The sequence below is a fragment of the Vicugna pacos genome, chromosome 7 (genome assembly GCF_048564905.1).
Source record: "Vicugna pacos chromosome 7, VicPac4, whole genome shotgun sequence".
In the NCBI taxonomy this organism is placed as follows: Eukaryota; Metazoa; Chordata; class Mammalia; order Artiodactyla; family Camelidae; genus Vicugna; species Vicugna pacos.
Window position 1 is genome coordinate 24,402,266 of NC_132993.1, and position 69,395 is coordinate 24,471,660.

Genomic DNA, 69,395 nt, shown 5'->3' on the forward strand with positions numbered 1-69,395 from the left:
GCTATACCCACTGCCAACGTATACTTGTTATTAAGCTTTCTTTTTCTCCTTTTGCTCTGTCTTTTGTCAATTTGATTATTAGATCAGCCATAGAACCTAATAGACAAGAAGAAAGAAAATTTTTCTTCCCTAACACAAAAATTGCGCTACACCTAAAGTAAAAGGAAGGAGTGAGGGGAACCTCATGGCCCTATATTTACATTTACCCTCAGGTTTCTCATCTTTTTCACTTTTGATATTTGGGGCCACATAAGTCTGTTGTGGGAGGTTCCCCTGTGCATTGTAGGAGGTTTACCATCACTAGTCGCTACCTATTGGAAGCCAGCAGGACCCTCCCCAGTTGAAAATCACTGATCTGCACTAAGTGATGTCTAAAACTGCTGAGGTTTTTAGAATGTAAAAGTGTGTTTCAATTGCTGATTTTGCACCATCTGTCCCTCATTTGGAAAGTCCGTTCTCTCTAAATAATGCACTGTCCTGAAGCCTGCAGCACAAGAGATGTCCATGTTCAAGCACTCTCTGTAAAACTTAGACTCACTAATCATTCATTCAGGCTAACAACTGTCACATTAATAATAATACAATGACATCTGTTTCCTAGGGCCGCTGTAATAAATTACCATAAACTTGGTGGCTTAAAACAGCAGAAATGTGTTCTTGTAAAGAAGTGACCAGAGCAGAAAGCTTTTATACCTTTAAGATAAAGAAATCATAAATTTGTGAAGAACTGACAAGACAAAGAGGTTTGGACCTCGTGCATGCTAAGCATATGCTCTTCCACTTGAGCTATACTCTCCCCCACTCTTAAGTAACTAATTCAAAATAATACGCCATTTTGGGGTGGCCTGTCCTGAGCCCCAACAACCTGCAGTCTCTACTTTCTCCCTGCTCATTCTCTCTTGGACCCACTCTAACTAGGTTTTGTCTCCATCACTCATGGAAATTGCTCTTGTCAAGGTCACCAATAACCTCCAAGTTGCCAAGTTGGTGGCCATCAGCCTCATCTCCCCTGACCTCCTGCAGCAGGGGTGGTGGCACCCGCCCTGTGCCCTCCCCATTCCTCCTCTGTGCAGGTTTGCAAAAGCACATACTTCACTCTAAGAGTGAATCCTACATCTTTCTCCAACATATCTTTAGCAAAGCTCCTGAGGTATTTTTCATTTATAGCACACATATAACTCCTTCATTTAAAAATTTCCAATGTCTCCCGATTTCCTTTGGTTCACCTAAAAATTCCTTGTTCAAGAGCTTTTCCACATGGAGGGACAGACCATGGAGCTAGTGTCTAAACTTTTGCTTCCTTAAAAGTCTAGTCTGAAGAGAAAAAGACCAGGTGTGGGCACAGGAATTCCTTCTTCAGCCTTTCCAAGGCCAGTGTTCCTAATTCCAGCTTCCTGTCTAAACTCCCAGTCTCTTCCTCAGAGACTGACACTGAGAATATTCACTGCTATGTAAGAAATTAATAAAAACCTCAATTTAGTACAGTCATGAGACCAGAAGGGGGAGCTCTCACACCCTGTGACATGGTGGAGCCCAACAGAAAGAAAGACTCCTCTCCTGGCAAGAGCTCAGCCAATGAGACCATCACAACTCAGGCAATGAGCGTTGGTGGTATAGCAGTGAGCATAGCTGCCTACCACAACTCAGCCAATGAAAAGCCACAGACTCATCATTTACTAGAGCCCTCCTAACTTCCTTTTCCCCCCTATTAGAGTTCTTTCCATTTATGCTGGGGACTTACACATGGCTCACCATGGCTGCAGACCTCAAACTGCAATTACAATTCTCTGCGGATTCCGATTAAACCCATTTTTGCTGGATAAATAACTGGCAGTCAATTTATTTTACATCAACACCTTCATTGGGAGACTGTCTCCTAAGCATGGGCGTGTGACTTTCCACCATGCCTTCAGCAGGGCGTCCAGGTCAGAACAGAGACAGACTAGGGCAGCTATTGAAAAACAAGCACTGTAATCAAATCCTGGGTTCAAATCCTCACTCTGACAATTACCAGCGAGGTGATTTTAAGCAGGTTAGTAAACCACTCTGTGCTTCCATGTTCTCCTTTGTAAGACAGGGACAATAACAGTACTTATCTCATGAGGTCAATGTAAGGATGAAGTGAGACAATAGATGTCAAACCCTGGAAACAGTGCTCAGGACATACACAGGTAATCAGGAGAAATGTCCTCTTGCAAGAAACTCATTATCGAAGACCCACTCAGAATATTACTTGTTAAGCCGAAAAGGAAGATGGAATCAGAGCATGGTAGAACCTTGGTGAAGCAATCCCTACATTGCTCTGCCAATGCTCATTTAAGAGTGATGGTTTCCAGTCCCTTCATGGCAAGTCCCCTTGCCTTATCCCCATTTAGAATTCAAAGCTATTGACCTTCCCTCCTTTACCAGGATCCTTTGAAGTGCAAGTTTTACTCTAATCTTTAGTGGAGCCTCAGGGCCTCAGTAATTCATCAGTTCTTTTTGTTGTTTCTGATCAAACAGAATTTTTGGAGAAGGCAAAATCCCTCCTGTCAAACAGTAAACAAAGAAACTCTCATAATAGCCCAGTGTTCTCACATGGCCTCCAGCCTTAGGTGTCCTGGAATGCTCCTGATCTGTAGAAAGGCACTACACTGTCTTGAATGTGGAAAGGGGGCAATATAGTGAAAGGACAGGTTTGGTTGCTAAATATATCTGTGCCTTATAAAGTCATGATTATACCGATTATGTATTTAAAAGTGCTTTAACAGTATAGGTTGGTAGAGAGGTCAGCAATTTTTTTTTTTTCTGCCCGAGGCTAGATAGTAAGCATTTTAGGTCTTTTGGATGCAGTAAGTTTATAGTCTTTGTCTCAACTACTCAGCTCTGCCAGCGTAGGGGAAAGCAGCCACAGGCAATAAAATTAAATCATCTGACTTAAGTAAACTATTATCAAAACTAATAGGAAGTGGAAATCTAACATATGAATAATGTCTTTACATGGTTTCAAGATATGTCTAGAAACTAGAAAATTATAATACATATAACTTTTCTTAGTGCACATATACATTATTTTTTTAAAAGAGTCGTGTTTTCTTCCATATGTGAATACTTACTTCATTTCAAAAATTTGACATAAGCAATTATCCTTGTTTTATAAAATAGATTGTTCCAGGCACTATCTGTTTAAATTGATTTATATGCAATCCTACCACACTTTAAATGCTCCAGAAACTCATTATTCAAAGACACCCTGGAGTGGAAAAAGAACTGACTTGAACGGGTTTTCTTCTGTTTAGTTTAACCCTATTGGGAATATGGTATACTAATTTTGCTTCCTTCCTGTCCTCAGAGCACTAGAAAAATCCTTTCATGACAGGATTTAAGCAGACAGTAGGAAAGGCAGCTCAAATTATGAGTGTGAATGAAAAATGGGCAATGCTCTCAACTGATGACAACTTTCACTTTATTTACACTTGAGAAACTTTTCCTTCGCTCCATACATATAGGTATGTTTTCTCCTTCATTACGTGGTCCTTGTTGTTGATATTCCAAATCAGTGCCTCTCCAGTCTTATTAAAAAAGGCAGGGCATCCTGGTTGCTTAACACCAAGCAGCCAACACCCCAACTGGGAGCAGTGTTCAGGGTTTGAAGGGCTGGTCTTCTGAGATCTTCCTTTTGTGTCTGTAGAGTCCCACCTTCCATGACGACTGGGAGAAAATGAGGGATTTCAGAAGGACTATAGAACTGTGTAACCCTCTTAAACATATTCTTCTTAGGAACTCTATTAAAAAGATAGTGTGTGTGTATGTAGTACAAAAAAGAACTCAGTGAACCAGTCACTTGCTTAACAAATGTTTCAAGTTTCCACATTCATTAGGTTGAAAAATTGCTTATTATAATTGGTTATTAAACATCTGTTGAAATAACATTAATGTACTGTGTTTAATTTGGTCATCAAAAATTTCAGCTACCATTTTTTATAATAAAAAGGGCACTGGGTTGAGAGAGAAAAAAATAACAACTGGGGCTTCCTTCCAGCTCAACTACACATTTGATGTGCCATCATGGACATGTCATTTGGCATCTTTGAATCTCAGTTTCTTCATCTACAAAACAAAGGAACTGTCCTAGATTATATCTTACTTATCCTTCTCACTGTTTATGCCTTCCAAATATTAGTTATTTAAACTCATCTTTAAATTCCTGGAGATGTGTTATTAACACTAGAAAGACTATGGATAACATTATTTTATAGAAAAAAGGTGGAATTGATTTGTGATTTGTAGGCAGTTTTGTGTCAGAGTTTTGCAAACAGAAACGGTGTTTGTGATAGGAAAATAACTGGATTGGTGCTGTGGGTGCCCAAGAGTAAAACTCCCAGATTCATGCTCCTCAGTTCCTAAAGCTATCAGTCCCTACAACTTCAGATGACATGAGCAGATTCAGAATCTATATGAAATTAAAAAACAAAAACAAAAAACTATGTCCCCAAGATACCTTATTTTACCTATTGTATGGCATTTGTTTACATTTGTGTTTTTAATTCTAAAGGTATAAAGTGTTCTATACGGAACTCTTCTTTTAAAATGTAATAGTACACACAAGGAAATTGCACCCATAGAATATACATCAAAGGTGAACTGTAAAAGTGAAAACAGACCTACTGTATGATCCAACATCCTACTCCTGGGCATATATCCAGATGAAACTCTTATTTGAAAAGATACATGCACATCAGTGTTCATAGCAGCACTATTTACAACAGCCAAGACATGGAAGCAACCTAAATGTTCATCAACAGATGACTACATAAAGATAATGGGATACTATTCAGCCATAAAAAAGAATGAAATAATGCCATTTGCAGCAACATGGATGGACCTGGAGATTGTCATACTAAGTGAAGTAAGTCAGACAGGAAAAGAAAAATGCCATATGATGTCACTTATATGTGGAACTTTAAAAAATGACACAAATGAACTTATTTACAAAACAAAAATGGAATCAGAGACACAGAAGACAAACATAGTTACCAACGGGGAGAGTGGGGGGTAAAGGGATAAATTGGGAGTTTGGGATTTGCAGATACTAATTACTATATATAAAACAGATAAACAACAAGGTCCTACTGTGTAGCAGAGAGGAAACTGTTTTTAATACCTTGTAATAGCCTATAATGAAAAAGAATATGAAAAGGAATACATATATATACAGCTGAATCCCCACTACTGGTTCTGTACAGCAGAAACCAATACAACACTGTTTACTGACTATAATTAAAAAAAAAAAATCCTTGGTCCACTGAAAAATCAGTGACACTGTTTCTTTCTTTTTTTTCAGTTTTATATTGATTTATAATCATTTTACAATTTTGTGTCAAATTCTAGTGTTCAGCACAATTTTTCAGTCATACATGGACATATACACACTCATTATCACATTTTTTCCTCTGTGATTCCCTGTACTATACAGTATAATCTTGCCTATCTATTCTACAATTTTGAAATCCCAGTCTATCCCTTCCCACCCTCCGCCCCTCTGGCAACCACAAGTCTGCATTCTATGTCTATGAGTCTATTTCTGTCCTGTATATACGGTTTGTTTTTGTTTGTTTGTTTGTGACACTGTTTCTTAATTCAGGTAATAATAGGATTTGATGGAAAGGACATCCCTCCCCATATGTGTGTATCTCGTACTAATATCGGACTAGTGTGTTACAGCATGGTTGTCCTATTAAGGTCAAAATGTGCTGTCATGCCAATCACAAGAATAGAAACTGGGATCTCATTGTAATGAAATAGTCATTTCAGTGACTATCAGTTATCCATCAGAAAGAAACATCCTGGGGATAGAATTATAACTTGGAAGAAAAATCTAAAATGGAAAAGAAATGGAGCATCTTCCTTGCTCCATGCTGGCTCTTTTGAAGTGTTTAGAGGGTCTTGGTTAATGAAGCAAATGGGTGGTTAGTAAGGAGAGACAACCCTATGGCTGGACATGCGGGTCACACCAGGGGACTCTGAAGAGAGCCAGGGTTCTGTTCTCTGAGAAGAGCCAATCCTAGATGCTGATTGTTTATAGTAGTCTTTGGGTGGAAGTTCCCTCCAGTTTCCTGGAGCCTTAAGTTAATAATGACTTGTGCCAGAATAAGGATACATGCTGTACAGCTTAGTGATGCCAGTGGACTCTTACAGGATAAGAGAAGAGCTGGGAAGCCCAGCAGCCCCTCCCATCTGGAGACGGTCCACTGCCAAGCCTGGAGAATTAGAAAGTGATTCTGTTAAGGGAGCTGGGGAGTTTCCCTGAAGCACACTAACGCTTTCAGCTTTTCAACAGTTATGTTACACTTTATAATTATGATAAACTTCAGATCAACTAAAATGCTCAGGGCTTTTTCAGACAGCTCAATGATACATATACCCTAGCTGTTCAAATTATATTTCTTAACCAAAATATGAGTGCTCTCAGTTTTTCAATTAATTTTTTCCCTGAATGTTCCAGCCTGTTCCTTACAGCCACTCTTAGTTTGATTGGTTAAAGTGTTATGACCTCTCCCAGCTCTGGTCACATGCAAATTGGACAAATACGTGTTATTATATGTCTTCGATCACATCATTTATAAAACAGATTAATAAAACAGGGTCAAGGACAGAAACTTTCTTCATTTATTTGGCCAGCCTTGAAATGAACTCACTTAATATTACAGTGCATATTTCGTCATCATGTCCTCAAGGATCTTATAGAAGGCTTGTCAAATGCCTTTAGGTACTTAAAATACACTATGTTTAACCTCATAAACTTACTTGAAAAAGAAAAAATAGGTCAATTTGGGTTTCAAACCTATTCTGTAAAATTTTATGATTCTAAGGAATTAGTAGCTCATTGCTCATAGCTAAAGCAGAAGACATATATAAACTAAATGAGGAATGATCCTGGTAATAATTATAAATCAGCTAATTAATTATTTTTTATCATTATTGTCAATTTCACGAAGCACTCTTTCTACGCCAGGCACTGCACTAAGTTCTTTTATGCTTTTTCTCTTTTAATCTTCATCACAATTTCCTGATTTTATCACTTAAGGAGGCTTAGAAATGAGTGAACACTTGTCCAAGGCCCACTTATTCAAGTGTGCATCTGGTCTTAAACCGACGTTTGCCTGATAGCACAATCCATGCTAGTTAGTGATGAGGGCAGAATAAGATTAACAATTTAGAATTAGACGTATGTTTGAATCTCTTCTTTACATTTTCTCCACTTTGATATCTTCCTTTGATGAACTGGAGAGCTGCCATATTATAGCCATATCTTAAAATGGACAGTATTAATCCGGGCTTGAGTGTAATAGGGCTGCTTTGTCTTAGACACAGCCTCTGGGTGACAGTGTGGAGTGGAGAGGGGGACCCTATGGGAGATTTTAAAGAATGAAAAAAATGTCACTTTTGGCATAGGACATCAATTTTCTCATCTAATATTCATTGTTTTATTTTGTCCTCATAATAATCAGGTGCATTAGAAAAGATGTATTTACTAGCATCCTCATGGTAGAGAAGGAATTGGTGCTATTAATACTAAGTAATTTGGTTAAAGTCAGAGAGCATGTTGGTTGTAACTCTGGGACTAGAAATATTTGATTTCTTTTTTCTTTTTAAAGTGAGCTGTGTGTTATTTTCCTCCTTAAAATCATATTTATTGAGCTATACTTTATATACAATAAAATTCCATTTTTAAATGTACAATTCAGTGAGTCTTGTTAAATGTATACAACTGTGTAGTCATCAGTACAATCAAGAAACAGAACTGCTCCTTCTTGTCCTCTGCAGTCAATCCCCTCTCCCGGCCCCCAACCCCTGACAACCACTTATCTGCTTTCTGTCACTATAGTTATACCTTTTCTAGAATTCCACAGAGAGTCATACATTCTGTAGCCTTTTGTGTCTGCCTTCCTTTGATCAGCATGATACTTTCAATATTTATCCATGTTATCACACGTATCAGTACTTAGTTCTTTTTTATCACTAAAGAGTAGTCCATTGTATACATGTACAATTTGTTCACCCATTCATCAGTCAAAGGGCATTTGGGTTTCCAGTTTCAGGCTATTATGCATAAAACTGCTATGAACATTCCCAAAAAGTCTTTGTGAGGACATACACTTTTTCAGCTTTTTCTTGAGTAAATACCTAGGAGTGGAATGGCTGAATTGTTTGGTAGATGTGTTTGAATTTACAAGAAAGTGCCAGTTTTCCAAAATGGTGGCACCATCTTAAACTCCCACCAGCAGCGTGTGAGTATTTCAATTGTCCTATACCCTCACCACCACTTGATATTTTAGCCATTTTAGTGAGCATGTAGTGGTATTTCACAGTGGCTTTAATTTCCATTTCCTAGTGACTAAACTACTGTTTTTTTCTCACAAGAAAGTATGGTGAGGAATAGAGATGGGAAGTTGCACCTATGTTCTCCAGCATTATGGACAAGTTACTTCAGCTCTCTACGCCTGGTTTCCTCATGTTCAAATGATGGCTGATAATAGTACCAACCTCACAGGGTGGTTGTTAAGGATTAAATGTGTTAAATACGTGAAATACAACAATATCTGGGGCTTGGTAAATGTTTGATGAATACTAGCTGGTTGTTTTGTTGTTGTTATTGTTATCATTCTTTTTGCTCAAAAAGGAGTTGAATACTTTTGCTATGAGGTCACCAAGATTATACAGAATCTTTCTGGAGCTGTGAGAGCTGTTATAGCTGTTTTCTAGCACTAGGGGAGAAACTGAAACAAAGAATGGTTTGGGAAAAACAAATAAATGAACAAATCAAACAAAACAAAAACAGACACATGGATACAGAGAACAGAGTAGTGGTTGCCAGAGAGGACTAGGTATGTGGGAGAAGGTAAAATGGGTAAGGGGCATCAACCATATGACTGATGGATGGACACTAAATTTTTGTCTGTGAACACGCCATAGTGTATAAAGAAGTCAAAATGTAATGTACATATGAAACATATAAAGTTATAAACCAATGTTACCTCAATAAAAAATAAAAATAAGAAAGAATGGTTTGGGGTAGGGAGGGTATAGCTCAGTGGTGGAGCGCATGCTTAGCATGCACAAGGTCCTGGGTTCAATCCCCAGTACCTCCACTAAAATAAATAAATACAACCTAATTACTGTCCCCTCTCCCCCTCCAGAAAGAATGGTTTGTGTTGGGTCAACTGACGTCCTTTAAAGTCCAACGACCCCCATTTCTGTCCTCTCAGATGTCTGCCTGTGATCCCTCAACAGATAAAGCACATTCTTTACTGGGTGTGTTTGCCCTAACAAACTAATAACCCTCGGTAATGCCTAGTCTCACAACAGCTCAGGTAGGCTTGTTTCAGCCCACCTTATCACAGTCATAAACCCCATCACCCTTCACGGACCCTAAAGCGCTTATCTCACCTACAGTCAATCAGAGACCTGTGCACAAGCCAATCAGGCACCTTGGACTCCACCTTATAAAACACCCCAACAACTGGCCCTCACTGCTCACACAGGCGTCCCTCTCCTGTGCAGCCCGCTGTTGCCTATAGCAGCATACCCTAATAAGCTCCTTTTCTATTCTCATACTTTATCCCTGGTAAATTCTTTTACCAACCCGCGTGTCACTAGCTCACCAACCAGCTGCCGTGTTGTGTCCACAACAGTTTGGAATCATGTCCACGTCTCCCATTTCCATATACCCCAGATACCAAATCCACTGGCAAGAAGCATGAGGGTGGTTATTAAGCTGATTTCCATACAGAGAATGGGGGAACTCATTTAGTGAACCACAGGCAATGGCAATACTGGAGTTGGAAGAAAGGTAAAAGAGACAGAGGAGCAAGAGAAAAGCACGTCCTGATAGGTTTCCCAGAGACAGGGAGGGGAAGGGAGACTTAGCATGTAGAAGCTGGTTAGCCTGTGCAGACCAGTATCTAACGTCAAGTCTGGGGCAGGCGAGAGAGGCTCTGTGGACAGCCTTGGAAGGATGGTTTGGATGAATCAGGGAAAGGGGAGAAGGATGGGGAAGAATAGAAGAAGCCAATCTACATTCAACTAAAGAGAAGATCAAGTGGGGACTGGAGAATTAAACCAGGTTTGGGAAAGGGGAAGTTGGTCATTTCTGTAGGCTGAAGATAGAATCTTTTCCCATATATTCCATTCTTCCAAATTGAGAACGAGAAGTCCCATTATAAATGTAAGAAAGCCAGTAAATACTTCTACAGACAACACAGCAGAGGAAATCTACACACAGAGGAAACCCACATCAGTGACAGAGTGGGGCTCCAAATCTTAGGCAATTTCCCACCACCACCCTTTCCTTTGTAGCCACCAAGTTTCACAGTCTGGGTGACCTTGAGCCCCATTCCTATCCACTCTGACCTCCTGACTTGGCCCCCAAAGCCAACCAGAACTTACATTAGTCATATTTTTCTAATTTTCTGTATATCATGATGTTTGACATCTGACTGAGGAGAGACTGTCCTTCCCAGGACTAGCCAATTCTTAGAGACAGCAAAGGGCTTGCTCTTTGATACACAAACCAACCAGTGCAGAGCCCTACCTCCTCTTGCCTGTACATCCAGGGGGCAACATTCTGCCTTCATCTTTCCAGGGCCAGGTACGGGCCACTAGAAAGCATCCCTATAGCCCCAAGTCTGCCGAAACTATTCAAACTAGCCAATCCTAAACTATTTACCCTGCCCTGCTTTGTGTTTCCCAGGAAAACCCCAATAAAGGCCATAGCCTACACACTCCCCAACCCACACCTATTCCTGCTTCTGCTTCTGCTTCCTGACTGACACCTGGTGTTCCTCATGTGTCTATGTGTGGCGAGCCATGCCTCTTGTTTCTAGAGAAACTGTTAACACTGAATTTTTTTTTTCCAATGGTATTGACCTCTTCATGTCGCCATTCATAAGTTAAGACCTAGACACAGAACAAACATTTCCCTACCACTCCTAGACCCATTTCGAACTTTTTCTGACTCCACTGCCCCGTCCCCACCACTTGACGTTCGGCCCCATTATCCTTCTACCTGCCCCCTCAACCTGACGCTTGGCCTTTGAGCTCTGCTTTCTTCCGCTTTCCCCAGACGGCCCCTTCCTCATCCGGCGCCTGCTCGGACGCCTTTTCAGTCTGAGGAAAAACACACGGCCTCCGTTGGGCATCCCTGTCTTCCGAACTGCAATATCACTGCTGTGAAAAACACCTCCGGCCCGGCCCCATCCACCTGTGCTCATCACCTCGACTTTGTTGAGCTAACAGGGTTTGTTCTGTCACCCCAAAAGGGGAAGGGAAAAGAGTCCGGTTCATGTCTTACCTGAAAGACGAGAATTCAGATGGGAGACGGAAGTGCTGTGTAGCTAAAGATTTCAAAGGTTTTTTTAAGCAAAGAGAAAGTCCAGCTCCAAGGACAGGAGGCAGGCTGATCTGAGGATGGCTAGCAATGGTCTTCGCCCCTGCTCTCATACCCTCGCCGACAGGCGCTCTCTAGATTGATTGGCGGCTCTTGCCGGAGGAGCGCTTAGTCATGCTCCTCCCCTTTTGCGCATGTTCTTACCCATGATGCACACAGAAAAACCCATGGGGCGGGGCCAAACCACAATGCTAATTATATTACAATGAGCTTTGGATCATTTCCGGTTAGGTCCTTCTCGCTGCCACACAGTTGCGGCCATCGGTTTCTAACTCATTTAGAGGAAGTGAAGCCCCTTTACGCTGAAGGCGGGCGTACCGCCATCTTCCGGTCCATCCACCTTCCCCTTCACCTCATCTGCCCTGTGCCCCCACTTACCTAACTACGTAACAGTTCCCCTTCCAGCCCCGTTCCTGTGTCTGCCGGCTCTGGCTCCCTCGGGCTCTCTCTTTCTCTGTGACCTTCAGTAAGTCAGGTGGATGTTTCACCTCCTGCCTGGAGGCAGAGGAGCCATGTCCCACCTCACAGGGGATTTGCGAGGGCTCATTAAAAGTTCCTGAGGTGTCTTGAGAACCAGCCTGTCTCGGGCAGAGCAAGCAGCTTTGACGGCGGGGCTGCGCGTGGTCCTTGTAAACACGGCAGCTCATTACAAGCTCTTATGACGAGGCTTCAGAAACAACTTTCTCAAGGTAAGAACGGACTGACTGGAATGAAACTGGGGTGGTCAGCCGTCACTTCAAATGCAACCAGCGTGCAAGTCGCCTTAGCGCTGCGCTGCTTCTTGTGACCAGGGTACTTCCAATACAGAGAGAGCATTTTCTTTATTCTCACTTCCTCCTTTAGAGACTTTCATGCAGGAGACCCAATGGTTTAACACCTGCCACGGTGCATATGAGTATATATATTTTTTATGATAAAGAAAGCAATTTATGAGAGAGGTTTCTCTAATATTATTAAAGTTCCTCTTACGTATTTGGCGGAAAGAAATCACTCACTAATTTATAGCTGTAAATGTGCCATTGAAGTGACAGCAAATCTAGCTCAAAATATATTGTATCGTAAAAATGTGGGTAAGAGATGCTAAGAAAAGCAGATGAGGGACTGGAATGTCCCTCAGTATGACATTCTAGGCAATTATCTTAAGCAGGAGGAGGAAAGATTATATCTGCTTTGGCAGGGAGCACGAGACTGTTTTTGAATATGAAGGATATGAAAGGACTCCAGGGAGTTTACAGGGTCGTGATGACAGCACCTTTAGCCCAAATCTTCTTGAGAGTGGCTGGGTGAGCAGGAAGGTTAAGTCCAGAGTTTAATCTTCCTCTATTCCTTTTTACTCTTTCCCACGTTACTTCACAGAATCAACCTGAATAAATTAGAATGGCCAAAATTAACAGCCATGGTCTGAATGTCTGTGTCCCTCTTAAATTCATATGTTGAAATCCTGATTCCCTCAGAGGATGGCATTGGGAGGTGGGGCCTCTGGGGGGTGTTTAGATCTTGAGAGTGGAGCCCTTGTGAATGGAATTAGTGTTCTTATCAAAGAGGCTCCAGAGGGCTCGGAGGCTCCCTCCACCAGGTGAGGAGAAGGGGCCATCCAGGATCCTGAAGAAGACTCTCACCAAGACACATCCGGGCTGGTGCCTTGATCTTGGACTTCTCATCCTCCGGGACTGTGAGCAATTTCTGTTCTTTATAAGCGACCCAGTCGGCGGTATTTTGTTATAGCAGCCCAAATACAGTAACATCTACTAAGATACTTTCCTCCTATAACCTTGAGCTAGAGAGATAAGATAATTTGACAGGGAAAGAGAAGAAGGAGGAAATTTGGAAATGTAAACAGTTTGAGCTAGATCCTGCTGGATTATTTTCCTCAGGCAGAACAGGCTCCTCTATTGATGGCAGACAAAGTGCCTCAGAAGGAATGAAAAGAAAGCCAGCATGTGTTTGTATAGACCAGGAGAAGCACCTTGTCTCCACTCCACAAGAACTTGAAAAAAAAATCTGTTTTTGTTTTTGGTGATTTTCTTTTTTCTTTTTGCATTCCTTTTTCTTTCTCTCTTTCTCTGCCCTCCCATGCTCAGTTTTCTAAACATGCGAGTGAGACCCAGGGCAGTCACAGATTTGGCTGACATGATTTCATGTCACTCAGAGATAACAGGGACACTGATTCCTAATATATTCTAGGAGAAAGGACTTTGCTCAGGCCTGATGATAGCTGACTAATGCACCGAATCTCATGTCCCAGACAGTGCAGCCTGGGGCCCTCGCTGAAGCACAGTGCCCTCAGATCCGGGCCAAGTGGGGGTAAGTGTCACTTGCACATAGACTGAGGTGCGTGCAGTCAGGAGGATGATTTGAGAAGCAGCCTCCCGGACAGATGTCAGTTTAATGTGAGAGGGCCACCAAAGGAGGGGGCCAGCCAGACAGGGTGAATCCAGGTGTGGAGCTCATTGAATGCAAGTGAAGAAGACCAGCCACCAGAGGAAATTTAGAACAGAGTAGAAGCAAGAGCCTGATTTAAGTGCTGGCTCCATGGCTGCTCTCCGAGAAACGCTGGCTGTGTCTCTTAATCTGCTTCATCTCCGTGTCCTCATCATGGACATAAACCACAGCCCCTCCCTTAGGTGTTCTGAGGGAAAACATGACAAGACATGCACAAGGCAGTGTATACTTAGCACAGAGCAGAGGCTCATTGCTAGAATTATTACTATTATCATTGTTATTGCTGTCTGCCCTAAACCAAGGGAGGGTGGCTGTATCTACTTTTATAGGGTGTTCAGGTACTGGGCATGGTAAATAGGGATTAAAGAAATCCTGTTTGGATAAACAAAATATCCCAGCCCAAGCTGAGCCCACAACTGCCTTCATCATACTGAAAATGAGAAAACTGAGGCAAAAAGAGATGAAGTGACTTGTCTAGGGTCACACAGAAAAGCAGAGTTAAGATTCAAGCCGAGGTCATTTGCACTGCCTTCACAGCTGCATACTTCCAACAGGAGTCTCACATTGCCTGGGTTAGGGCATCTCCCATTTCAGTTTGTGTCTGGAATGTCCTTCCTCCTCTTCTCAATTTAATAAGCTACTACTCAGTCTTCCAGTTACACCAAGGGTCCTTGGGAGGCCTTTTCTAAGGCCGCCAGGAAAGTGGATCTCTCCCACCATTGGGCTCGCATCCATCTTTGTCATCACGTTGGGTTTTGGCTTTGGTTGAAGCTACTGCCCACTCCTTTACATCTGGGGAGGGCATCAGAGGGAGGTCTGTGACAGGCATGTGGATATGTGTGTGCACGCATACACACAGGGACAGGTATGCACACACACGTACACGGATGTAATTTTTATACGATTTTGCCAGATTATCTTGGAACACACTATTTTTATGTCTAGTGTGGTTGCTTCTGCAGACACGTACTGTATATTCACCCGTGTTGTCATGTTGGAACAGCTTTCCACTGGTAGGAATTTTTAAATATGTGCCCCACCATTATGATGGTGAGCATCTGTCTTTGTTTACTCCAAGATTGGCTAAAGTTAGAAAATGTCAAAGATAAAGAAGAAATAGCGAATATCCTTTGGCTTTGCTCTCCATGGTGCGTGAGAGGACAGCAGAACCCCAGTGCTTTTTGCATAACAACATTCTTGCTGATGGAAGGAGCCTGAAGCCCAAAATGCTAAAGTACCACCTCATACTTTCTGTTCCAAAAATATATTAGTGTAGATCTTTTTCAACAAAAAAGGCTGAAGTTGAAAAGGCAAGACTTGACTAAAAGCTGGTCTGTCCTGATGCCACAGCTTCATCTTAAAATAGCTACAAGATAACTGGGAAAGGCTGTATGCTCCAGAATCACAAGTTCCTGTGTGACTGGGAGCAGAGGAGGTGGATTAAAGCAGTGCCTCTGAAAAATGAAATCATTCCATGATGGTTGACTTTTCAAAAATAATATTTTGAGTCACGTGTGATAGAGGAATTAGAAACTTCTCTATGTAGCCAGCTGATGTCTTCAAAAATGAATTCCTATTTAGCGAGTTCTTTTTGAAATCTCAAATCCATCAACCTCTTTGAAAGGCTGGAAAGTTTCTTCTGCAAATAAAACTCACTGGGCACTTTGTGAACAGACAGAACACCTGTGGTGCTTAGTAACACATCTTAGAGGAAGTATTTTTATGCAGTAAGCTCTACAACCCATTGCTTTGGATACTTCTGCTTAGCTACTAGCAAGTTAACTTTGTTAATGCCGGGGCCTTTTCAAAATGTTTTCTCATGAGATGAAAGCAGAATATGAACTTCTTCTCTTTTACGAATCTGTGATACAGAAATGTGCAGACAACTTGAAATTCCGCATGACTTTTTAAAATACTTCTGCTCAGACAACCAGAAAGTTGCAACATGGGTTCTTAATCCTCCCTTTGCTGACATCAGCAGCATCCCCTGGCTGAACATGAAAACTCAGTGATGTAAAGCCAACAGAAATGAAAGGACATAAATCCAATTCAGGTAGTCTTGGAATGTCTTGGTGTTCCCTGGTCACAGGCCCCTTGTGTCGTCTGGGAACATGAACTGATTGTGTTTGCTTCACTGTGCTGTTGTGAGCCCCACTCTCCAGTATGTGTTACTGTCAAAGCAGAAAGTCTGTCGGAAAGTGCGTGTGCTGCCACACCGAAGACCACGCAGTAATTTTAGCTTCTCATTCAAACCAAGGGAGAAGTGCTTTTTCATTGAAATTTATTTTTTTAAGCAAGAATAAAGTTTATTTTTTTACTTTTATTTGCACACTTTGGAGTTCTTTCTTTCCTTCTTCCTATTTTTTTTAAGACAATTGCCTGAAATTCATTTTGCATGCAAAAAAAATGATGGGAAAGGCATAATTCCTTATAAAAAGTATTTTGATCCAATGCAATGAAGTAAGTTACACACATAATTTTGCTTACACTCTTATGTAAATATCTCTGGGAAAAGAAGCTCTAGCTTTCACCAGATTCCCAAAGCCTCTATGATGCCAAAAGGCATATGAAAAATAGAATAAAATCATTAATATCTTGAGGTCAGGGCTATTTTCCCAACCTGGCTTTTCCCTGCAGAACCTGGGAAAGTGACTGTCTCTAAGACGCAGTGATGTTAGTCATCAGTAGTCAGTTTTCCCATTTCCTAAGTGATATTGACCACAAGAGACGGAGTTGGCTGAGTGAACAGGTTTACCTATTGGTTTTAACTTTAAAACTGAGTACAAATCTTTATTTCTTATCAAGAGAAGGAGAAAAGTTTCTCTATTAAGTATCTTATTAGAGAAAGCTGACTGGGAGGATGTAAAAAGAAAATGTATTTTCTTTGGTTGATACCACAAAGCGGTTGGGTAGAGTATGTTTCTTTATTTGTGCTGCACTTTTGTACTAGATTCATCAAAGTCAAAATCTTTAGCCGTTAAAGTGAACATCATTAGGGTACTGACATTGTTATGGGCTGAATTATGTCCTTTCAAAATCCATATGTTGAAGTCCCACACCCAGACTTAACAGTGTGATCTTGTCTGGAGACAGGATCTTTACAGAGGTACTTAAGTTAAAACGAGGCCATTAGAATGGGCCCTAATCCAATATGACTGGTGTCCTTATGAGAAGAGGAAATTTGGACACAGAGAGGGACAGAAGGTAGACACAGGCAGAAGAGAGCCATCTACGAGCCAAAGAGTGAGGTGTGGAACAGATCACTCCTTTCCTGCCCTCAGAAGAAATCAGCCCTGCTAACACCTTGATCTTGGACTTCTAGCCTTCAGAACTGTAAGAAAAGAAATTTCTGTTGGTTAAGCCACCCAGTCTGAGATACTTTGTTAAGGCAGCCTCAGCAAACTAATACAGATAAATAGAATAAATTCCAGGGGACCCCAGGCAAAGACAGAGAATCCAGGCTCGGGGACCCTGGAGGAACACTAGTCTGGGGCACAGACGTAGATGTAAGTATTAGTCCCTAAAGCCCCTGCCTAGAGGAGGGAGAAACCTCCTAGGACCTAACCTTAGATGAGCATCTCTGAGGTTCCGAGTTTAAAATACCTTCCATATATATTAAATCTGCTAGATAATGTGATGCCTCTGGTGTAGGAATCAAGATTTGTGTGTCTGTTTCTTTCTTTCTTTCTTTTTTATTCACGCAGAGAAGTGTAAAATGTAAAATCTCAATATTAAAGAAAGGGGAGGGCCAGTCAGGGCAGACTGAAAAGGATGTCCTTGCCTTCCCGGACTTGGCCACCTGCTTCTCCCCAGTCTCTTGCACTGGGCATTTTCAGTTGCTTTGCTCTACCCTCATCCCACCACGGAGGGACATCGGTGTTCCCTGGCCTTTGTCCCTTTACACACCCTCCCCCAAGAGAGGTTTCACCCACTCTGGTGGTTTCAAATACCTAACTGGGCTTCGACTTCTGTGTTCCTTCAGACTGGAGCTTGCATCCTGGCTCTGCCCTTTGTTTCCCAGCGGGGTGCTTTGGGAAAGTTGCTCAGCTCCCCAAAGGTCTGAGTTTCTTCAGATGATAACAGTTTTAGCATCACAGAGTGTTGTGGAGATTCAGTGAGAAATTGCCCATATGCTCTTAGCACAGGCTGGACCCATAGCAAGTATCCCAAAATGAGAGCTAAAATAAAAGCAACAGCACCATACAAAAAAGTACATGGCCTTTACTGTGTACTGAGTACTGCTCTAAAAGCTCCATATACATCAGCTCATTTAATTCTCACAACAGATGAAGAAACTGAGGCACAAGGATGTTAGGTAATTTGCCCAAGCTCTCAAGTAAATGGGTGGGCATAGAACTCAAGCTCAGTTAGTCTGGCTCAGAGACCATCTTCTCAAACTGGGTTTGACTATTATTGTTACTCATTGCTAATGATACTGTCCTACTCTCTCCCATGAGAATCAGCCTTAAAAAAAAAAAAAAGAAAAGAAAAGAAACCTCTCTGGATACCCCACAGGCACCTCAGACACAACATACTCAAAAGAGTCCCCAAAGCCAGCTCTCCACCTGAGCCCCTTCCACTGCCCCAGGGAGACACCTGGCTTCACATTAGGTTCTTCCTTCCCTTTGAACCTCCCACCTCCAAGCAATCAATGATTGATTTCTATTTCTATCCTCTTCTCTCCAACCCTAATTCTTCCCACATTCAAGACTTCATCATCTCTGCTCTAGGTAACAGTGACAACCTTCTGTTTTTCCTGCCTCCAGTTTCCAAGACCCAGTTTTTCCTCAATTCATCTCCTCTACAGATTTAGAATACCAGTCTGACCATTTCAATCCTGCCTGAAAAGGATGAGTTATGTGTTCACTAGCGTAGCCCAGAGGACCCTTCATATCTGACTGCTGTCTACCTTTCCAGCCTCAACTCCCACCTCTCGCCAAGTTCCACTTCCCCGGCATATCACCACTCACCAGACTCTCTCTCTCTCTCTCTCTCTCTCTCTCTTTCTTTCTCTCTCTCTCTCTCACACACACACACATCATGCTGTTTTACAACTAGTATAGTAGAGTCTACATTTAAAAGAATTATTTAGCTTATCTACTAAGAATACATACAACAATCACTCGCAGGGAAGATATGACAACTCACTTTCCCACCCACCATTTTCCTCACCGCTAAAATACCCACAAAATTAAATTTGTTACTTGCAGGGGGAAAAAAGGAAAAGTCACTTTTAAGTCAGTTTTGTGAGTAAGTCAAAAATTTTAAAGTCATCTTTCGAAAACCTCGAGCTTACAAAGTGATCACAAACCAGCCATGTTATTTGTATATTCTGTTTTTATCATCTTAATCCAGTTTTTATCTGAATGAAAAGCTGACTGATTTTCTTCTGGTGACATAGAGGGCTAGCATGTGACTAGTTATTTCTGTTTGCCGAAACCAAAAGGCTTCAAGGACACAGAGACATTATTGTTGAAGCAGCCCTGGGGAATGACACTGTTACCCTACTGCCCCCTGCTGCTGTGACTGTGAAGTTCTCCCTTGTGTTGTGACTGAGGCCCGGGACGTGTCAAGATGATGCAAGCTTCTAGGAGCCTACCTAAGCTTGCTTGCTTTCTTTGAATGTCAGTTTCTCCTTTGATCCATACACGCCACACTTTGAAAGTATATATAAAAAATTAAGTACCCCTTGATCACCTGTGCCCTACAGAAAAGTCAGAACAGTCTCTCTAGTTAGCAGACACCCCTGGTCAGATGCTGTTGTGGAGTGAAAAGAAGAAATTGGAAGTAGTTCTAAGTTCTATGTGCCGTGATGTTATTTCATCTTGTAACTTCATGGGAGGGCAGTATTGTGTAAGGTGGAATACACAGGCTGGGAGTCAAAGTCACCCAGGGCTTCATTCCAGCCCTAGCCATGGGACCTATTCTAAGGCTTGGTTTTTTCATCTGGAAGGAAAAAAAATTAAATAGAGGTATATAAAGCACATAATTAGGTGTTGAATAATAATAATAATTGGAAGCTCTTCTTATTCATGAAGGATTGTGAAGTAGTGACTGACAATTCCAGCCAGGCTAGTTCCTAGCATCCATGGGGATCAGACAGCACCAAAATTATTAGTCACTGAAGTCAGCTCTCAACATTCAAAGATTAAAGGTTTCTATAATATACAAAAAGTATATTTTTGGCTGCACAATTTTTGAAAACTTTGGTATCTACATCTTATAGTCACAAATTTTTCCCTACTTTTATAAAATGATAAACAGAAATTTCTTCTATCGCTGATCTTTAATTAAAACCTATTAGAGAACAGTAAAATTATTCAGCATGACTTATTCCTTAAAAATTATATAATTGTATTTTAACCCAAGCCCATACTTGTCCCTACAGCTGTAATTTAGGGTTAGCAAGTTGGTGTGGGGGAAGTAATATATTTTAATAAAAACTACACTTGCTACATGCTAAAGTTTGTTGTTAAACATGTGCTGTAATGAAATGATTGGAAACCAAATAAGTAAGTGAATGTGTATTAACAAAATGCGTTTAAATTTTTTATGGAGTCTTAACTACAAATGTGACATAAGACTGAGACCCCTGATGGTATTAATTCTTTTCTGATAATATTCATTCATTCGTGTGATAGCACATTGTACCAGAGTTAGGTAATTTGTGGTTTTCAGTTAAATTAACCATACTTACCCTTTTAAGTAAAGATCAATTATAAATACATTTTACTTGTCCTGTTCATCAAACTAAACATATTAAAGCCCGTTTCAGATTTCAAACTGAAAGTCTTAGTCATTTGTCAGACAGAACGCTCTGGAGAGTATATAAAGGTTTCAGATAAATCATAATCACTATCGGTCAAGTACCCACCATTTTTGTGACAAGCACTATGCTAGCTGACCTCTGTTTATTTTCTCTAATATTCTCAACAGCTGGCCTTCCACACTGAGGGAAGAAACTCAGAGAATGAAAATAACTAGCCCACGGTCAACAACTTGCAGGTAGCCAAGCTGAGATGGATTTGTTCTTTACCTGTACCCTACTACCAAGGGTTAAGTGTCCCATGAAAAACTACTAGAAGTTTATTTAAAAGAGATCTCTTGTAAAGTAATTATTTACCAAAAGTTTAGGAGGCTCTGTGGCGGCATGGAAGCAATGAGACTCGGTGGTTAGGTGAATTTGTAGCTCCTGGTGTACTTTAAAAATATAATAATGATAATCAAAACTGAATGTCACGTAAGAAATAATAGGCAGAAGAATTAGAATGTTCTTTTTAAACCTGGCCTTTCATTTCCTGTTTCATTGTATAATTTGTTGACATCTAAAAAGGTATTATCTTAATTTTCAGAAATAGCAACAATCTCCTAAAAATAGAATTTGAACATATAGGAGAAACAATACAAGGTTTACTTAAAAAAAAAAAGTCTTGACAAAAAAAAAAAAAAGAATGCCCTTAATAAACTATGAAAAATATCACCTTTATTGTGTAAGAACCAAGTTCTTAAAATGAAATGCCATTTTCACCTAGGGATGAACACTAATTACAGAATTTGATAATGCTCAGTGTTGGTAAGGAAAATTGGCCCTCTCATTCGCTATTGGTGATATCCTTAATAGGAACAAACTTTTAAAAGAATATTTTTCAGTATCTCTGAAAATTGAACTGTATATACCCTTTGCATTAGCAATTCCATTTCATCCTGGCAAAAGCAGGCCAAGATATGTATATACACAGGTGCTAATTACAACATTTTTGATAGAGGGGGGAAAAAATCTCCAGAAAATGAAATGTCAGTTAATTAAGAACTTCCAGAAAAAATGTCATATAGTGGTATAGTGGAGTGCAATGTGGTCACTACAAAATGCCCTGATGTGGACAAATACCCAAAATATGTTGTCGTGTAGGAAGAGCACGTTATAGACAGCCCTATTTGTGTTAAATATTTTATTAATTAATTTTTTTAAAGAATTGATTGTTTAATGTGACTAATTTTTTTTTTTTTTTAACTATGGTACTGTTGCCGAAAGATCGGCCCCCATCTCTGATAAGCCAAATAACTCAGAGACCAGGTCTTGGAGTTTAGAAGAAAAGAGGCAATTTTATTGCTGTGCCAGGCAAAGGGGACTCACAAAACTGTGAACCCTCCTTGGACATAGGTTGGGGTGGTTATATAGCCAGAGTTCAAACAATAAAGCATTGATAAGAAGCAACAGAATCATTTTCTCACCAGAAGACTTAGAATGGTGACATGATGCCTCCAGACAACCAATTCTATAGATCCCAGAGGTCAGATCTCTTTATCTCGTGAGCACTCAAGCTGTGGTCTTCTTGGTAATTCAGGCTATTTTGTAAGGTTACAGTCCTGTGAACTTCTCCTTGGAGAAGGACTCAGAGACCAAGCTTGATTATTACTTTCAATTACTGGAATAAAGTAGAATCAGTAAGATCAATAGCTTTAGTTTTAACAATACGCCAGGAACTGTGAGTAGCAAACGGTCAGTCAGGTCAGTTGACCCTTTTAAGGGCAAGCATAAGAATAAGCAATCTGTTAGCCTAAGTGCAGCCATTTTATTAATCCTCCTTCAGTACTAGGGACTGAACCTAGGACCTCATGCATGCTAGGCATGTCCTCTACCACTGAGCTACACCCTCCCTACTAAGAGCTTAGTGACTTTTTACCCATAACCTGCAAGTACCTAGCCGTCTGTGGATTTGGCACATTCCAACAGTGCCAGCACTTTGTGGCTTCATCATTTTTTCTTCTTAGAGGAAGTCTGAGGCAAAGGGAGAAGGAGGAGGCAGTGACATCTGTCAGGTCAGCCCAGTAGGGCATTCAAGTACAAACGCTCTTGGCTTTTTAAGAGGGAATTGAAGGCTAATTGTGTCTGTATTGAATGTTCTTTTCAATCCTGTGCAAATTAGCGTCCTCAGTGGAGTTAGAGAAAACAAAGAATTCTAGTTCTTTTTTTGCTTATCTTTTCTCTCCCAGCATTCTCCCCCACCTCCTTCCTTCCCCCGCTCTCTGATTGCCAGCAGAGGAGAAACGAGAAATATCCAGGTTCTCAGTTTTATTGATGGATTTTGTTGATGGGTTTTCACATACAAATTCTTAGCCACTCCTTATCAATTGTGTCATCAAAATGTCAGTACCTTGAGCAGAATGATTGTGTTGAAACCATCCTGGCAGCTTTGCATGTGAAACAGATAATGTGAGTCTTAGTATTCTGAACTGGGGCCCCTGGTAGGCAAGCTACAGAGTCCTGCAATTTCAATCCTAGACCCAGGGTCGAGACTGCACTGTTTGTCAAGTTCAAAGGAAACTACCATTCACTAGATACTGTAATTCAAAAAGGTTTTTCCAAAAATGACTTTTCAATGAGAAATGCTCCTTTCAGAGTTAGTCTAAAAGCACACTTTTTTTTTAATTGAAGTGTAGTGGATTTACAATGTTGTATTAATTTCTGGTGAACAGCATAGTGATTCAGTTATACATACATACATACGTATATATATATTCTTTTTCATATTCTTTTTCATTATAGGCTATAGCTATTGAATATAGCTCCCTGTGCTATACAGTAGGACCTTGTTGTTTATCTATTCTATATATAGTAATTAGTATCTGCAAATCCTGAACTCCCAACTGATCCCTCCACCTCTCCCCTTCCCACTCAGGCCTCGGTAATCACAAATTTGTTCTCTATGTCTGTAAGTCTCTTTTTGTTTTGTACATAAGTTCATTTGTCTCTCTTTTTTTTTTTTTAGATTCCACATATAAGTGATATCATGTGGTATTTTTCTTTCTCTGGCTTACTTCACTTAGTATGACCATCTCTAGGTCCATCTATGTTGCTGCAAATGGCATTTTTATTCTTTTTTATGGCTGAGTAGTGTTCCAGTGCATATATATCTATCTGTCTCACAGCCTCTTTATCTAATCATCTGTCAATGGACATTTAGGTTACTTCCATGTCTTGGCTATTGTACATAGTAAAAGCACACTTTAAAATGGACATATTGTTCGTTTTAGCTAATATGTAGACTTATAAACTTATTATAGAAGGACAAAATATTAGCAAAGAGAAAAGCATTTCTCCTTTCCTGTTTGTTCTGTGAGTCTTAATTTATAAAGGTTACTGAGCAGCTACACAGAGGACCACATGAGGAACACCAGGTTTGGGCAAGACCCAGAAGCAGGAGAAGGGAAGAACCCATGCCAGCCAGCATCTTCCTTGTAAAGTCCACTTTTCTTTGTATGCTTTACAAAAGCCTTCATCCTTTGGCCATCATTCACTGTATGCCACTCTAATAACCACACTCAGTGTTTTGTTCTACTGAAGGCCCTTGTGTCTTGTGTTTCCACATGACCTAACTGCTATTCAGCCTTCAAGGCAACGGACACATCATCTCTTTCATGACATCTTTGAAGCCCTTCTCTGACATGCTCAGGTTCTCGTTTATACAGCGGAGCATGCTGAACTTACATCACAGCCCTTCTCACACCCTAGTCAATGTCTGTCTTTCTCCAAATATACAACAAACTCACTGATGGTAAGAAGCACGCTATTTCACCTTGAACCTGTGACACTTAAAATTGAGCCTTGCAGAGAATAAACTCCCAATAAATGCTAAATGAAGGATGTGAATGGAGGCTTAGATGAATTAAGGCACTTTAGGTGCACAAGATTGTCAAATTTGGCAATCAAGAGCGAAAAGACAGTTAGAATACTTCATATACGAATTTTGAAGACATATTAAACCATGTGCAAAAGTTGACAGGATAATCACTTTTTAAAAGTTACCTTTTTACAAAACACAACTTGAACAAATTATCAAGGTGTAATAGCTAAAAACTATAATTCTGTGCTTGAGACAGACAAGTGCATTTAGGATATTACATTTTAAAAGATAAGATATTATGCTTTAATATTGTCCTGACATTTTTATTACAAATTACAAGCTACTTATAGACATTCATTTGGAGTAAATTGGCATTTTTCAAATCGTCACTTTTCTCAGAAGAACACTATGCCCCTAAGTATTAATAGGCCTTACAGTCACTCTTTGGTAGAACCAAGAATACAACAGGTAGCTCTTAGTTTTATATATACATTCACAGTATGTGAAATATTTGCTATACTCTCATGGCAACTTAAAAATACAAACCTGGATATCATCTTACAAAGCAAATTTGATGCTCTCTTAAATCCTATATTTTTTTTTTTATTTATTGGGGGTAATTAGGTTTATCCTTTTTTTTTTTTAATGGAGGTACTGGGGATTGAACCCAGGACCTTATGCATGCCAAGCACGTGCTCTACCACAGAGCTATACCCTCCCCCTGATGCTCTCTTAATAAGCGAGTCTACTTTAAGTTTCAAAAGAAAATGTGGTTTCAATGGATTTAGTAATAACACCACCCGGACTATGATTTTGAAAATTAAAGATGCTAGCCACAATTCTTTGTTTCTCAATCAATGATCATTTCAAGTTCAATTTGATCATGGAAAAAGCAATCTCTGCTCAAAAAATTAAAATACTGTCTTGGCCATGAGTTTTGTTTCACATTTCAAATACGAAACTTTAAATATGCAAGTATCATCTCTTGCTTAAAAAAGTAATGTAAGTGAGCTAAACTATTAAATGGAAAAATGAAAAACATATCAAAACATAAAGCATGGATACAGGAAATCTAATAAGCGCTGAACTTGTACTTGAAAAGGTTTTTTGGTTTTTTTGTGTTGAGTATATCACTGAGTGGAAGTGTTGTTCCAGTAACACTCTGACAGCCCTCTTGGGTGTTGTTGGACGTGGCTTCTGCTGAACACCTGGCTGTGAGGCACCCACTGAGATCTTTCCCATAAACACATGGAGACACTGTGGCAGGTGGTGTGAAGGATGAGATATTGCTGAATGTGGCAGAGAATCTTTATTTCCACATAGGAGAACAACCTGAGTTTAGAAGGGCATCTATACAAACATCTTTGGCAATACACACATGAATGGTATGAATGTTTGTTACATTAGCTGTCTCCTTACAACGGGTGCTGGGATAACAACTGCAATAAAATTTTTCAGAGAATTGTTGCAGGTCTTCAATTGTGGGCTTCCCATGTACCATGTATTTTCCATCTTTCCCAGTTTGAATAGCAAAATTCATTGGGTTCAGGTGAAGATAGTCACTTGAATTCCAGTGTTTCCTTGCACACACTCCTTGTTTCTGGCAAAGCACCTGGCTACACATTTTGGCTGCTAGGGTGACATTGACTATGTAAGGATTCAGTGTCTTCTTCATGTAATTGTTTAGGTCCATGCAAGATTGCTGTAAAATTACAAGAAGATCAGATTATTAAGATCCAAGTTAGTTCATATGTGAATTAATTCACTACATTAAGCAATTTCTAAGGAAGCACAAAAAGACAACAGACCCAGTAAGAAGTAGGAAATATTTTATCTTTTTTTACTTTAGCAAGCAAGATTCTTCCAAGTGTTTTTGGTAACAATTGTAAGTTTCACATGCCATTTCATGTCACTAAATAATTGACCAGTTGAGGTTTGATGTACTCTAGCTTTGGTCTTCCTCAATAATTCATAAACTAATGGGGGTGGAAGGGGCAGAAAGGTACAATGAGGGTGGAGGATTTAGAGCATGGGCTCTGGGATCCATTTACCCAGACTGGAGTCACAGTTCCATTGATGATCAACTGTGTGAACTTGGGAATCTCTTAAGTTTTCTAAGTCTTAGTTTCCTATCTGGGGGACCTTGGACAAATTAATAACTTGGCTATGCATCACTGTAAAATAAGGATAATTACAGCACCTACCTTACAGGGCTATCATGAAGATGAAAAGGTACAGTGTATATAAAAGTGCTAAGCACGAGGCCCAGCATATCATTGGTTGGCCCTCAATTTATAAATAATATGAAATGTAAGTAAATGTATTAAGTATCACATTTGTCAGACAAGTTTAAAGCGCATTGGAAAGAGTGGTTTCTAAATTGCTAGCTCAAAACAACTGAATAGGTTCAGTCGAGTATACTTTCTGTTAAATGTTACGTATAACTCAAGTTTGGGTGAATTAATGACAGCTCTTTTACAGATATTTGGCAGAGTATGAGTTATGAGCAACTAAAATGATTCATCTTGAAACTGATATTTCTAAAACTGGGACACCATCCTTTTAAAAACATAGAAGGCGGTTGCTTCTTTCATGATCAACAGTTCCATTGAGTGAGCTGTCTGTGCTACTCCTTCAGTAAGACCAAAGAAGTGGTAGTGGTGGGTCAGCAGGAAAGCTGAGGAATCTTGGCAGCTTCCACTCAAATCTATTTCTGTTGCCTCCCTTGAGATGATGCCATCAATGGTAGTCAGAATAAGTGCCTTCCAAGAAGGATGTTCATACCCCAGTCCCATGGAATCTGTGATTTTGTTACTTTACATGGCAAAAGGGACTTTCCAGATATGATTAAGGGTATAGACCTGAGGTGGAGAGATTATCCTGAACTATCTGGATGGGCTCAATCTAATCACAAGAGTTCTTAATAATGTAGAAACACTTTAAGCTTGGATTTTAAAAAATGAGGTGGAAGAAGGAGAGCAAATTCAAAGGGAAGGGAGACTCAGCCAGCATTGCTGGCTTTGAAGACAGAGGAGAGGGCCAAAAGAGAAAGAGCGTGGTGACTTCCAGAAGCTGGAAATGACCCCTAGCCACCACCAGCCAGAAAATAGAGATCTTGTTGCTACAATCACAAGGAAATGAATTCTGCCAACAACTCAAATGAGCAAATGAGGGGCCTTCCATAGAAAGGAGTGCAACTCTGCTGACATCTTGATTTCAGTGCGTTGAAGTCCCTGTTGGACTTCTGAATTACAGAACTGTAAGATAACACTTTTCTGCTGTTTAAACCACTAAGTTTGTTGTAATTTTTATGACAGCAATAGAAAACCTCTTCTTAACCCTCCCATAGCTCTGTAGGGTGTTTAAAATACAATCCAGCTTCTCTCAACTTGTACGCACCTGATGTGGTGTAATCTCTCCTTCCTCTTGTACAACCCTCTTGTCACCCACTCAGCCTTATGTACTAGTTGTCCCACAAACATGGCAGATTCATTTCAAACTGCACTTACTGTTCCCTCTGCCCAGAATGCTCTTCTCTCTAATTTTTAATGTGGTTGATTCCATCTTGTCATTCAGATCACAGCTTTAATTAGACAATACCCTTCTCAGAACCCTTTCCTATCCACTTTGTCATATCTACTATTTTAATTCCCTGCATAGTGCTTATCAAATATTTTTCTTGTCTTGTGTTGTTTCTTCCCCTCCAACTTTACATAAGCTCCAAGAAGGCAGGGACTTTGTCAGTATTCAACACTGCATCATCAGTGCCATGGATATATGAGAATTTATACCAAGTTGAGATGACATTGCAGTTGTCTACAGATACAAAAACTAGACAGGGAAAGGAGTAAAAGGATGAGAATGTTTTGAGAATCCTTAGACTACATAAGATGCTGTCTTTGAAAAGATTTAAAACTGGTTCGCCAAGAGATAAAGCCTGGTTTATAGCATTTGTTAATATCCATGGTGTAAATACTCCTACCATGGCCAGTTTTAAGCTACCAACCTGACATCACCGAGTGCAGAATTAGGAATCAAGTACTCCATTGTTACACAGCACGGTAGTATGGTGTGAAGTAGCACACTGTTACATAACACCATTTCTACTTACACAGATACAATAGATGTAAATAACCTCAAAAGTATGGATGATAGCACATTTGAGTATTATTTTTGTTTTTAACATACTTTATTTTCTTCTAAGCTTTTATAATTTAATATTTAATAATGGCTGTGAACAAACTGTTCACAAAATTTCTGAATAGTTAACAATCAGATCTCATGGGCTGGGACCAGTAGAAGCTGGCTCTGTCACACAACTGGATCTAATAAGATGGAATGGAAGGAAATGATTTGCCTGTATCTGATAACAACTGTTTCACGTTGATTCCAGTCGTTGTAAGTAAACCTGCAATTACTAGTTTCTCAAGTTGTCAATGAATCAGGAGAAACAGGACAAGCAATCTGTGACTCTGTTGATTTCAAATGACGTAGAAAAAAGAGGACATAATGACAGAATCAATAGTCAAAATGATCATCAATTGGCAAAGGTAAAAGACATATACAGAATAGAGTCCACAAGGGACCATTTCAAGGCAGTGTTATTAAGTAGAAAATCATCATATTAAAGTTGAAGGACTGTCCCTGTATGAATAATACTGAAGGTGATTTGAGAGTCATGGCAGAAGAATGTGAATCTAAGATTAAAGTACAATTTTTAAAAAGTGTGATGATTGACTAGTATGCCATGTCATGCCCCTACTAACTGGGGAATGCCTGATTCATTCCTCATCAGAGTCAGGTGGAGCTCTCAATTATTAAAAAAAAAAAAAGAGGAAGTAGTATGGGGAAATTATAAATGGCTCCATCATAGAAGTAACATTATCCTTGAGAAAAGAATTTATAGATTTGAGAAAACAACTAATAAAAACTTGAAATATTCTTAGAATTTTTAAATAATTTTCTGACATATAAGAGTTTTGCAAAGGGGACATATACCTTTCCCTGAACTTATATTTTATATTATTTCTCTTTACTGGTGATCAAACCAGAGACAACAGAATCTACCAAAGAGGTAGAAGGGCTCAGATTACCTTGAAAGAATTTCTGAAAGGAGACTGCTGTTAAGTATCTTTATAAATAAAGGAAAAATCTGGCTAGTCTGTCTGAAGGACAAGATATCAAAAGATCTCTTCTGGTCTTAAGAGTATAAAGCTGTTCTCTGTAGGTCCCAGGAGAAGAGTTCTGGGCCATAAGCATCATTAGACATTCTCCATGGCACCTACATTACAAGTATCTCCACATCCATCAGAGAAGGAAAAGTTCAGCTCCAGCTCAGCAGCGTCCATGTGATAACTTTACTCATGTTTTGAATCAAGAAGACTGAAGAGGTGAGGATAAAGGCCTGATATGGAGAATGAAACAAGAATAAAAAATAAAGGAAGAGAGGAAAGGATTAGGTCATGATAGTAAAAGGCTTTTTGAACTAAAGAAAATGCGTCAGGAGAAAATGAATACAGTTAACACTATACAGAACAAAATAAACACATTTTCCTAATAAAACAAATTTTACTTAAAATTTTACTTAAAATGGATGCTACTAAATATAATCCATGGGAAATAAAGAAGGGTTCCTTTTCCTCTCCCTTAGGGAAGCTTTGAACAACTTAGCAATATCTTCAAAAGGTAACTCCCAACTGCCCACACACCCCCCCCCAGTAGCTGGCCCCCCGCAATAAACTGTCATTAAATAAATAAGTAATTACCAAACAGTAAATGGGCAAATGAAAGAATGAATGAATGCATATCAGCTAGTTGAGCTCTTCTGAGAAGAAAGACAACACAATATAGTAGGAAAAACACCAAATATCAGAAAACCAAGATTGTGGCCCTGTTTTTGCTACTTACTAACCACATAGCCTAGAGAATTTTGATTAATCTCACCAAATTTGTTTTTCTCACTGGAAAAGAGCCTTACAACCCAACCACACAAATGAAAGCTGGTTTGGTTTATCTGTTATTCATTGAGCACATACTATTATGTACCAAACATAGTCATTTTATTACTCAATTCCACAAAAATCCTCAAAAACATTAAAAGTAGAAATGTTTTCACCTACTTCCTGTAATTTCAACTTACCATACTTAGGCTTAAATTGGCGCTTCCCCACATTATAATTCCAGAGACGCCTAGAGCAACACTTTCACCAACTGTATGCACAAGGTCATCCTGGCAAATGTGATGGAAAGAGTTAACAGAGGAATAAAATAGAAGTGTTACTCTTAGAACAGTTACACCAAAGCCAAGAATGCTGACCCAGCAATAATCATTTAAATATTTCCCCGCTACTTATGTCTATCTTTGATGCCACCTCTGTCCTACAATAACAAAAATACAGATTTTCTACTATTTCAATTTTATTGACAAGACCCTATAAAAGAAAAAGAATGAAAGGAACTGAGTTAATACATTGTCTATACTACCCAATTCTCCATGGTTGTGAAGATAACTATATGACTACATTAAAATAAAATATATCCTTGTTTTGCATTCATATAGTGATGCAGAAATACCTGTGTGCACATTCCAAATTAAAAGCTAAATTTCACTCCCTTCAAAAGTGCTATTCAATTGCACTGAACACCATTTGTGGACCATATTCTATAGACTTCATACCTTGATTAACTTACCTGAGAGAGGTATTTCAGAGACACATCAGTAAAAACTGGACGGGCATATACAAACACTGGAAGTGGACTTCCAGCTTTGGCTGCTTTAGACATCCTAATGGCTTCCTGGATACGATTACGAGCAAAGAGTGCACCCCGTAGAGAAGACTTTAACTTGTTGGTCAAATAAATAGATGGGAAAAGGGCAGTGCTTTCTTTCCACAACCAGTCAAGCGCAGCATTTCTTCTTTTTTCTATTTCAGGGCAACTTCCATCGTAAGTAGGTTGGTTATAATTATGATTGTAACAATCAGGAAAAAGATAATAACCCCATAAGTAATTTGGCCGATGTAGTTTTCCCACCTTTAAAGTCTCTAGCATGAAACTCTTTCCTGCCTTTTCAAACTCTACTTTGGCTACTTTGGCAGCCTCTGAGTCAGAAAGTGTTGTATTTTGTTGCCGAACTAGCTCAATAGACTGATTCTTGTAAATATCTTTCGGTTTCCAGTTTCTCTCCCAGGTAGGCCTCCAGTTTTCCCAGTCAATGACAGCCAAGCCCACGTTATCGACTTGAATGTAATAGGAAATGTCCTTTATAGCTTTGTCCAAATGCCTTTCTAAGGATCCCTTCTGGGGGATTCCTCCATGCATATTTTCGCCTGTTACTTCATCTATGTGAGGATAGTAGCCAAGTCTATCAGCATAAAATAATGCAATAGGTTGTCCTCTGACACCTTTCCGGGGGCTTCCCACCAAAGAGAAGAGTCTCAGATCTGGAGGCACCTTAAATCTATCACAAAGTTCAGTTGGGGCATTCCAGGCCCAGAGGAAAGGGGTATTTGGAATAAGAGGGGGTGATCTGAAGTCCCGAGTCAAACAACATGGAATCAGAAGGAAGGTGAACACTGCCTGGGGTGCGCCATTGGACCCAACAAAACTCCTTAAGGAGATGGGCTGGAGCCTTAATTCCTCCATCATGAAGAGCAATGACTACGAAAAGCACTTGTTGCTCCTACACACTTTAGTTTATCCAATATTTGATGCAGGATATAAGCACAGAAGAGAGACAGTAGAATGAAGCCACTTTGATGAAAAGATATAATGATGATTTATATTTAATATTATTCTTCTTGCTTTTGTGTTTTAGGAATGTTTTGCAAATTGCTTCTTCTATAACTGAAAAAAAAAAAAACACACATAGGATATCTTGTTAAACTACCTTTCCATATCAGAGATCACAAGCTTTACCAAATTCCCAACTTTAAGTGCAAGGAATTTAATTCAACTTTTGAAGATGGAGGACTCCTGTGCTTGAGTCAGTAAAATTATTTTCTCTTATGTAGGATACAAATCCTATAATAGCTAATATTTGTCTCATCTTCCCAAATCACTATTGAACCTGCAGAGAAGTAAATGCAGCCATTTTTCCTTGTGCCCTCCTAGTTGTGCAGAATGCCGTACTGAGCAATGCCTTAGCAAAAAACGATTGAATGAAAAGAAATTCCAAGTTGAACCTCTCAAGCTTGTTTGTTATTTCTTGGAAGAGCACTCTGTAGTGGTCTACGCAAAAGTGAAAACAATCTCTCATCGAATTGTGAGATTTCATCATTTTGTTTTTCTTTTTTAAGGGAAGCTGGTAAAAGAGGAGGCAAAGTCACTTCTGTCAGAGGCAATAAGTCAAAAGTTCACTTGAAACTACTGAATCCAACAGACTCTCCTCTTGAGGGGTAAGTTGAAGTTTCTATTTAGAACAGGACTCTTAATGATATCTCAAAGTACTGTACACTCGTGTTTAAATTTAATAAAATATTTATATCTTCTACTAAAAGAATTGGTTCTGACCTAGCTTAATAAAAGCAAAAATGAATTTTGGTCCTTTATAGTTTTTAATAATTGAGATTGTGTTGTGCTGACTGTCCCAATGTGAAGAGTTATGGCGCACTCTGGTACAATAATGTCTGAATCAAGGATAGGAAATTAAGCTAGGCATTACTTAACATTTGGTATTTGCAAAAATTACCTACAAGAAGATGTATTTAAATGTTCTGTGATTCTAGGAGGAAACTAGAACATTTATTTTAATTAGATTCCATTTAATTAGATGCATTTCATAATCCAATAGTAGTGTTCTGCTGTGTGAGGGTACAATGTGGATTGTACCATTCTTCCCACGAATGTGTGTCTTTACCATAGCAAATCGTTCATTCATTCCTGTTGCTGAAAAAGCAGTTGCTCTAAAGAGAACACCATAGATGGAACAAAATAAAATCTTAAGAACCATTGCAGTCTCATGCTTTGAAGATAATAGGTTTTTTTCCCCTAATAGTTAGAACATGTAAAGGAGCTAAAGATTTTCACAGTTTAAGCCCTTATAAACTTTCTTACTTATGACCTAGAAGGTCTTCACCTAAAGTAATACAGGGGAGAAGACTAATTCAACTACTAACTATCAATAAAACTGTCTGAATGGCAGGGAGTGGGACAAGTAAATGGAATAAAGAAAGGATTAGATGTCCTTATACTTAAAGGATAAAGTAGATTAAGCTTATTAAAATAATTAACATTCAAACCTAATTTCGACATGATCACTTTATGTAAGAAAAACATGGGGCAGAATGAGACTATTGGAAAGCTCTCTACTCACAGAAACCTTCAGGAAAAAATGAACACTTCTATCATTGAAAATTGTAAATGTGAATTTTAAAATTTAAAAAGTGGGACTGGGATTTCAAAATGTAGAGTAGATAAACAAAATTGTACTGGAAATATATACAGGATCTTGTGGCTCTCAGCAAAAGAGAATGTGACAATGAATGTGTGTATGTTCATGTATAACTGAAAAATTGTGCTCTACACTGGAACTTGACACAACATTGTAAAATGACAATAACTCAATAAAAAAAGTTTTTATAGTAAAAAAAAAGTGATAAAGCTGTTGACATTTAAAGGAAGATAGTCACTGTAATTGGTTGAACAGTGTCCCCCTACAAATCCATTTCTACCCCAAACCTCAGAATGTGACCTTATTTGGAAATAGAGTCTTTGTAGGTACAAATAGTTAAGGATATTAAGATAATATCATAGATTTAGGGTGGCCCTAAATCCAATTACTGGTATCCATACAAGAAAAGGAGAGGATTCAGAGATACAGAGATATAGGGAAGAAGGCCATGTGACTATGGAGGCAGAGACTGAAGTGATGCAGTTACAGACCAAGGAAAGCCAAATACTGCCAGGAGCCAACAGAAGCTAGAAAAAACAAGGAGAGATTCTTTACTGGAGTCTTGAGAGGGAACATGGCCCTGCTGACACCTTGATTTAGAACTTCTAGTCTTCAGAACTGTGAGATAATACATCTCTGTTGTTTTAAGCCACCAAGTTAATGACAATTTATTTCAGCAGCCCTAGGAAACTCATTATAATCATCAAAGGTTAAAAAAAAAAAAGGATTGTAGCTTCTACAAGTCTCTTTTCTCAAACCAGTTTCAGCTTCAAGAGAAAGACTGGTATATTTATATGTATCATAATGTAACCGTTTTACCCAAACTGACCTAAAAATAAACCAGTGACACAGCCAGAGCCAGAACCTATGTCTTTGAGCCTCATTCTGTGGAATAAAACCTTCTTGAAGTCTTCATAGTTTAAGGAGAAAGGAAAACTCTTCCAACCTTTGGGCTACCTGGTGTTTAGCAACATAACCTCCTCAGGTATCACTGTTTCATACAAAGCAAGACAGATGGTGTCTGTGTGAGCTGAGGCAATGAGCAGAGTCAAAGCATGTAAGGACAGCAAGCCTCACTTGAACTTGAAATTGGCTGCACGTATGAGTCCCAGAGGCAAGATTTCTAGAGGAGTTTAATTTCTCTAGGCAAATAGACAAATAGTTGAGAGACTGGTAAGTGTTAACATATGTGAGAGAAAAAAAGGAAAAGAAAAATGGCAGAGAGAAACGTTGTCAGGTCTAAAGTACAAAGGCAAGATCCAGAGATCACAGATCATTGATTTGTGACTGTGGTCAAAGGATAAGATGAATTCCATTTAGACTGTTAGCAGAACCTTAGGGATTGTCAACATCCACTTCTGAGATCCAATTAGAGGAACTAGCACAGGCCCAGAGCTTTATGATTAGCAAAGAGTATATTTGGATTGGCTGTGATCTTAATTGCTCTAAGCACCTCTCAATCCACTTGGGGTCTTATTACCTAAAGATAATTAAACCAGCCAATCATTCATCCAACATTTATTGAACCCCTATAGGATAAGTACTGTGGCAAGCACCGGTATTTAGAGGAGGAGGCAGCACACTCTTCCTGATAGGTATTAGAAGTGCGGAAATTAACGGCCAGATGTGATAAGCACAGTGACAGGGTGTTAGGATATGCCTAACGCACCATGAGAGTCAAATACCAAGGCACCTGGGTAGATGAGATGTGGCTCCCAACAGAGAACAGTGCTCAAGCTGGACAAACCCAAGTAGGCGTAGGGACTGGGAATAGAGGCAAGGATTAGACACAGAGGACTAGTCTTTGCAGTGATGCATTCCATAATCCAATATGGGAGAACTTTGAGGACCTGAAAAGGAAAGAAAGTTAATGCTGGTAATGGGACAGATTCCATCCCAAGGAATTCTGATTGCAGCCCTTAGGCAAGTAACAAAATAAGTGAAAAAGGCAAGAAGTGTGAAACGATGGGCCAAGGCCAAAGCTCATATCCTGTCCTAAAAGAACGTCTGCTATTTGGCTCAAGTTATTTCGAGTGGTGCCAAATCTTCCAATTTTTAATACATCCATTTTTATAGTGTGAAAATATCAATTTTAAATATGGACAAATCTCTGTACATGTAAGTGTTGGCAGTGTTCAGACATTGTGAGTGAGGTGGAAAATGTCAGCTAACAAAGCTTTGGGTTGTCAATCAGGGGTCCTTGGCCCAATATAGTATTTTGTTAGGGTAGTGAGATGATCAGATTCATTTCAGAATGATTATTATAAGCACTTTATACAAGATACAATGAGAGAGGGACAAGACAGAAGGAGTATAAATAAGTTGGAGAGTAGCAGGGTGATAGGTTCAGGAGGAGAATGAGATTGACAGCCATTGGTCACCAGATGCATTTGGAAGAATAAGGAAGCAAGTAACTTATGACTCCTTGGCTTCTTGGCTTGAACAGTTAGATGGAACCAGACTAAATAAAAAAGACAGTCCCTCAACCTCTTTTCTTTACCCCCATGATCCTTCATCTGTAACAAAGCTGATTAAGCTAATGGAAGTGAAATTTCTTATAAAAGTAAAATATCTTAGATAACCTGAAAAACTATTTTTTAAATGTCATTTAATGTCCTACACAGATCTGCTTCAAAATAATTTGGGTTGGAGAAGGGTGACTAGGTGGCAAGGGGAGGATTTGAGTTTAGGTGGAAAAGATTGGCTGTGAGTTAATAATGGTAGAAACTGGGTGATCAGGACATGGAGGTCATTGTTTTTCTACTTATGTGTTTATTTGGATTGAAGGAGATCAGAACATGCCATCCCCAAAAATGCCATTTTGGCATATTGACTATTTTCAGCTAAAGGCATTTGAGAGACAGCAGGTGCAGGAAGGGCTTTCTAACCTCCCATTTTCTTCCTAAAAGCAGGACATAAAATTTTCTGTGAGAAAAACAGCCTCTTTGAACCAGAAAGAGAATAGTCTTATCACTGGAGACGAGGAAACGATGCCGAGATAATATAACCCTTGTCTTCTATGAGTTTCCCTTCATGCTTCCTTTCCTTAGCTTCTTCTCGGTCTCCATGACTCTACAGTCCCCAGGACAACTGAATAGGATAAAGGCATTGTCACAGTACTCAGCAAATAGCCCCTGGCCTCAGGATACTGAACGTAATTTTTAAAATATATTTTTATTGAAGTATAATCAGTTTCCAACGTTGCGTCAGTTTCTGGTATACAGTACAGCACAATACTTCAGCCATATAGGAACACACATATATTGGTTTTCATATGCTTTTTCACCATAAGTTACTACAAGATATTGAATATGGTCCCCTGTGCTATACAGTATAAACTTGTTTGTCTATTTTATATTTATTAGTTAGTGTCTGCAAATCTCGAACTTTCAATTTAATGTATCCCAGTTTTAATGTATCTAAATTATACCCACACCCTGGGAATCATGCTTTCATATGAAAAATAAAAAGCAAAATTCCAAGTGAGCAGCAGGCCCCTAATTTATTGCTCTGTAGCCTTTATATACTAATCACATGTGATAGGGTGTATATCCTTTCTGAAATACTTAGTTTATCATTTTAACTCAGAGGCTGACTTCTCCCTCCACTTGCAAATTACAGTAAATCTAAGCTGAGTTCTGAGCAAACTTTTCAAATAAGAGACCAGCATAATATCCCCAAAGCAGAAAAATCCATGTGTAACTTTCTTCTCTTATAGCAAAAATTTATGCATGTTTTCAGGAAAGAAAGGAGCTTTCAAGTGAGACATTTTTCCTAGAAAATTTCTTATTAAGCTATGATATTTTATAAGTAGTTTGGCCAGAAATGGACATGGTGATAAACCTGATTCAACAAGAGAAGTTAATACCATTTTGGGCGGCATTCCATCAACTCTTTTTTTCTTCCCCTTTCTCTTTAGTATTATTGTTATCATTATTATTCCTCATTATTGGTTCTTTCTCCTACTCTGTCTTAACTTTGTCAGTATCTCCCCCTGGTAAATTTTGCACAGGCTGGAGATTCTCAAGGCTAAAGAAATTGCTAATCCTTAATCTGTGTATCTCCTTCCAAGCACAATTAAATGCCAAATGACCTCCTCCCAAAGCCAAAGATGTAGTCTTAAAGACATGGCATGCTACAGAACTTCTCTTTTTTTTTTCCCCACAGAGAGACATATCTATCTCATTTTCCCTATCAGGCTATGCAGTAGAAATTTAAAAAGACAACTTACTTTTGAAACAAAATTTGAGTTTTCCTCTAAGAAGTCAGTAGGTTTGTCCCAGACCATCTAATAACTCTACAGTATTTAACCTGTTGGGTGAGAGAAGACAGCTCTTTGCCCGGTCAATTAAAGATAGACTTAATTTTTTTGAAGCGTGATTGTGTGACTAGGGGAAAGGGAACTTTTGTGTGTGTGCCTGTGGGGGTGTGTGTGTGTGTGTTTGAATATGTGTGTTTGAATCTCAGCAGATTGAAGTGCCTCCTAACAGAAAAGATTAACAAGCTTGGTAAATTAACATAAGAATCTTGTACATTGCTTATTAGCATTTGAAATGAGTTTAAGAACAATGATAAAACACATGCTCGTTGCAGTTGTTTTGATTGTTAAGCATTCTGTTAAATTAATGACAGATTTCTGTAGTGTAATGTATAGAAAGAACTTAAAGGCATCAATTTCAAGGAACTACGGCATTCACTGTAAAAGTAGTCTCTCCTTAAGAAATTAATGAAATGAATTAGAATTGATATTTAATATTTTCAAAAAGATATTTAAGGTGGGAAGAGAGAGAGGAGGGGAGGAAAAAAAGAGCCAAATAAATAACAAAGTTCCTCAAGAGAAGTTCCAAACATCTAATTTTATTTAATTGTGATAGTGGAACACAGATATAATTTATATATGCTCATTTTTGCAATAGAAGTTTGTCCTGTTGTGCCAAGACATAATTAAGAAGTAATACATCTAAGAAGCTAGAAAACCACAGGATGATTAAACATGAATTCTAAATATTGAAACCTTAAGTTATATTGATATATTGGAAAACATGTAGGATTAGGTTATTGTTCAATTTTCCAAGCCACTTAATTGAGACTCAATAGATACACACAAGAGTTAATAGTTAAGTAAAAGAATGAACTTGACATACTTTGAATTTCAGTAAACTCAAAATATGGCCAATGGTGACTTTTAAATAAAGATGTTCAAACAAGAACCAAAACATATTGTCCAGAAGCCACAAAACCATCAAAGAAAAACTAGAACAGGACAGTAGTTAAAGCAGTAAAAACAAATTTTATGAAGAAAAACTATTGCAGTAGGGAAGACTCCTCAGAACAGAAATGGACTCAATTCTGAATACAAGGAGGAAGAGTGGGGATTTATAGCCAAGGAGCAAAGGGACAGGGGTGGTCAGTGGGTAGAAAAATTACTAAGAAGAAACATCAGGGGTAAAGGGAGGGTCTGGCTAAACTCACCAGGCCAGATCCTTGCTGAATACAAGCCAGGTGATCAGACAGACATCACCTGGGGGAAGGTGGAGGATGAGGAACCTGGTTACATATGCCGGGGGATCAGGCATGTTGGATGGGGAACTCCTAGTAAAGTGACTTTACAGGATTCTTGGTAGAATTGGACTCGGTAGGAAAGGCTACAGAAGTCCAGGGTTTGGGACCTAGGCAACAGGAGAGCTCAGTGGACCTAATGAGTATGGTCCAGTAGAGAATCTGTCAGTCCCCAATCTTGTGCATGCTATTGAGTTAACCATTTAATGAAATAAATGACCTTGATCTTCTTTGAATTTCAGTAAACTGAAAATTGTGGCTTATGGTAACACTTTAAAATGAAGATGGTCAAACAAAAAACCAAAGTGTAGCATCCAGAAGCCAGAGTTCAAACACTACTCAGAAGACAAATATGTCTTCTACAACCAAGCATGAAGCACTGACACACCCAGATACGACTGAAACAGAGTAATCGAAAAACTGCGTAAAGTCTTGAAGAGTCAATTCTAGAGGCTAATTAAAAACACCGCTAGGGATGCTTCCTGCAGTGCCACCTGTCAGACCCCAGGCTGAACTTGGCGATGCCTCACTTGCCATCAACCCAGCATTCCACTGCCATAATTCTGGGACCAATCCTGGTTCTTCTGTGGTTACGGTGACTCAGCTGCCTGGCACAAAAAGGCAAAGGGGCTTAGTACTGTTGGAGCTTAGGGCAGGCAGGCTGTCCCAAAATATGCCAAAGTGGCATTGGATTATTTCAAATTAAAGTTCCTTGAAAAGTAGCCCATACAAAAAGGACACTTTGACTCTTCTTTGTCTCCCTGAATACAGGAAATAAATCTCCCCTGTGAAGGGTACACTTCCTGCACCAGGAGGCTAATAGAGACATCCTTATCACCAGAGATAAATTGCTCAGGGCTGAGAAGCCCACATAAACAAACTTTGTTCCTGCTTTAATAATTTACTACCCAAGCCTAACTTTACTAATTAAGCTCTCAAACCCAAGCCTCTTTGTTCTCTCAAATGCTCACAAATTTATTGTTTATGTAATGAGATATAAAAGCTGCCTGCTTTTGATCACTCCCTGAGCATCCTTTTATGATCTCTCATGCACATGATATTAAATTAGTTGTCCTCCTGTTAATCTGTCTTGTGCTGATTTTATTGTTGGTCCAGCCACAAGAACTCAAGAAGGGAGGGTAGAGAGGGATATTTCCCCCTCCCTGACAGTACTATTCAAGTCAAAGTTTAAGAAGAATAACGAACACCTGCATTATTACTGGTGCCTTGCACCATGAAATTCACAAAAGTAGAGTAGCCATAACATGGGCTATGAATTGGTCTTCTATTAGCAGTATTAACTTTTGTTTCTCTTTGCTCGACCAGTCAGATGAGTTTTGGGTTTTTTCTCTGAATTGTCAAAGTCCTAGTTACTAAATCTTCTACATATGGGATTATGTCAATGATCTAAATGGCCACTGTAGCCTAAAATAAACAAAACACCTATGTATTCATAAATTTCCTTTGTCCAAAGACAATAGGGACCCAATGTCATTAAACGCATCTGAGCACCTTCATTAAGACTGCACATCAATGCCACTGAAGACAAAGATGAGCTCAGCTTCAAAACACAGTACAGCAGGTATTTTCCTCTTATCTAAGAGATCTGAAGCCTATAGAGATAACCAGGCTTCTAAATGGAGCACTTCGGAGGCAGACTGAATTTTTAACTTAGGACAGAGGACTGATTCAAAAGTCTTGTCAGAGTTTTAAGTGATGTAATAGTTATCACCCTAAAATGCCATGTTCTGCAGTCTACCTTACGAATGCACATTTTGTGAACGCAAAACTGTGACTGAAGACTCCAGCAACCAAGTGTCTTCTTAGCGGGGATGTGTGGCAGTTCAGTCTAGGCCAGCTTTTCATCCAGGCTGTAAAGAAAAATAAAACTCAAATTTTTCATTATCCACAAAAGTTCCTTTGAGGGAGAAGGGCTTGGGGTTACAGATTCTTATGGACAAAATGAATTCCACCTGGGAACTGCATACATCTCAGTCCAGAGGGATCCTGCTTTGCACCTCTTGTGTTAATCTCTTTGCCTTAGATTTTTAAAATGTCTCTTCTGAGCCTAGAGGTATATCTCTCTCTGACTGTTTCCACTGCGGCCTTTCCAAATAGATCTGACTACTGAAGTGTTAATCTCTGATTGCCACCAAGGCTATTTCAAATGATTCAAAGGCTGTCATAAAAAGCGTACTTATTTCTTAGCCCCCGTCACAGTTTATGTTCAAATTTGAAATAAGTCTGTCTCCCTCACTAGACTGTAAACTCTCTCTTGAGTTCCAATTTCCCACTGCTGGGCCTGGTACAGAGTAGAGGGTCCACATGTACTTCATTGAGTAGGTGAATGGGTGAATCTATTAATTAATCCTCTTATCAAAATACTTTTTTCCTTTTCCCCAGCTTCACTCAGTTTTAATCTCCTACCCTTCTCCCAAGTTACAAGTTATCTGTTAGATAAAACCCATTTATCACATCTTAAGCATTAACACGATAAAGAGTTGAAGGGGTGACAATTATCCTTAAGTAAGAAGAGCTTTGTTTTATCTTACTTTGTTATATGAAAGTAAAAGGTATCTTAGAGGTTACAATTAGCAGGGAGTTTAATCTTACTCTCTCAGAACTGCCCCCACTGCCACCATTCTCTCTAGTTCATGATATGATACAGTCCAAGATGCAGATATGGTATATATGCCACAGAGCAGCAGTGGAAATGTTTACTGGTGTTTCCCTTTACAATGACTTTTTTCTTTCCTTTTTTTTTCTTTTGGTGTATATATTTTTATTGAAGTATAGTCAGTTTACAATGTTGTGTCAACTTCTGGTGCACAGCACAGTGCTTCAGTCATACATAAACATACATATATTTGTTTTCATACTCTCCTTCACCATAAGTTACTATAAGATATTGAATATAGTTCCTTGTGCTATACAGTATTAATTTGTTGTTTGTCTATTTTATATATGGTAATTAGTATCTGCAAATCTCGAACTCCCAACTTATCCCTTCCCATTCCCTTCCCTCCCTGGTAACCATAAGTTTGTTTTCTATGTCTGTGAGTCTGAATCAAGAAGAAATAGATCATTTGAACAGACCAATCCCTAGAAGTGAAATAGAATCAGCAATAAAAAAACCTCCCTGCAAACAAAAGCCCAGGACCAGATGGCTTCACTGGGGAATTCTATCACACATGCAAAGAAGAGCTCTCCTCTTCTTACATTTACTTTTAACTTTTTTCTTTCTGTTTTAACTGAGTCTTTCATTCACCAATGGGACCTTAAGGCTGGTGACTTTGGGGCTTAAGGAGATTCAGAAAAGGATTAAGGCTTTATTTCTGTTTTTAGCTTTTTTATGCAGTGATTAGATGATTCAAATTATTCAATTTTTAGGCATCACTCAACTCTTTGAAAATACATTGGTAATACCTAGATCAGTCTAACTCCCAGGGATGCTGGGATGATGTGTGAAAGGATATCTATGAAGTATTTTTCACAAGAAGCTCTGAAAATCCAAAGTGCAGTGTTATCTCCCCTGGACTATCTGTATTACATCTTGCTTATATTTGTTCATTTGCATTTACCCCAAACTATAAGAAAGACGGTTGTCATAAGGTGTAAATAGAATTGGCTTTGACCTATAGGAGGCCCAAAGAGCCAATATAGGTAATTAGATTAGGGGTATCTCTAGAAAAATTTAGGAATTGTGAATTCTTAGTCCAAGAAACCCAAAGAAATGTTTATCATGGATAGTGACATTCTTAGACAACACAGAGAACTTTGTGGGGAGGAGATGGGGATAACAGCGGTGATCAAAGTCTCCTCTAAAGATTGTGGCCAGTGAGAAAGGAAAGATGGACAGAGGAAGAGTCATCCTAGCAAAATTCACTTCAAGGTGTAGAAACTCAGTAAAGGTTGCATTTACAATTAAATAGTCCTTTTATCTCCACTTACGGATTGAGAAGCTGGGTGTTTTGCCTCAACAAAGACCACACGCTGCCAGTTGAAGGAAATGGAAGAGCTCAGTCAACCCTTCCACAAGAGACAGTGGCTAGTCCTTCAACACTGAGGTGGTCTCTGGCCAAGATCTAATCACAAAGAGCATTTCAGAGCAAAAACTAAATCACCTAAGTAGACCTATGCATTTTAGGCACAAATTGAGGGTAGTTGTGAACACGATTATCCAAGAAAGTGATGTTGAGTTGGCTTAGTCCTAGCATTTTTTTTCCAAATTGCAGGTCACAAACTGTTAGTGGGTCACAACACTGATTTAATTGGTTGTAATGCGCATTAAAAAAAATAAGTGAAATAGATTATAACAGAGTGAAATAGGATCAGATTAAATAGAATAGGGTAGAATAGGAAATACAGACGGTCACCCCATGTAGTTAGGGTGAGTATCATTTTACGAACTTTTCCCATCAGTTATATGTTTACACATGTGTGCAATGGGTCACAATGTCAACTACATTTTTTACTGTGGAATGGATCAAACCACTTTGATACTCAAAAACTCTGAGTCTGACACACCTGGGTTTTGAATCCTAAGAGTAGCCACTTTCTAATTAAGTGGCCTTGGGTAAATTATTAAATCTCTTTCATCTCTTCAGCAACCACAACAGAATTCTGAGCTGTCTTGGGACTCCTTAAAGAAATGTCTGTAAATGTCTAAACTACTGGACTAAGCAACTCAGTTTTCTACGTGAGAACCAGCAGGCCTGGAATCTGCTTCTCAACTTGGTAGCAGTGTGTGGCCTTGTCCAAACTATTTAACTTCGTTGCACTTTAGTTTTGTTTTCCTTTTCTTTCCTTTTCTTTTTTTTTTTTCTCAGTTAAAATATGTGGATATTAAGAGCAACTATCTCATAGATCTGTTGTGAAATTTTAGTGAAATAATGTGCAAAAATCACTCAGCACGATGCCTGTGAAGAGATTCAGAACATTCCACCCCCAAATGTGCTACTTGAGCATAGTATTTGGATTATTTTGAGCTGAAGGTGATTGAGCTACATAAATGAGAAGGGCTCTCTGACCTCCTGCTTTCTGCCTGAAGCAGGACAGACCATTTCTCATGGGAAAGGTGTACTCCCGGTACCAGGAAGCAGGGAATGTCTTATCACCAGAGACTGGGAGTTGACACCAAAGTGGATCTGCATGAATAAACCTATGAAAACGACCCTTTTCTTCCAGGAGCTTCCCTCATATACTTCCCAGTCACAATTTACTGCTCCTGAAGCTGAAACCCTGTTTCCTTGTCTTGTCATTCCTTCACATTTTATCATTATTTGTTAAAAAGATATATAAGCTTTTGGTCCTAAGTACTTCTTTAGGTCTCCCTTTTCCCTGTGAAGGCTTGCATGCACATGTAAAAATACTAAATAATGCTTGAGACTCACAGACATAGAAAACAAACTGATGGTTACCAAAGGGGAAAGGGAGGGGAAGATGACTTAGGAGTTTGAGATTAGCAGATACAAACTACTGTATATAAAATAGGTAAATTACAAGGTCCTACTGTAGAGCACAGGGAACTAATGACCTATAATGAAAAGGAATATGAAAAGGGTTTTTATAAATATGTATAACTGAATCACTCTGCTGTACACCAGAAATTAACACAGTATTGTAAATTAACTATACTTCTATTAAAATTTTTTTTTAAATTAAATAAAGTTGGTGTATTTTTCTCCTGTTAATCTGTCTTTTGCCATTTCAATTCACAGGCCCCCACTGCAGAATCTAAAAGGGTAAAGGAAAGTTTTTTTTTTCCTTCCTTTACATCTGACACATGGTAAAGACCAAATAAATGTAAGTTGTTGCCACAGTTATTATTAATAATAGCATCCCTTGCCTCTATCCTCTTCTGAATAAAAGGAAGGAGAAGCATGAGTAAAGGAGGCAAAACTCAAGACCATTTAATGAGCCATAGATCTGCTGGCATTAAAGCTTCCCTAGGAAACACCAAGAAAAAAAAAGATTTTTTAATCTAAATATGTGGTCCATGAAAGAATTGGTCTGGCAGAAATAAAATACCCAGCATATTTATTCTGCAGTGGCGCCAGATCTGATGATGGTGCTGTGCCTTAGTCATGGCTCTTGTCCCCTCCCTGTGAGCCCCGAGAAGGAGCCTGCGTGGCACTCCATGGATTATGACTCCATCAGGAGATTAGATGGACTCCAGCCTTAATGTGGGTTGCATTAATTTGGCTACCTCTTTGCATCCCGTGGAGAAGTCCACTAAGAAGACAACGTATTCAAGCTCAGACTTCAAACTGTCTTCCCTCATTCCGACTGAAATATTTTTTGACTCATCATGGGTGACTTCTTTTCAGTCTTTTAAATTGGATTCATGGAATAAGCAAGTAGCATACGAGTAAGAGGCATTTAAAATAACTATTAACAAGACAAATTATTAATATAGAATCCAGATATTTTCACAGTGTTAGGGCATTATATATTATCTAGGCCAAACAGACTGATTCTGCTTCTATTTCACAAAAGAGAAGGAAGAACAATTACTAAAAATCAAAGAAGCAATAGTTAAGAATATTTCTCAGGATCAAACTTACTTTGGCTATTAGCAGGTTTATCAACATCTATAAGATAGGGGTAATCATTAATAACCATTATTATTGCTGTTATCAAAATAAACAGTACACCTAGCATATCACATATACACCAGAATGTATGACAGATGCTATCCAAGAGGAAAATGAACTCCCATGTCAACCTTCTAATGCCATTATAAAGACGTGTGAACAGCCCTAGTTATTTCTGTCCCTCTACAGTGTTCCCTAAAAACCTGAGCATGTTTACCCTTGTGGATGAGCAGAACAGCAGTTCTGTGTCTCCTCACCAAGACCAGAGGGAAACAGGAGTGCCCTGTGATTCTCACCTGAGACAAGAGAACCAGGAACTGAGGGCCATTGTGACAGGTGCCTAACAATCTGGCTAGTTTATGACAGGATGGGCGTGTCCTTGAGATTGACCAACAGGGAGAAGGCACAGGAAAGAAGGAACTCAGAGAGGATAGGGGAATCAGTAGTGGAAATATCCAGGAATATTCATTAGAATTGGGGGCTCTTCCGCTTCAGAAGTTTTGAAGAGTTTGAACCTGATGTGAGATCGGAGGAACTGACCAAATCTGAATTTGGAGGATGGGGACAAGATCTTTATAAGACCTACTTTTTTTGCTAGAAAAACAAAAACAAAAAAGCCAGAACAGACAGATAACACGATAGCTTCAAAGCATTAAGGAGAAATTTCCAAGGCACATGCACACTTGTCAACATAATTATTAGGCAGTCTCCCAAGGTTGCATCTAATTAGTACTTTAGCTACTTAATGAATGTTTATGGCTTTGACAAAGAATATTGTTTTTGTTCAATTGTGTATGGCTTATTTGCTTCTAATTCTTAACATGCAATGGCTATAGTTTTAAAAATCCAAGATTTAAGTAATATTTATTGATGGCTTAACCTACTTTAACCAAATGCGCCATATTTATTATATTTTAAATGTTAACATGCATACAACAAGACTTTCATTAAAATGTCATTAAGAGACAGTGTTTACAGGAAAGCAAGTTCAGCCAAATCCCTAAAATCAGACAAGTAACGACTGATTATGAAGCCATCTAAGGATTTTCAGTAAACAATTAATTATGGCATTTAAATGTCTCAGTAACACCCTGGGGTAAGAATTATCATTCTCATTTTGCACATGAAGAAATAAGCATTAGAGAAAACTAAATGACTTGTCCACCAACCCCAAGCTAGGAAACCCAGTTCTGGCTAATTCTGTGATGCTCTTGCTCTTCACAATGCCCTCTATGGGACAAGCCGCTGTCATAGCGATGAAAATAGGAAGCAAATACAGGACATTTTCTTCAGGGGGAGACCGAATATTTTAATTATCTAGTGTAGTATGTAGATGACGGGCACTTTTCTGCTTGTGTAACTAACCATCAGACTTTGCTCTTAGAATCAACCTCACTTGAAAGAAAAGAATTAAAACTCAGTCTAAAGATCTTCAAAGGGGTGGATTTAGTTAGACCCGAGTGCAGTCCTCCTACCCCTAAGCCATCTGCCTGTTTTTGGTTTAGAAAACGTTCACAGAATGATCACCTCTTCTGTTCATTTTTTTGCACTCAACTGTTTTTGCGTATGCGCACTTACTCCAAATGATTAGAGGTGTTAGCATGGCAGTTCTGGTTTGTGTTTTGATTTGGTTTACTCCGTTTTGATCAGGAAAACAGCAATACTGTCTAGTTAGAATAAGATGTCCTTTAAGAAACTAACACTTTACCTAAGGTGGAGGTAAGTTTGAATTATTTGTAGAGTTCTTTCACTTCCTGGTTAATGTGTATGACCTTTCAACTTTGCCAACAGTGATTAATTGAAGAGATGATATAGATATAGATATAGATATATAGTCTGAAGTTATGTATTGAAGCCTCACTATATAACTTTCTCAGAAAAATCCAGTGGAGAATGGATGAAGTCTGGGCCCATCAGTACTGAGCCTACACGTTTCTGTGCTCTACAGCACACCGAGGAAACAGGACAAAACGCGCTAGCCTGAGTCCAGCCTCAGCCACAAATCTGAGACGAGTTACATAGTCACTAACATTTTAATTTTTCTCTTTCTTTCCCTCTCTCTCTCTTTAACACTCTCTACATAGTAACACATTTAATCCTGATAATAACCCCAAGAAGTAGGTAAAAGTATTGTCCCCATTTTACAGATACCGCACAATTCCTTTTTTACTTCAGGCCAAGCAAATTTCAGTTGAATCCCTCGGATTCAGATTTCAGAACCATATGTACTTCATTGGCAAAGTCCAGGAGGGCCTTAGTGCAGTGGTTGAGGTGAGGAAAAGAAACCAGTTGCACTGAGGCCCATGGGTTCTTCAGCTCAAGAGATCCACTTCATTAAAAGTTTGTCTTGGGTGATGTGTGAGTTGTTTATGGTGATCTTCCAACACTTAGAACAAAAATCTTTAAACTGGAGGAAGAAAACTCTAGAAACTGCCCAGAGAGGTGTTACTGGAACCGAAGTTCCAAACCAGAGCTTTGCCTAAAATGAGGCTGTGGGCAGGAGTGAGAATTTTATACATTGCAGGGGGATATCGAGATGTTCTGGAGTCACTGGGGCATCTCAGATTATACCATTGGGGCCGACTGCTTGATTTATTGATTAAACCATCTTAAATGGAGCATTTAGATAAACAACAAGTTTATACTGCACAGCACAGGGAACTATATTCAATATCTTATAGCAACCTATAATAAAAAATATGAAAAGGAATATATGTATGTATATGTATGACTGACACATTATGCTATACACCAGAAATTGACACAACACTGTAAACTGACTATACTTCAATAAAAAATTTTTTTTCTAATGGAGTACTTATTACATACACCAGCATGAAAGATATCACACAGAACAGGTTCTGCTCCCATGGAGTTTGCATTCTAGTAGGAGGAAACAGATGATAAGAAAATCAATTTAAAAAAACTTCCAAGTGATAAATTTTGTCTTCATCCTTTTGGGCTGCTATAACAAAACATCACAGACTGGGTAGTTCATAAAGAACAGAAATTTATTTCTCACAGCTCCGCAGGCTGGGAAGTCTAAGAGCAAGGTGCCAGTATGGTCAGGTGAGGGCGCTATTCCGGGTTGCAGACTTCTCTCTGTCCTCACGTGGTGAAAGGGGGTCTCTTCTATAAAGGCACCAGTCTCTCATGAACTAAACCCCTCCCAGAGGCCCCACATCCTAATACCATCACAACAGTCATTGGGATTTCAACATACGAATTTTGAGGGTACACACAATGTTCAGACTGTAAACAAATGTTATTACAGAATTTTTAAAGAATGAGGAAGAGAGTAATCAGGGTTGAGAAAGCAATTCTTGTCGATTTTAAAGAGTATAATATATAACGCTGACTCTTCAAGAGATTGTACCAGTTAACGTTTCCTCCAAAAATTAATGCTTATTTCCCTCATACCCAAACTAACACTGTACTGTTATACCTTGTAAAGCCTGTGATGTTCAGAGTAATGTAAAAATGATATCTCATTGTTTAATAATTTATTTTGAGAAGTGAGGCTATGCATTGTTTCTTTGTTATAATTTTTGGTTATTTAAAAAAGACTTTCTTTTTGTTTTTTTGAGGGTGGGTAATTAGTTTGTTTGTTTGTTTGTTTATTCATTTATTTTAATGGGGATTGAACCCAAGACTTCATGCATGCTAAGCATGCACTCTACCACTGAGCTATACCCTCCTCACTTTTTGCTATAATTTTTGGTCTATCTACTTTTCCCAAGTTTGGGTTGCTTTGACTTGATTTGCCTGAGAGCTCTTTATATGTTAGGGGAATTAGTATTTTGTTATATGTTGCAAATGTACTTTTCCAATTTGTGTTTTGACTTGTCCATGGTACCGTTTCCATGCAAATGTCAAGCTCCTTTTTGTTAATGTTTATTTCTAAATATTTGGAGACTAAATGGGGCTTAGGGTGAGTTCCCCAGTAACAGACCTTAAGATAAGGTTTCATGTGCAAGCGATTTATTAAGGAAGTTTTTTCAGGAAAAAACTCTTAAGAGAATGAAAGTGGCAGAAAAAAGGGAATGAAACTAAGAAAGGGTGCGGTTTCACATAAAGTCCTGTGGAGGGCAGCATTAACCCAATCATATGGAGGAGCCAATTAAGGGCTGCGGGAAGTGAAACCACACTGAATGGGAGGGAGGGAGGAGGGGAGGCTCACTGAATCTGGGGGAGGGGATACACCACAGACAATAAAAGGGACCTTGGGGGCATCTGTGTGGCCACTGCCAGTGTCTGTTATGTGGGTCAAGAGTCAATGAAAGGAAAGAATAGAGAAGCTCAAACCCAGCATTTGATTTCAATGTGGAAATTTCTTATTATTTACTTGTAATTAATGATTAAGCCAGATAACAGACGGAATCCACCCAGTAAGGACAGTTTAGTCCACCCTGACCTAGTCATTAACTCAAGTGTAATTTGTTTTCTTTTCTCCTTCACCTCTTCCTGGATTTCCAGTCAGGCCTGATGGTGCCAGAGTTATTGGGAGAGTCAGTTTTCAGTAAGTTGAAGTCCAAGTGAGTAACTTTAGATGTAGATCTTGGGAGTATATGGAAGAGGTAATGGACTGAAGAGGGGAAGCTGAGTCTTGGTTAAGGAACACAGAATTCAGTCTTGCACCATTACTCCTAAGGGGCATCCTTGCTATATTTCTGTAGTAACTAGAAAATACTCCTTGAGATTGACTTTCATTATCATCAAAGACTATTTTCTTCTTGGAGGATGCAGAGGTTCCACTAAGAAAAAGTCATTCTTAAGCCTCTTGTGGAGTAAAATTTGATCTTATGAGGTAAGGATCAAGCTGAGAGCATTTGAAAGAATCTTATAACTCTTAAATGACCCACACTTATCTAGCACAAAGCATTACCCCATTAGTGGTTCCCTAGGAGTCAAGGCAGGGGATTGGGGAAAAATGGTAATGGGCTGGGGACTTTTTGGTAGGGTGATGAAAGTGTTCTAAAATTGAATGAAGTGATGGATGCATAACTCTGAGAATATCCAAAAAATCATTAAATTGTACACCTTATGGATGGATTGTATAATATGTGAATTATATCTCCATTAAGCTGTTACAATTTTTTTAAAAATCCTTTCTGGAGAAAAGCAACCCAAATTTTAACACTTAGAATTCCCACAGACTAAGATCAACAAAATATGAGCTCATAATCAATGGTTAACAGGTACCCAAATAAATAAATTACCATGACTGAGGTCAGCAAGTATAAAAAGCAATAGAATATAGAATCTCCTAGTGTTTAAGGAATTATAAACATCAAATATAAAATATTAAGTATCTATGTAAAAATATTAAACATTTAAAAGATGGAATCATTAAAATGATTAAACAAAAGGCTGTCAAATGAGGAAGCAGGATAAGCAGAAAAAAATGCACACATAGACTCTAGTCTAAAACTATAAACTCTAAAGCCAGGCATAATGTATTAAAATGGGCCAGAGAGAAAAGATGGATTACTTATAAAGGGAGGTAACCAGATAGAAAGCAATATTATCATCAAAACAACAGAAAACTAGGATAAAGGGTCTACAAAATGCTAAGGGAAAATAACTGTCAATCTATATTTTTATACCTATCAAAACTATCTATATTAAGAGTAAAATTAATAAATTATTAGATTGAAAAATAGAGAGTTCTCCCCCAGCAGACTTCACTAAGGAATTCTAAAAGATGATCTTCAGTAAGAAGGAAAATGATCCTAGACAGAAGTTTGATATTCTAAAATGAAGGACCAAGAGATAAATATGCAGGTGAATCTAAACAAACTAAAATAAAATATGTCTAGATGCAATAAAAATAATAATGATGTTTAATTTGGAAATTAAAAGGAAAAGAATTAAAATACTGGACAGAAATACAATTTAACTGGAAGGAAGTAAAGAAAGATGGGAGGAGGAAGGAAGGAAGGAAAGAGAAGCAAGTATCCCTGTGTCACAGCTCTTGCAACTCCTGAGAGCTGCTACTCGTAAGTTAGGAAGCACAGCTCCAATTAATGTTCTTCAAAAGTCACATTGTTTTTCTTTTCTTGTTATTTATTTTAATTTTTTTCACTAGGAATATATATTACAGTTGATTGGGGAGCTTTTTAAAAAATGTATGTGTTAGCTTAAGACTTCTGACTCCACAGTCGGTGATAAGCCCAGGAGTATTTGTTTTGGTGATTTTTATATGCATCTCCAGCCAGGAATAACTGAATTACTATTCTTTGTTTTAACAAACATTTTTTAATTGTCTCCTCTGTGCCCTGATTGAGCTTGACCTAGGAATGCAGTGGTGAACAAGACAGTGCCTACTGTTTAGGAAGTTCAAGTGAGTAGGAGGAGAAAAAAAAGTGAAGTGAAAAAAAGTATCCATTGTGCAGGATATAGTAATGGCAGAGATTCCGCTCTCTCCTGTTCCCTTTTTTGGTAATAATAGATTTTAATCTAGCCAAATGGCTGCCAGAAATAAAGACCACATTTACTAGTCCTCCCTGCAGCTAGCTGGGGTCAAGGCACCATATTCTATCAAAAGATGTAAACTAATGCGTCATGTGACAGTTTCTGGGAAATTTTCTAAAAAAAGATTTATTCTGCTCGCTTGTTTTATTTCTTCTTTGTGCTGCCTCCATTCTGCTGCCTCAAATTTAGATGTGATAGCTAGAAAGTCACTTACCATCTTTTTTTTTTTCAATTTTGTTTTCTATTGACATGTAGTTGGTTTACAATGTTAGTTTCAGGTATACAGCAAAGTGATTCAGTTACACATATATATGCTTTTTTTTTCAGATTCTTTTACGTTATATATTATTAAAAGAAATTGAATATATTTCTCTGTGCTATACAGTAGGTCCTTGCTGTTTATCATTTTTATATATAGTAAAGTGTATCTGTTAGTCCCAAACTCCTATTTTATCTGTCCCTAACACCGGCCCTTTCCCCTTTGGTAACTGTAGTTTGTGTGATATGTCTGAGCAACTCGCCACCTTGAGATGATCAAGTAGTGAGCCTTATGATCCTTGTCCCAGTCTTCTTTGTAGAGCAGAGTCTTGGACTGTCTGCCTTCAGAGGGCAAAATAAACTAATATTTTTAGAGAATAAGGGCAGATTTCTTAAGCCCAGAGGGAAATATCGGTTGTGAGAATACACACAAACTAAAATCCATAAATGCTTCTAGGTGAAGGAGTGTAGCACCCTATAATACTTAGGTGCACAGACAGAGTGCAATAATTAGTACACTAGAAATACAACACTTACTATATATTTTGCCTTGACAGTAGAATTGTAGGTTATTTTAGGGTAGCAATAAACTTGCAGAAAATGATTTCTCTTGGTGTCTTAATAGAACAGAATGCAGTAAGTGGTCTCACTGATGACCTAAGACTTGTACTTTCCAGACACAGAGAACAGAGTACTCCGTCCTAAGTCTGCACAATAAAAATGGAACTTGAAGTGAGAAATTGATGGTTTCTGAGCCTTCAGAGAGGAACAAAGTGTCAAGTTCATAAATGAATGTTGAGTTAACATTAAACATTTTCCAGGTCCTTAAGATTAGTAATAAAGACAAAGGAAGCAGTTAAGTTTATATAGCTAGCCCTCTGATAGAAACAAAAAGCATAATACTAACATTCACTTTTAAACGATATTTATTTTGTCCATTATTAAATTGTATTCTATAACTTTAAGTTACGATAATGTAACAGCCGCTGCTCAAGATTTAGAATAAGAAAATAGCTTAAAAAGTGATAGCATTATGTGTTACTTTATATTTGATGTGCATGGCTTAGTAATGGCTTCTTCCCTTCTTTCCTTCTGGTTCCCTTTCCTTGATGAAATTGTCATTTCCTTGAGCTTGGTCAATCACGCATGGCGTTTATATCTATATACTTTAGAGTTCCGTATCTCGTAGATGCTTAAGAAATTTTAGATTAGTTTAGCTATCTCCAGGGAGTCTTTCTAAAATGTAATTGGGCACACCTGGAACTAACATAACATTATAAATCAACTATGTTTCAATAAAAAATAAAACAATAAAAATTTTTAAATGTAACTGGAAATATACTTCAAATGTGTAAGACTGAGTTTTCCTCAATTCGATTAGAGAGAAGTCAAAATAAAGCCTAAACAAGATGTTTGTATTTTAGACTTCTTTTGACAACAGCATACAGAGAACTTCCTCATTCCTTTTTAAGCTGAATGCTATCCCATTGTACAGATGTACTATAATTCGTTTAAGAAGCCCTACATTGATATACATATGGGTTCCTTCTCCTCTTTTTTTCTTTTTCAATTTATTTGTTGGTAAAACTAGGTTATTTGTCCTGTAGCATTCACGAGGATCTGAATTTTGATCATTACATCCCTGACATGTTGTTCTCCATTTCCCTGTGAATTGGTACAGGCATGATCACATTTCAGTTTGAGTTCTGGAAGGATTTAGTCGTAGCTGTGCTCCATATTGTGATTAGGTAATATATGATGTCTGGTTTTATCTCTTTTTGTTATGTTAGCGGCCTCTGAGGATCATGCCTAGATCCATTATTAATTCATTAGGAATTGCAAAATAGTTATATTCTAATTCTATCACACCTTCCTCATTTATTGGTTTGAATAAGAAGAAAATTTCCCTCCCCCACTGTTTGGTTACTCTGAGATTTATACATAGTCATCTCTCAGTATCAGCATAGGGGTTGTTTCCAGGAGCCCCTGTGTACATCAGAATCCCAGGATGCTCAAGTCCCTTATGTAGAGTGGTGTAGTATGGTCAGCCCTCCCTATTCTCTGGTTTCACATATGGGGGTTCAACCAATCTCAGACAGAAATATTGATCTGCAGTTGATTAAATCCTCAGATGTGAAATCTGCAAATTTGGAGAGCCAACTGTACATTTAGTGAAAAAAAAATCCACATAACAGGTGGGACCCATGCAGTTCAAATCCCTGTTATTCAAGGTCACCTGTAGTTCACACAGGAAATGTATAATAAATGGTTGATTCCTGCTCTTTATTTACCAGGTTTCAGGGTAAGGAGTTGGTTCCATAACACTCTTCAGAGGTGACCTATGAAAGCCTTTCTTTGGTATCATTTTGATCTCATGGATTTAAATATATTTGATGTTTCAGTCCATTGCAGTTATTTCTTAAATGATTCTCTAACTTTCCCATCTTTGGCAGTGTCTCTGAGTTGGCTAGCGAGTACTTTTGATTTAATCTTAGTGACCCCTCATGGCATCCTTGCTTTATAGTATAATAAGATATTTCAGACGCATCTTGTACATTTCATGTCTCAGACCTGGAATCAGACATTTTCCTAAGAAATCCTAGTTTCTTTTATTGGTAAATAATATTTAGATATTTAAAGTATGAGTTCTAAAGATGCCTTGCTAGTAGATGGGTTAATTTAACAGTTTTTCTTCCATAGGGTCAAAAAAACCACTGACTGTGTGATACCCAAATCAGTATACTTGTGGGTTATATTTTTCTATAAATCAGAAAAAAGAAATTTGGTGCAATGAACTATCAGAAATAGAAAGTAACAAAAAAAATCCTGTTTAAAATCACATTAAAAATAATAAAATACCTAGGAAAAAACTTAACCAAGGAAGTGAAAGACCTATACTCTGAAAACTATAAAACATTGGGAAGTATAAAGCATGAAGGAAACTGAAGATGATACAAAGAAATGAAAGATATCTCATGCTCTTGGATTGGAAGAATTAATATTGTTTAGATGGCCATACTACCCAAAGCATCTGTAGATTGAATGCAGTCTCTATTTTAATACCCATGAAGCTTTTTCACAAATAGTCCTAAAATTCATATGGAACCCCAACAGATCCTGAATTGCCAAAGAAATCTTGAGAAAAAAGTACAAAGCTAGAAGTATCACCCTCCCAGACTTCAGACCACAAAGCTACAGTAATCAAAACAGCATGGTATTGGTACAAAAACAGAATAGAGGACCCAAAAATAAACCCACACACCTATGGTCAACTAATCTATGACAAAGAAGGTGAGAATATACCGTGGAGAAAAGACAGTCTCTTTAACAAATGGTGCTGGGAAAACTGGACAGCCACATGTAAAACAGTGATCTTAGAGCATTTCCTCACACCACATATAAAAATAAACTCAAAATGGATTAAACACCTAAATGTAAGACCTAAAACCATAAAACTCCTAGAAGAGAATATAGGCAGAAAACACTTTTTTTTCAAGAATAAAAAAGTAGTTTATTATTCTACTTTTAAAACAGATGGAAGGTGAAAAATGTCTATTTGGTATAATTAAGAAGATTAGTGACATGAGAGTAGGCAGAAAACACTTTGACAAAAACCCTAGCAAAAAATTTTTTTGGATCTGTCTCCTAAGGCAAAAGAAATAAAAGCAAAAATAAACAAATAGAACCTAATTAAATGTAAAGGCTTTTTTGCACAGCAAAGGAAACCGCTGACAAAATGAAAAGACAACCTATGAAATGGGAGAAAACATTTGCAAATGATATGACCTATGAAGGGTCAATATCCAACATATATAAATAGCTCATACAACTCAATATCAAAAAATAATAAAAAAAAATTGGTAGAAGGCTTGAATAGACATTTTTCTAAAGAAGACGTACTGACAGCTAACAGGCACATGAACAGATGCCCAGCATCTCTAATTATTAGAAAAATGCAAATCAAAACTGCAATGACATATCATCTCACACCTTCAAAATGGCTATCATCAAAATGTCTACAAATAACAAATGTTGGGTGAAGATGTGGAGAAAAGGGGAACCCCCTGTACACTGTCAGTGGGAATGTAAATTGGTACAGCCACTATGGGAAATAGTACAGAGGTCCCTCAAAAAGCTAAAAATAGAATTACCACATGATCCAACACATGGAAAATCCCACCCTCCCCAACTCTGCTCTCCATATTCTTTCCCATGGATCTAAACATCGGATATTAATTGCTTATTTGTATGTTGAATGTCTGTTCCCCCCAGCAAGAATATAAGTCATAAGAAGGCAAGGCTCTTTGCTTAGGTCAAGGATATATTTCAAAGCCTAGGACAGTGTCTGGTAAGAAGGAATGTTTAATAAATTGATTAGTGTACGAATTGATTAATAGACGAATGGATGAATCGGGAAGGTGATACGAAAACTCTTCTCTGATGAAGTGACTAAATAGTGAATGTTTGATGTTTAAAAATCAAAAGTTAGAAAAATTGTTAATTATATTTTGTTATATCCAGTTGATAGACTATTATGTGACCTTAAAAATGTTTAAATTATATTTATGAAGACTGAAATAAGGATGAAAACTACTTATAAGATATGGTTAAGTGAAAAATACAAGACGCAAAAATATGCACATTATTATTTACAACCATGTTTTTAAAAAGTCTTCAGAAGAAAAGCTAGAAAGAAAAACACCAAAAGTTACCAGGATATGTTATAGTGATTATTTTTTCTATTTTATAAATTTTTCTATAATGTGCTTATATCATCTTTGATATGAAAATGAACTTCATTTTTAAAAAGTTAATCTATGCAATGCTATCTCTCTTTTATGGTATTATAAAAATGTTTTGTTTTGTTTGTATTTTACATTTAGAAATCAGACCTTCACAATGTCAGTAACCACTAACACGCAGGGACCCAGAGTTGAAAAGGGCACACCTGTATTGCAAATGTTTCACAGAAAGACAAAAGAGGCAGAGGAGGAGGTTGAATCAATCCTCATGCCTTCTATAATAGCATCATACCTGTCTTGAGTTTATCTTCCAAGTAGATCATCTCCAGGAGAAGGAAATCCTATCAATTGAACCCTGCCTCTCAAGAGAACACATGCACAAGTGACTATAAATACAACATGACATCAGAAAGAGGAAACTGCCCAAGACTCTGTTTTATCCAAAGTGTTTCCATTACTTTGGTGATCAAGGGAAGATAGTTGAAGATTAGCAACATGTCTTAAGCCAAATATGCATGAGATGTATTATTTCATTTATTTCTCAGAGTAATTCACAGAGGTAGGAACTATATTATCAGATTTCAGATGAGAAAATGGGGAATATAAATAACTTGCTCAGAATCAAACAACCAGACAGATAGTGAAACAATGATTGAAATTAGATTCAAACCTACTCCAAAACCGTTACTCAAAACTCATACATGGGGACCAAAATCTCAACTATCTCTTGGTAGGATCCCCTTCCCAATAGCACTTCTGAGTCCCTTAAACGTCATTTATTAAAATATTGTTTTAGTAATGGTTTTTGCTTGCAAAAGACACCAATCACATTTTAATCAACATGGCTCTAGTTTCTACATCTAGGGCAATGTCAACCTAGGAAGCACGAATACTATCCTGGAGCCTTTCACTGTACCTAGAGTTGCCAGTATCTGTGAGGGAGGGACTCACGGTGGGGGAGGGGGCGCCATATTGGAATCGATGCCTTTACCATGAGTAGACTACAGCTCCCCTCTCATTAGAAGTCATGTCAGGAGCTGGTTCTGCACACTTTCAGCCCAGACCTGAAGAAGTTTGAACCTACGGCTGTAACAGGGACTCTGCCTTCGGTCCTCTTTGGTGGACCAGGTGACCGCGTCACACCCTGAGGTGATCCCATTTGTTCAATCAGATAATTACTTAGTAATTGGTCCTTAAGTAAACTGCTAGCTGGAATCCAGTCTTTGAAATCAATAACATAATATTTATATGTGTACTTTCATGTATATACGTTCATATGAAGCTGAAAATATATTAGCTGTAGGTTAAATAGGTTTACAACTTAAACATTCCAGTAAGGAAGAAGAGTGCATTGAGTTTTACTCCTGGATCTGGTTTCTTAGCCCAGTCGCAGCCAAATAAAGCAATAGTTCCTGTTTATGTTAAGCGACATACCTAATGCTAATTATGACACCTCCGAATGGACTTCATATGAGAAAAAAAATTGTCATCAGTTTCATCTCTTCCCTAAGTGATGCCTCTAGAGGCCACACAATTCCCTTTAAACTCAATTATCTCACTACTGAATGTGCTGAGAACCAGCTGAAACCAGCAGACACAGTGTTATTAGTGAGGCAGAAAAAGAGGAAACCCCAGAGCTGCCATCAGCCATCTTCATTCCTCTGCAGTCGGCCCCTTCGTATCCCTGATAACAATGACAGGAGAATCTCTCCGCGAGCAGCGCCAGGTCTGTATCAGATGCTTGTCCTTTCACAGTGAGCTCTCCATCCTCGGAGGCCTCTATGTGGTAGCTTGCAGGGTTCAAGTGAAGGTAATGAGGAGCTTTCCACACCTTCCTTACGCATCTCCCGTTATTCCTGCAGAGGTGATGGCTGCACACCTCAGCGGCTCTGCTCACGTTGACTATGTACCTCCCAAAGTCGGAGCTCACAAACCGCTTCACCTTTGTACAGTTGACCTAGAAATGTAGAAACAAGGAGATTTTAGTGTTTTGGGGTTTTTTGGTTTGTTTTCTGATACTGATAGGGTTAGGGCATCTAGACCCACAAAGCAGCTCTTGGACTTGATTGAAACTGAATGGCTTGGTTCCAGCCCATGAACTCTTAGGCTCAGGTGCTATTAACACCCAGACCCAGACCAGAAAGGGTTAAGAGGTGGAAGAGGCAGGAGATGGAGAGCATGTTCTCGTAGGCCTAGTAACTGAATTTGCCCATGGGCCCCGGAGTCAACATATGCGACCTTGCCTTCTTCCAATATGCATCCTTGTTTAATTTCCTTCTAGCTCCCAAATGAATGGGTGTAAAGAAAAGAGGAACAAACCCAAATTAGAAATTGTGCCAGAGCTACTGTCCTCTGGCCACCTTTCAGGTATGTGTACCTCTCAGGGTTGTGTTAGAACCTGAATCATCACGTTCTACCAAATTATTGTTGACCGTCAACCTGTAGCCTTCTGGATTTTCCTGTTGATTATGCTCAGCTATCAGCTGCCCTGGGGTCTAACCTCCTGTATACAATTCAAACACAGCAAAGCTTGGGAGGCTGCCCAGGTCATTCGTGTGTGTGCTTGTGCATGTGTGTGTGGTTCCTATTGCGTGTTCTAAACAGAAGCCACCTGGTTTGTGCACTTAGCTTCCTTTCCTGATGACACTCTTCTCTTGAGCCACCTGGGCTGGAGAGGAAATATCACACTGGGAGAATCGGGAATTGATCCTCTCAGTTTCTACCTAATTCTTACATGTGCACGAAGGAGACTTCTAACCTTATGTTGTCACAAATAGTTTCATGAATGATATCTCAGTAGCAACAATTCGCGCCTGTGAAATTCTAAGAATATCAGATCACCATGAACTTGCAAAAAATTCAATTTAACAAAAATACAAGTATTACAATTCAAGGCAAAATGCATGACACTGTAGAGAGAAAAACAAACAACAGCTGAAAATATAGAAGAGAGTGTGATGAATGTAGACTGGGGAAAACTGGAGTAGATAATATTTGAGCTGGGAGAAATTTGAAGAGACATAAATCTTATTTTAAATGTTATTAATTTTCAGCTAATTTCTCCATAGAAGAAAAATCAGTTCAATGCAGATATTAAAAATTACCATCTGTTTCTACTTCTCAAAATACGATCTCACACATTTTGTGCAATGGTTAAGTGAAAGAATTCCAGAGTCGGACTGCCTGTGGTCAGTGCCTGCTCCACTGCTAGCTAGCCTGTTACCCTAGTTAGATTTCCTCTCTTGCTTCCTCATCTATAAAAAGGATGCTAGTCCCTACCTCATGGGGGTTATTACAATCAATAAACGAGCAAATCCAAAACAAAAACGCACTTGACACAATCCAAGCATATAGTAAATATTCAACAAATGTCAGTATTATGATTACTGTCTTAACAAAAGTTAATCTTCATCGTGCTCCTTCTACATATCAGGCGCTAATTTGAGCTTTAATTCTAACGCAAGTTTAGATTGGAATAGAGTGAGTTCTATAGGAGAACAGACACTGTACATAATATGAACTATGCCGCCAAGGTCCTGTCTTACCTCGGATGAAGTTAAGTTCATGTCTCCCCAAACAACAAAGCCCGCAGCTCCCAAGGCAGCACTTTCTCCAACAGTACTGATGAGGTCTTGCTAGATTGGAGAGGGTAGAGGTCATTATTCATATAAAGCAACCTGCCAGGGATTAGGGTTGGAAGCTAAATTCAATGTAATAGGATGAAATTATTTTCCAGTTTCTGAGAGTAATGCAAATGTTAAATGAACCAAGGCTCAGAAATTACACTCTATAATCATATGGAAAGACATATTAAATATGTATTTTTTAAACTCATGTTTTCCCAAACAGGATATTATTTTGAAGACAGTTAGCCTGTAAATAGCCACCAAAAGGTGTTCAGTCGAAGTTGACAGGGGGCACAGACACATAAACCAGCCATAAGTATAGGACCTGAAAGAGAATCCGAAAGTTTTCCTTCTCCAAATATGAGGAATGCCTTGCATTCAGTCTTAGCTGAGTTCCCTTTCCAGCTTACAACCCTCTCCTGAGAACTTCACCTCTGCAGTGATTGAAGGGATTTTGTGATTTGGATTCCAATATTAGGCAAAGGAACACAGTGTTAAGGGCCTGAAGGATCTGATTTGCTCCAGCCCTTATATTTGGTCCCTGAAATTATTTGTATTTAATTTCAAAGTACCTGACTTAATGGGCTTTATTTGTGATTCATCCAGTCACGATAAGGTCACCAGGATTTTTCTCAATATGGTTAAGATAGATGAAAACAAAATTTCAGCAGGGAGAATGATGGTTTTGTAATCCTAAAGGATTATTGTTTTAGTGTTTAAAGGTTAACGTGAATCTAGGTCATTTTAGAGGGAAATTAAAAGTTGAATGCGTACAGCTGGTTTCCTAAATTAAGTTTCTGCAGTTGGTTTTCTAAATAAGTTTGTTAAATTATAATATATCCTCCCACTCTTTAGACTACTAAGCATTCACCTTTTACTCCAAAGCTGAATTTCCGGCACTTATACGCTGGAAAATGTAATTGGGTGATTTGGTGGCAATTAAAAGCAGAACTTTAAACTGTATTTTGCCTTGGACATTTTATATGAATATCAGTACTTGAAAGAGAAATCTCCTTACCTGACACTTCATAGTCCACCCAAATGAAAGGTTTTACAATATCAGTTTTTAAAGTTTCTTTTTTCTGGGCAATTTTCTGATAATTTTCAAAAAAAGGAAGAGGTTTTTGGTTTAAACTAATTTCCTTTCAGGCTCACATCTATTTCCATTTCTCACAACCATAGTTTCTGCTGACGTGGCAGGAGGGGAAGAGTTATTGTGAGGCTCAAATAAGACAGTGTAAGCTAGTGTAAGCGGAACTCCCATCATAGACATCCTCCATTTCTGCTACAGGGCTTTTGATCTCTAGCATTTCTTCTCAGATCTTTCTCAGAATTTCCATCTCTCTGCTGACATTATCCATTTATTCTTACGTCCATCCTACTTTGTCCATTAGAGCCCTTAGCCTATTAATCTTAGTTGTTTTAAATTCCCGATCTGATCATTCCAACACCCCTGCTATCTCTGAGTCTACTTCCTATGCTTGCTCTGTCTCTGCAAGATGCGTTTTGTAATTTTTTTCTTGATAGCTAGACGTGATTTAATTTTTTCCTGACAGGCAGATAGCTATCTGGCTGGGTAAAAGGAACTGCTATAAACAGGCCTTTAGTACCATGCTAGTCAGGTCGGCAGGGGATGGACGAGTTCCAGTTTTGGGAGTAGGTCTCAGTCTTTGAGTGAGTCTGTGCCTCTGGACTGTGAACTTCACAAGTGCTTCTCAGCTGTCCCCCTCCTGTCCCAGCCTGCTTAGGTGGGAGAGTCTCACTAGATGGGGCTAGAGTTGGGTATTTCCTTTGTTCCAAGTGGAAAACTAGAGCGAGCTGGAGCGGAGTATTTCCTTTCCCCCAGGTCAGTTAGGCTCTGATAAAACCTCAGTGGGTCTGACTCTTGTTAAATTGTTTCTTCTGAGGGCAGACCTTGCCCACAGAACAGAATGCTTTCGAGGGCTCGAGATGGTTCCTGTTCTCCTCCTCCTGCTAGGTGCACGAGAAGGTGTTCTCCAGTGTTCACTGTGAGGACCTGCTGAGCTCCTGGGGGAGGTAAAACTCACAGAAGCATTTCCCCCCTGCCCCATGACTGAGTCCCTGTGCAGTTTTCTTCTCTCAGGCTTGTCCACGCTGAGCTGCCAGCAGTTTCCCAATTACAGTTCAGGTTTCCCTACTCTGGCAGTGGTTCCCGCAGAGGTTTCTGCTCATGGTTTCTGATCTGGGAAGCTGTGGTTCTCAGTATTCACCTGTCTGTCTCTCCAGTTTTGAGGGCAGCAATCTGCCCTGTGTCCACATTTCTCTTATTAATCTAAGAAGAGTTGACTTTTTTGGTTGGTTTAGTTTTTTGCTTGTTAGGACTGAGTGGCAACTTCCAAGCTTCTTACATGCTGAGCTGGAAACAAGAAATTGCCCACGAATTTCTTTGGGTTAGGGATTTGTCATCAGAGGAATGAGAGAGACAAAGCATTTACACTTTGTATTTATAGGTTATTGACCCATATGCAGTAAGGCAACCCCAAATGTCTGTGGTGGAAGCCACACCTTCTGGGGCTGGTATCAGGAGGGAGTGTTAATTTCTTTCCAGTGTGTACTTTAGTGTCATTATCAGAGGGTTTCTTGGGACTGATTCAAAATGGCAAGTCTTCTATATGTGTTGACTAGAGGTAAGGAGTCCTTAGCAGATATTAAGGCAAATTCCTCTACCAAATTAACTCACTGTCACCTTGCTGAGAGCTGAGTGTTGAATGAATCACAGAACATTTCTGTTTGGGGGGCCAAAAAAGCAAGGGCACTACTCAGTGAGGGGGGTGGTCACAGGTAAGATGCCTCTAGGGGTAAACTGGGACCACCTGAGAGCATGAGCCACATGAGTGACGTTACATGAAAGGAGAAATAAAGGAACACCACACACTGTCATAGAAGCAAATCCTCCAGGTCCCAGCACAGTGTAAGGCTGCTTTGCCCTGCCTATGGCTCTCAACTCACATCAAGGTTTTGGAAGTAGAAAGGAGGGGCACCCAGAGGACTCATTCTGTACAGCTGGGTTTCAGTCCTCGCTACTTCACTACAGTGCAGGAGCCCACAGTGGGGAACTGGAGCATCACTGGTGAGCTCCCTTTGTGTGTTGCCAGAGGGAATATTAACTAATTACTGGGGAAAACACCTCTAAATGTACATTCAAGAAAATCCCTGTCATTATTTTGTTCTTTCTTTTTTTTTTTTTACTGAAGTATAGTCAGTTTACAATGTTGTGTCAATTTCTGGTGTAAAGCATAATGTTTCAGTCATACATATACATACATATATTTGTTTTCATATTCTTTTTCACTATAGGTTATTACAAGATAGTGAATACAGTTCCCTGTGCCATACAGTGGAAACTTGTTTATCTATTTTAAGTATAGTAGTTAGTTTCTGCAACTCTCGAACTCCCAATTTATCCCTCCCCACCCCCTTTCCCTCGTGGTAACTGTAAGTTTGTTTTCTACTTTTCATTATTTTTTAAAGCGTAGCATCAAGTGATATCTACCCTGCATTTATATGTCAGTGGTGTGAGCAATCTTTTGTGTGAAATGAGGCTTTACAGGTCCCATTGAATTCCCCCCCGCCATGGCTACTGACTGCAATTTCATTCTTAGGTATTCCCCTTGCAAGTTTAAGGCTCTGATTCTTGTTTAAAGGCAAGAGCTCTACCACGGGTACTTCTGTAGTGCTTCACATTTTTATTTCTATCTTCTCAGTATTTCCACGTCGGTAGGGCACGTAACATTGTGCTGTTTTGTAGATTAAGACAATGCAGCACTGAGGTCCGGAGAGGTGAAGAGGTTTGCTACTTAGTGGTAAATTGTTTTTCTAATCCTAATTATATGTGTGTACACACACACATTCTAAAATGTGGATATCTCTGGGAAGGCAGAAGTGGAAGGCATTACTAGTATTGACAGTTTGGTATAGGTAAATACCAGGTTTTTAAAAATTTGTGGACAGATTTTTATGGTGGATAGAATTAAAAATGGTGGCAAACTAGTGGTGCAAAACATGTGGAAATCCCTTAAGTTCAGAAAGTTTGCAGCATGAAACCATGGGGCTGACAAAACTGTTTCTGGGTGAGACCCTAACTGTTCCTTCTTTCCTTCATCGTAACAGAAGCATTTCTGAGGCTGTAGCTTTTCAAGAAGGCACTTACCCTTAGTTTGCAGAATGTGCAGAATGTGCAGAATGTACCAGTAGTTTAATCTTTTGAAATGAACACTTTGTCCCTTAAAGTTTATTGTTTCTTCCAAAAGTAAATTTGTTATCACTGAACAAAGGAACTTGATTGAGCCAAATACAGAATAAGTTTCATAGAAGATGGTGTTTAACTTTCAAGTCTAGAATAAAGACCATTTTGTAAAGATTTAGGTAACTTTTTTAAACTTTCCAGTTAGTATTGGTTTCCTGTCATTCTGTCATTTGTTGCTGATTTTTCTGGATTGTATAAATATCAGTTCACAATAGAGAATTTTTTTTCTTTACTCATCCTGTCAGTGGTGTTTGACGGCAGAGCGTTTACCAAGTCCTGATTTATTTGTGCCATTTCTCCCTCTGAGGAGTAAGCTCTGCTTTCTGCTCCACAGACACGTACTGGTTATGGCAGAGCCCTCACCGGGGTGTTTCCTGAGCCTTCTCCTTTGGATACCTCACACTCAGAACATCTTTATATTTTAATACATGCTGGTGAATTGAAACTTACAATGGCAGAGAAAAGAGAAAGGTGATCAACCCCTAGTTTGCAGCAATATCTTAAAATACCACTGCATCGCAAATGTGAAACCAGTCTCAAGTCTTATCATAGAAAGTTTACACATAATTATCCAGGTTCAAAAATTAGAGTAGCATCTTCTTTTACATTTTTACCTCTAGAAGTTTCCATTTAAGTGACTAGAGTAGCAAAGGAAGAAGGAAGGAGAGAAAATTCAGCTGAAAGTTCATCTATTTTAAAAATTACCCTCATGGTTTGTGCGCTCTTTGCATATGTGACTGAAGTAAAATCAACAGAATAAAACTTCTATTTGTGAGTTTTAACCTCAGGTTACAAAACCGTCTACTCATGATGAATTTATAATTGAATTTAGAAACTTAACACTGCTCTTACCAACTTTCCATTAGTTGCGGTCATAGAGTCAAGAATAAACCAGAGTTCTAAATCTGTAGTCACCTACTTTTAGCAGATTTATAACTCCCTTATACCTTAAAATTTTTTTAAATTTTAATTGTAGTAAAAAACACATAAAATACACTATCTTAGCTATTTCAAAGTATACAATTCAGTAGTGTTAACTATATTCGTGTTGTCGTGCCTCCTTTATACGTTTTGTCAAATCTATCATGCATTAAAAAGAAAATACTTTTTTTTTTCACTCTTGAGATTTTTGACCGTGAGGCCAGAAGCAGAAATGCCTATAATTCTGCTTCCACATGTATGATGAGCAAACTACTCCATTTGAAAACCTCCTCTCTGATTTTCCGAACAGTTCACCCCCAATCATCTCAATAACCTTTGCAAAAGGCCAGTCGTAAGGAAGCACAATCAGACTTGGGGCACTCGAGGGAGCAGTCGCTGCCATTTTATCTCAAGCCCTTCCCTCCTTACCTCATTCCTTGGAAGAACAGTAATGCCTAAAATCATCACGATTCAGTTTGCATAAATGAAGAGTCTAAGTGGATGACTGCTCAAAGGAAGAATTATGCTCCTATCTAAAGGACAACTAATTGGGAATTTTCCAGAGACTATAACTGACAGACAAGTGTCTCATTTAGAGACAAGAGGAAATCCTCCTATTTCTGGCAAGGGGCATCTTACCTTAGAAAGAAAGAATAAAGGTTCGTCTCTGTAGCCTAACCTAGTGTAGACGAATACCGGCAGAGCATAATCACGGGATGTCATGGTGGAGATCCGCATGGATTCATGCACCCGAAATTGCGAGAAATGCAGAATGTTCTCACTGCCTCTAGGAGATTTCCTGACAATGACAGAAGGATATAAAGCAGCACTGCTATTCCAGAGCCAAGAGAGCTCGTTGTTCCTCAGCACTTCTTCTTTCGGGCATGACCCGGTATAGTTTGGGGCATAAACATTGTAATTGTAGCAATCGGGATATAAATAGTAACCCCAAAGGCCCTTGGGTCTGCTCTTAATTCCCAATTCGATGGTTTCCTTCATGAAAGCTTTCGCACTTTTTTCAAAGGTTGCTTTGGCTAAATATTCAATGTCAGCAGCTGATACATTCCTTTGCGTCTTAGAAATAAGGTTTTTTGACTTCTGTCTGTAGATATCTTTTGTGTTCCAGTTCCTGGCCCACTGGGGTCGCCAATATTCCCAGTCTATAACAGCAAGTCCACTGAAATCTTCAGAAGGAATGTAATAGTTAATGTCGTGGTCAGCTTTTTCCAGATGTACCTGCAAACTTATGTTCTGGGGGAGACCCCCGTTAATGGGAACTCCCTGTGATGTATACCAGGGGTAGTATCCCAATCTGTTGACATAAAATATAGTGACATTTTGCCCCCTGGCCCTGGCCAGTGGACTTCCAATCACCTGAAACATTTTCAAATTTAGTCTTATGTTATATTTTATCAAGCACTGATCTGTTGGAGCATTCCAGGCAGCTATGAAAGGTTTCCTTTGATAAATTGGAAGTCGGGCAGGTTTCAGGGAAGAGATAGACTTCAGAAGGAAAAGTATGAGCAGACATGATATGAGACGTACTCGCTGAACAACACAAAACCGTAGTTGTCCTTCAGGTAACAGTTTCATGATAAGATAAAAATCTTTTCTGCTTTCATGCACTCTGGAAGACCTGTGGGGAGATTTAATTTTCTGTTAGTGATAATTTTGAGGAAAAAGACTCAAAGGGATGGATATTATTATTGTTGTTGTATATTTATATCTTCAAATTCATTTTATTTAAAGGTCTTAAAGAAGCCCACAAATAAAATGAGATATAAAAGCAAGTGTAGGGGGAGGGTATAGCTCAAGTGGTAGAGCGCACACTTAGCATGCACCAGATCCTGGGTTCAATCCCCAGTATCTCCTCTAAAAGTAAATAAGTAAATGAACCTAATTACCTACCCCCCCCAAAAAAAAACTGGGGAAAAAAAAAGAGTTCCTTCTTACCAAAAAGAAAAAAAGAAAAAAAGAAAGAGAGAGAGAGAGAGAGTAGAAAGCTCTTAAAAAAACAAGCAAGTGTAGTGACCTAACTTCTATTCTAGGGCAACCAATGCAATTCAACTAGCATTCATGGAGCATCACATATAAAATGCCCAGGACACAAAATGATTAGTATATGGTCCTCACCCTCAAAAAAACTCATGATCAAATAAACATGTAAAATAGTATTCACTACTATTGATGTTTTGGAAAATTCATCAAATCCCAGGCTCTGTGTTTAAGTACTTTATAAGTATTTATGTCATTTAATCTTGTAATAACTTTTGTATTATTTCATTAAGTAAGCTGAATGTCTAGACACTTTCCCAGCCTTCCTAGGGTGCTGGACCGTGGCCAGGCCAATTAGGTGCATCCTACTTTAGACTCTGAATTAAGATCTTGGGGATCAAAAGGGCTGAAAGGTGGTGGCGTCACTGCTAACAGAAATTCCAGTGTCCGGGAATGGCAGTGCATATACGGGCATCCAGATTCTGATATCCATGGTGTTAATGTTAAGTTGCAGCATTGTCCTCATGGAACAGTACTTTTCTGCTCAGGTCAAAGGTTTCACTTGGTTGCTTACAACCAGCAACTCTAACTGATGGAAATTCTTTGCATAGAATCTGTGGCTTGTGAATATTTCCTCCTGGAAAGCTGATCACTGTGTGCAGCATGTTGTATGTAATTATCTGTTTTTTATGTTTTATTTATTTTTTAACATTTTTGATTGAGTTATAGTCATTTTACAATGTTGTGTCAAATTCCAGTGTAGAGCACAATTTTTCAGTTATACATGGATATACATATATTCATTGTCACATTCCCCCCCCCCCCGCTGTGAGCTTGTAATTATCATTTTTAACCACCAGGTGTCACCAGCCAAATCTTATAGCATTTAGCAGGCCTTGGATGCTGAGGTAAACAAAAATTGTAGGTAATCTATAGAACTTTATTCAAAGAAGTTTAAGAAAAAAAAAGACGTATAAGAAGTTCTAAGTTAGCGGCTATACACAAAATATCAGTTTTTAAGAACTGTCGAGGTAAATAATTTCCTCATCCATTCATTGAATAAATATTTGT

General features: G+C 38.7%; 2 protein-coding genes and 2 long non-coding RNA genes across 7 annotated transcripts; 1 reads left to right on the forward strand and 3 right to left on the reverse strand.

Annotated features, from left to right (window-relative positions):
* Window positions 1-3,428: 3,428 nt before the first annotated feature.
* On the reverse strand, window positions 3,429-11,774 carry LOC140697349 (uncharacterized). The gene is made up of 2 exons (XR_012074300.1): window positions 11,333-11,774; window positions 3,429-3,690 (listed from the first exon to the last, which is right to left on the reverse strand). It is a non-coding gene; the product is annotated as an uncharacterized lncRNA (long non-coding RNA).
* On the forward strand, window positions 11,669-45,270 carry LOC140697350 (uncharacterized). 3 transcript variants are annotated; one of them, XR_012074303.1, is made up of 4 exons: window positions 11,669-12,117; window positions 20,807-20,875; window positions 32,793-32,891; window positions 39,688-40,529. It is a non-coding gene; the product is annotated as an uncharacterized lncRNA (long non-coding RNA). The 3 variants fall into 3 exon arrangements; XR_012074302.1 differs by lacking the exons at window positions 20,807-20,875; window positions 39,688-40,529 and adding an exon at window positions 45,166-45,270; XR_012074301.1 differs by lacking the exon at window positions 20,807-20,875.
* SPAM1 (sperm adhesion molecule 1) lies at window positions 25,786-46,337 on the reverse strand. 2 transcript variants are annotated; one of them, XM_072964572.1, is made up of 6 exons: window positions 46,259-46,337; window positions 41,205-41,316; window positions 38,118-38,197; window positions 31,186-32,340; window positions 30,635-30,724; window positions 25,786-26,197 (listed from the first exon to the last, which is right to left on the reverse strand). In XM_072964572.1, exons 4-6 carry the CDS (start codon window positions 32,140-32,142, stop codon window positions 25,805-25,807), a joined length of 1,440 nt encoding a protein of 479 aa, XP_072820673.1. In that variant the 5' UTR covers window positions 32,143-32,340; window positions 38,118-38,197; window positions 41,205-41,316; window positions 46,259-46,337; the 3' UTR covers window positions 25,786-25,804. The 2 variants fall into 2 exon arrangements, with proteins under 2 accessions (XP_072820673.1, XP_015093047.2); XM_015237561.3 differs by lacking the exon at window positions 38,118-38,197.
* A 12,736-nt stretch (window positions 46,338-59,073) lies between these two features.
* HYAL4 (hyaluronidase 4) lies at window positions 59,074-67,922 on the reverse strand. The gene is made up of 3 exons (XM_006202246.3): window positions 66,969-67,922; window positions 61,061-61,150; window positions 59,074-59,472 (listed from the first exon to the last, which is right to left on the reverse strand). Exons 1-3 carry the CDS (start codon window positions 67,920-67,922, stop codon window positions 59,074-59,076), a joined length of 1,443 nt encoding a protein of 480 aa, XP_006202308.2.
* Between the last annotated feature and the right edge of the window lie 1,473 nt (window positions 67,923-69,395).

What these genes read in the sequence shown, in the direction of transcription:
- HYAL4 (XM_006202246.3), bottom strand. Translation starts at nt 67,922, where the DNA reads ATGAAACTGTTACCTGAAGGACAACTACGGTTTTGTGTTGTTCAGCGA. An exon ending in CTTTATTCTTTCTTTCTAAG is followed by an intron (nt 61,151 to 66,968) that starts GTAAGATGCCCC and finishes TCTCCAATCTAG; the next exon opens with CAAGACCTCATCAGTACTGT. An exon ending in TGAACTTAACTTCATCCGAG is followed by an intron (nt 59,473 to 61,060) that starts GTAAGACAGGAC and finishes CTACATTTCTAG; the next exon opens with GTCAACTGTACAAAGGTGAA.
- SPAM1 (XM_015237561.3), bottom strand. Translation starts at nt 32,142, where the DNA reads ATGATGGAGGAATTAAGGCTCCAGCCCATCTCCTTAAGGAGTTTTGTT. An exon ending in CTCTGAAATACCTCTCTCAG is followed by an intron (nt 30,725 to 31,185) that starts GTAAGTTAATCA and finishes CACATTTGCCAG; the next exon opens with GATGACCTTGTGCATACAGT. An exon ending in CCAATTTAAGCCTAAGTATG is followed by an intron (nt 26,198 to 30,634) that starts GTAAGTTGAAAT and finishes GTAATTTTACAG; the next exon opens with CAATCTTGCATGGACCTAAA.